Source organism: Pelobates fuscus, chromosome 10, assembly GCF_036172605.1.
Source record: "Pelobates fuscus isolate aPelFus1 chromosome 10, aPelFus1.pri, whole genome shotgun sequence".
In the NCBI taxonomy this organism is placed as follows: Eukaryota; Metazoa; Chordata; class Amphibia; order Anura; family Pelobatidae; genus Pelobates; species Pelobates fuscus.
In genome coordinates, this window is record NC_086326.1 from 143,178,372 (window position 1) to 143,250,460 (window position 72,089).

A 72,089-nucleotide genomic window follows, 5' to 3' on the forward strand; every position below is an offset into this window, starting at 1 on the left:
CGGTCTCTTGAATCTTCGAGCTGATGGAGCATTTGTGGGTTAGGAGGACTATCTTGTCCCATTCCTGGTCCGAGAGTTGTGTGCCGGTTTCCCTTTCCCATTTGCTCGTGTATCGAAGCGGGTTGGTGTCCAGGACCCTTCTCAGAGTTTCATACAGGAGTGACACCCCATGGTCAACGTGTCTCCTTTTCGCGCATAGCCTTTGAAACTCCGTGAGTGGCCTATGAAGGTGGTCTTTGCCGGCTAGTTTGGCCACATAAGTTTGCACCTGGTGGTAATGAAATGTATCTAACTGGGTGGGTTGCGAATCCCCCATCAGGTCGGGTATAGGCCGGAGCTTTCCCCTTGAGCACCACTGACCCAAATATAGCCAGTCTGTCTGTTGGAAGTTCCCCAGCGCCACTGGGTGGAGTCCCCCAGCCAGGTTCGGGTTGTGTGTAATCGGGGTCAACGGGTTCGGCGATGTTGTTAACTGATGGGTGTAACGGACTTTACACCAGATGTTGAGCGTCGCATCGATCATCGGGTTATCTGTACGTAGCTCCGCGAGCGTGGTGCCCCCCAGCCAAAGTCTCGAGGGGATCTTTCCCACCGTTTGCTGTAGTTCCATGGCCATCCAGCGTTTTGGGCTTGCGCTTACATGCCAGTCCGTGATCCTGTGTAGATGCGTGGCTCTGTAGTACGTGGACGCCGACGGCAGCCCTAGCTGGTTTGGGTCGCTCCATGATAGATCTGCGGATGCGTGATGGTCTATGGTTCCATACGAACCCGCGTACGGCCGTGTCTATCGATTTGAAGAATGATTGTGGGATTGAGATTGGCAGGGTGGCAAAGAGATATAGCAACCGCGGTAACATGTTCATCTTGACCGCATTAATATGTCTGAACCAGGTGATGTAGTATGTCGTCCAGTGTTGGAGGTCCTGTATTTTCCTGAGGAGGGGTAGGAAGTTTAGCTGGTAAGTTTGTGTCAGGTCTTTCGGCAACCAGGTGCCAAGGTACCGTAGCTTCCCGGTGCACCACGAAAAGGTGAATTGGGCACTGAGTCGTTGGACATCGTCCTCGTTCCGCATTATTGGCATAGCTTCCGACTTATCGAGGTTCAGCTTCAGATTTGATACTTGACGGAAGCCGTGGAAAGCCTGTAGCAGGTTGGGTACCGAGATCAGGGGCTGTTCCAGAAAGAACAACATATCATCGGCGTAGGCCGCTACCTTATGTTCCTCCGTGCCCATGCGAACCTCCGTTATACCCACGTCCCGTCTGACCGCCTCCAAGAAAGGTTCCAGGGTGAGGGCAAACAGGAGGGGGGACAGGGGACAGCCCTGGCGTGTCCGATTGCATATTGGGAATGGTTTTGTTAGGGCTCCGTTCACTCGTATCCGGGCAGTCGCCGTTGTGTACAGGGCTGAAATCCATGAGCGCATATATGTGCCGAAGCCCAGGTGCCGCAGCGTTTCTTTCAGGTATACCCAGTCCACCCGATCGAACGCCTTTTCGGCGTCCGTCGAGAGGAGGACGACGTCCCGTCCCATGGTTCCTGCACTATGGATTACATTCAGCGCCCGTATGGTGTCATCTCTAGCTTCCCTGCCAGGGATGAAGCCGACCTGATCTGGGTGGATCCGGGATATTCTCAGTGAGAGAGCCTTCGTGAACAATTTTAGATCAGCATTTAGCAGCAAAATCGGCCTGTAACTGGCACATTTAGATGGATCCTTCCCTTCCTTGGGGATCACTGTGACTATGGCCGCCAGGGTGTCTGTGGGGAACGCACCTCCATCCCGTAAGGTGTTTAGACTTGGCAGGAGTCTCGGCAGGAGCTCTTCTCGGTATGTCCGTAAATACGTCAGGGGGAGGCCGTCTGGGCCTGGTGCTCGGTGTGGTTTCGATTTTTTCAGTGCCGCCGCTAATTCCTCCAAGGTCAGGGGACTGTCAAGTTCCTCTGCGAGTTCAGGTGTGAGTTTACTGGTGTGAGTTTACAGATCCATGTAGTAGGTCCTAAATTCTTCCAGAATGCCCTCTGGCATCCCTGTGGTTAGTTCGTTTTGTGTGCTTATCTTGTGTATGTGTTGGGATCTTTGTTTCTCCTGGAGCATTTTTGCCAAAAGTTTGCCACTCTTGTTGGAGTGCTCGTAAAAGAACCTTGCGGATTTCCGCATGGTGTGCAGCAGGCCCTGGGATAGGGGGTCCGCGAGTGCCTCTGTGAGCCGTAGGTGTACATTGTCGTCCAGTGTGTGCTTGTGTGAATTTTCTAGGTCGGCTATCTGTTTCGTTAGGTCAGTGAGTTCACGCGCTCTGTCCTTCCTGCGTTGTGTGCTAATTGATATGAAGTGCCCTCGAACTACACATTTATGGGCTTCCCACAGCGTCAGTGGGGACATGTCTGCGGTGTCGTTTTCTTCAAAGTAGTTCGTGATAGTCTGTCGGGCAGAAGTGCAGGCCTCCAGTTCGTCCAGCAAGGACTCATTGAGTCTCCACTGGCGTTCCACGGGTTTAAACAACGGGGATTTAGCAAGACCGGTGCGTGGTCCGACTGATGTATTATTCCTATTTTGGCCTCTCGGAGAAGAGACAGGCTTTCTTGGGGCATGAATATGTAGTCTATTCTGCTGTATTGTTTGTGTACCGGTGAGTAGTAGGAGAAGTCTTTGTCCTCCGGGTGTGCCACTCTCCAACAATCCACTAACCCAGTCCTAGTCAGGGATCGTCGAATCGATCGCAGACAGTGTGCTGGGATCGTGCATGTGCCCCGCGAGGAGTTCAAAACTGGATCCAGAGGGACATTGAGGTCTCCGTCCAGCACCAAGAGGCCTTCTCTGAACCTGTCAAGTTTGGTTAGGGTCCTGGCTATGAATGTGTGCTGTCTTCGATTGGGGCTATATATGCAAGCGAAAGTGTAGGGGACTTCCAATATGGAGCCCTTGAGGAAGATATATCGTCCTCCTGGGTCAATGAGTGTTGCTTTGTGTTGGAACGGTATCGTGTGTGCGAATAGGATCGCCACCCCTGCCTTCTTCACGTCCGGGTGGTTGGCAAAGTAACCCTGTGGGAAGCGCCTATTCTCAAGTTTCGGGGCGTCACTACCTCTGAAATGCGTCTCCTGCAGGAACGCGACGGACACCCTTTCCGCCCAAAGCCTACGTAATAGTTGTGCACGTTTCTCGGGGAGATTAAGACCCCTAACGTTGTGGGACCACAGATTAAGTTGCGCCGGTTTAAAAGTCGCCATGTCAGTCCAAGGAGTGCCCCCCGCCCGGGCTCACCGGGGGAATGACAGAGGAAAGAGGAGAGGGGGAGGGGAAAGTCAGAGGGGTATTCAACTGTCCGTTTTTGGACAAGTCAGTTGGGGAAGAAAAAGCAACTTCGAACCTCGGTCAGGTGTGGTCTGTCGGGGGTACTACGGCAGCAACCTCACGGAACTCTGACCGATATATACAGTGTAGGTCAGTTGCGCGGGGTATCAGTCGCCCTACGGTATCAGTCGCCCTCTCGTGTAGGTGATGTCATTGGCGGGCTATTTCGGCTCCCAACCCGCTGAGTGCATCAGCGATTGGGCCAAATCCCAATATGTCTCCCTGTTACAGGTTGCGTGGGGTACACAGTTTGGGCCAGGTCACCCCCCTGGACCCATGTGTCGGTCGGTCCATGTTCTGAGTATGGGGGTGATGTAGAATTATTAAAAACCTTTATTAAACCTGTATTAAATTTTTGTACTAACTCCATTTAACTTCATTACATGACAGATTTTCCTAACAGCATTTAGAATATTAGATAGAGAATGTATTTTCTAGAAGGACATGACTAACACCGGAATTACCAAGTTCCTGTAATATGAAACAAAGTATACTATAGCTAGGCCATGAGAAAACTGCTCTAATGAAATGTTCTTTCATAAAAAAGACCCTGAACCTGACCTCGAGTCTGACATCACTAACTACCCAAAATGACTCCCCAAGCCCCCTTCCCATCGAGTAAAGCCTCGTGCTGAGTAAGATGGCGCCTGAGCCATCTGTCCACCCCCGTGTCCAAAAAGACGCCACCTCCCGGTGGGAGGACACCTAGCCAGCCGCTTAGTACTTGAGCCAATTAATAATATTGATGGGTGGACATTGACATAGCCACTTAACACCTAATCCAATTAATGATGTTTATTTGTTGTTATCTTGATATTCAATGATGATGTAATTTTGCTCTTATAAGGGTCTGCGAGCCCGCTTTTAACCAGATGCCATAAAATTTTCTCGAAGTGCTTTTAACCTGAACTCCGTGTGTCAGTGTGAATTTACTTCTGCGTATACGCAATTTAATCATCTCAGATTTGGACAGGAACAGATAGACATTTAAACATATTTGTTTATTTTTAAAATAATCTATATCAGGGGAATCCCCATCTTGTCTAGCCTAGTCTGTCCAGTGATGTTCGGGTCCCCTGTCGTCTCTTTCTCCCTTTCCACCGGGGCCTGATCACCTCTTGAACCACCTCGCAGCCTAGGGTGGGTGTTTAATTCACTTGGGCGGTCTCCGCGTCCTACAGATTGTCTGAGTCGTGGGTCTGGTAGATCATAACATAGTAAAACCTGGTAAAACAAGAACAGAACAGTTGGCTGTGTGGGCCTAAGACCCCTCGTCCAGCATTCCCCACAGAGCACCCCAGAGACGCAGGCGTTCCGCACCGCGCCCAACTCCGCCCCAGCCAGTGAAGGGTCAGCAGTAGGGTCAGGGTCGGACGCCAGGTGCGTCCCGGGCGCGTGGCCGGATCCCCAACCCCCCACTCCCGCCCGTAGCCCCTCCCCAGCCCCCTCTGCGGCCTGTGGCCTACTGTGAACGTTCATATAGCTGTTAATTTTCGGGTGGCCGTCTTCCTCCATTCTCTTATCTCGTGGCCAGTGAAAAGCGGTGCCCAGCAAACTCCCAGTCCCTTCATGTGTGTCGGACCCCTGGACCATCGGGGCCGCCTCTCCCCTCCACCCAATCTATCCTATCCCCAACTGCGGGTTTGCAGGACTCCGTGTTTGGCCACTCGCTTGGTTATCCCGGTATAACTTGCCTCCCCTGTCCCGTACCCCCCCAAACACTGAACCCCCATGGGCGGTGAGAACCTCAGGGTTGGCATGGGGCCCTAGGCATGTGGGGGGGAGTAGTACATACCCCTGGTGAACAGTCTCGGTGTCTCTGGGCCACTGCACATCTTCCGATGAAATGGGATGTGCCGTTCAGGTCTGCCGCTCAAGCGGGCCAGGTCCAGTGGTGTGCAGGGTTGTCTTCCGTGGGGGCCCTGCGCCCCGGGGGCTCTGCTGTAGCTTATTCCTCCGGTGCCACCGGGCCACCTCTGCACTGGGGATTCCCAGGCAAGGCTCCCTCTCTGAGCATGTCGGCCGGTGCTGTTGGGCCAGTTGGCCTGGCAGGTGGATAATCCAGAATCCAGTTAGGGACGGGCATGTCCGGTAGGCCCACTGCGTGTAGGAAGCGTGGGATTTCAGTTGGCCATCTCAGGACATGCCATTGGTTCCCCACTCTGGCTTGTAGGCTAAACGGGTAACCCCACTTATACTGGATCCTCTTCTCCTGCAGCGCATTTGTGATAGGTTTCAGGGCTCGTCGTGCGTCTAGGGTGATGGCGGACAGATCTTGGTATAGTGCTATTGACGAATCCATGTATCGGATTGAGCGTTGTGCCCGTACAGCCCTCATTATAGCCTCCTTCAATTGAAATGACTGGAGGCAGCAGATCAGGTTTCTTGGCTGGCCATCCCTACGTGGGGCTCTGAGCGCCCTGTGCGCCCTCTCTAGCCCAAAGTCCGGTGGGGCTTCACCTCCCAGGATTTGGGCGAACAGGCCCTCGAGCAGCTCGTTTCACCATCAGATTCCGGCATGCCCCTGACGCGTATGTTATTGCGTCGACCCCTGTTATCAAGGTCCTCTACTTGGCGTCTCAGATCCAGTAGGATATTACCCTGCCTTGTGGCTGCCAGCTCTGATGCCCGTTGGTGCTGTATGGCTTGTAGTTGGTGTACCTCCAGGTCATCCACTCTCTGCTCCAGCACTGCCAGGTCTCGCCTCACGGCCGTGATTTCGCGTACGGCGGTTCTGAGCTCTGCAATGAGTTCCGTTTTATCACCCCGCGTGAGCATGTTTGCCGCTATTGCCGCCAGGTCTGCGGACAGCTGGGTGAGTGTGTCTCTCTGAGGGTCTCGAGCAGGTGATCCCCGTGTGGAGCCAGTTCGGCTGCTCATACTTGGGGACGAGGGCGCCATGTCGTTTAGGCCGCGCGTGCTTGCCAGCGGCTGCGGGGTGGAGAGGTACTCGTCCATCGGCCCTGCCGGGTGTCCCGAGGAGGGCTGTGGCGGGCCAGGGGTGACCCCCCTTTTAGTTTTCCCCATCTGCTTGTTTGCTCGGGTGTCTAGCGCTGTGTTTTAAGGGCTTTGGCGGGTTGGGGCCTAGGAGCTCTGAGTGCCTGCGTCCTACTCCATTAGCAGCCAAGCCACGCCCCCCTTGATTGGTTATTTTATACCTCCGCCTGTTGGCGGTCCTGTATGTGCAAGACTGTAATAAAAACCAGGCTGGGTGTGCCAGCACAGGAGTTCCTGTTCCCTGAGCAGTGGGTGGGGGCCCTAAACAAGAATAAGGGGGGGACCTAATGTCCACCCTCCTGGCCCCCACCCCTAAGCGGTGGGTGGGGGCCCTAAATACAAATTGGGGGGGGACCTATTGTCCTCCCCCCTGGACCCCACCCCTGAGCAGTGGGTGGGGGCCCTAAACAAGAATAAGGGGGGACGACCTAATGTCCTCCCCCCTGGTCCCCACCCCTGAGCAGTGGGTGGGGGCCCTAAACAAGAATAAGGGGGGGACCTAATGTGCACCCCCGTGGCCCCCACCCCTGAGCGGTGGTGGGGGCCCTAAATGCAAATTGGGGGGGGACCTATTGTCCTCCCCCCTGGCCCCCACCCCTGAGCGGTGGGTGGGGGCCCTAAACAAGAATAGGGGGGGACCTAATGTCCTCCACCCTGGTCCCCACCCCTGAGCGGTGAGTGGGGGCCCTAAATACAAATTGAGGGGGGACATAATGTCCTGCCCCCTGGCCCCCACCCCTGAGCAGTGGGTGGGGGCCCTAAACAAGAAAAAGGTGGGGGGACCTAATGTCCTCCACCCTGGTCCCCACCCCTGAGCGGTGAGTGGGGGCCCTAAATACAAATTGAGGGGGGACATAATTTCCTCCCCCCTGGCCCCCACACCTCAGCAGTGGGTGGGGGCCCTAAACAAGAATAAGGGGGAACCTAATGTCCTCCACCCTGACCCCCACTCCTGAGCGGTGGATGGGGGCCCTAAATACAAATTGAGGGGGGACCTAATGTCCTGCCCCCTGGCCCCCACCCCTGAGCGGTGGGTGGGGGCCCTAAACTAGAATAAGGGGGGGGGACCTAATGTGCTCCCCCCTGGCCCCCATCCCTGAGCAGTGGGTGGGGGCCCTAAATAAAAATTGGGGGACACACCTAATGTCCTCCCCCCTGGCACCCACCCCTGAGCGGCGGGTGGGAACTCTAAATACAAATTTAATCCCCCTCCCCCCCAGGTAATTAGGGGTCCCCAAACCCCTAGTCACCCCCTCCCCCAAAAAATAAACTCCTACCTACCCCCCTCACCCTAAAAATAATGAGGGGGGACCTTTAACTAAATACCTGTAAAAATAAAACTTACCGTTCGATGTTTTCTTTTTTCTAAAATCTTATTTTTTCAGCCCCAAAAAAGGCCAAATAAAAATCCATAATAACCGATGCAATAAAAAAAAAAAATTAGGTCATTGGGTCCCCCCCCCCATAAGTATTTAGGGCCCCCACCCACCGCTCAGGGGTGGGGGTCAGGGGGGAGGACAATAAGTCCTATTGTCCTCCCCCCAGCCCTGAGCGGTGGGTGGGGGTTCTAAAGAAGAATAAGGGGGGGACCTATTGTCCTCACCTTGGCCCCCACCCCTTAACGGCAGGTGGGGGCCCTAAAGTAAAATAATGGGGGGACCTATTGTCCTCCCCCCAATCCCCCACCCCTGAGTGGTGGGTGGGGGCCCAAAATTAAATAATATCCAATACATCATGCCAGAGTGGTTATGATTTGCCCCAGAATTGCCCTGACTTCCTTCCCCCCATTGTAAGTAGGCAACACATTTGAATGGTGTGACTTTTTCCATAGTCTGACAGCGCTGCTCCCCACCTTCACTATTTCAGACGGATAGTTGGAGCCTTCTTAGCAGGAGTTTCTCTTAGCCGGAAACTTAGCCGGAAACTCTCTGTCTAAGGTAGTGGAGGTGGAGACCGGCACCTGGTAGACCCGAAGTAAGTAGTCAAATAGTTCTAAAAGACTAGGGTGCTCCTGACACCATAACCACTACAGTGTGCTTGGAGTCAGGGCCGGCCTTAGGGGTGTGCGAGCTGTGCGGTCGCACAGGGCGCCATGGCAACAGGGGCGCCGGGCGGCCAACACAGCTCGCAGGCCGGCCGAGTTATGTATTTCAAGTGAAGAGCAAGTCAAGTGCAAAATGCTGCTTTGCACTTGACTTGCAAATTATGAGCAGAGAGCAACGGCCGGGAATCCACTTCTGTGTGGAGTGTGGAGGAGGAGTGTGGGGGCGTGATGCCGCATACTTGCGTGACGTCGACGCGCTCTGTCATCAGAGGGAGCCGCGGAAGGATCCAATTCAGTGAGTGAAGGCGGCGCCCGGTGCTCTTCAATCGGCGGAGACAGCTCAGTCCAGGGAGCAGCAGCCTTTACTGTGAGTAACTGTTCTTTTTTTTTCTTTTGTATTAAATAGGTTTTGTTGAAGGGGTGCAGGAATTTAATTAAGGGGGGCAGGGGATTGATGAAGGGGTGGCATGGATTGGATTAATTGGCAGGGGATTTATAAAGGGCGGCAGGAAATTGAAAAGGGGCGCATGGGGCTGATTAAAGGTGGGAGGAGATTGATGAGGAGGTCACGGGACTGATGAAGGGGTGGCCAGGGGTTGGATTAATTGGCAGGGGATGTATTAAGGGGGCTTATGAAGGGGAGCAGGGGATTGAAATGGGGGGCATGGGACTGATTAAAGGGGGGCAGGTGGGAGATAAATGGGTGGGAGGGGATTGATGAGGGGGTCAGGGGGCTGATGAATGGGGGCAGAGGGCTGATAAAAGAGGGGGAGTCAGGGGACTGATGAATGGGGCAGAGGGCTGTTAAAGGGGTGGGAGGAGATTTATGAGGGGGTCAGGGGGCTGATGAATGGGGGCAGAGGGCTGATAAAAGGGGGGAGTCAGGGGACTGATGAATGGGGCAGAGGGCTGTTAAAGGGGTGGGAGGGGATTTATGAGGGGGTCAGGGGGCTGATGAATAGGGGCAGAGGGCTGAGAAAAGGGTGGGAGGGAATTGATGAGAGGGGCAGGGGACTGATGAAGGGGTGGCAGGAATTGATAGGGTGGGAGGGGATTGATGAAGGGCAAGGGGTGGCTAGGAGTTTGATGAAGGGATGGCCAGGGCATTGATGAAGGGGAAGGGGTGGCCAGGAGTTTGATGAAGTGGTGGCCAGGGGCTTGGTGAAGATCAGGCCAGGGGTTTTGGTTAAGAGGTGCAGGGGTTTTGTAGAAGGGGGTGGTGGCGACAGATTGTGAATGCTCCTAAAATAGTTTAAAGGGGTCCAAACAGAGACGGGTGAGGGTGGGGGGGGGGCGCCACAAGATTGTTTCGCACAGGGCGTCTGAACACCTAAGGCCGGCCCTGCTTGGAGTGTTCCTTTAACTTGGCACAAAATGTCCGTATCATGTCACAGGCCGGCCAGTGGAATATATGCTATTGATAGAGTGTATGAGGGAGACGTTCACCAAATGTTCCGTTAATTAAATGTTTATTAGTAAATAAGGAATAACATGCAAAACATAGATTAACAATAGTGAGAAAAATTGTAAAATGTTTCACAGTATTAATAATTAACCCCTTAAGGACACAGCTTCAGAAGCTTGTCTTACGCTTAATGACACAAGCAATTTTTGCATTTTCTTGCTGTATGCGTTCAACTGCAATTTGCATCTCTCTCGTTTATTGCACCGACACATATTATATACTGTTTTTTAAAGGACATAAAGGGCTTTAATTTGATGTAATATATATATATATATATTAATGCTTATTTATTATTAAAAAAAATACAGAAAAATGCAAAAAAATAAAAGAGAAATGTTTTTTTTGTACAGTTTTTGCAATAATAATGTGTCCACAATTAGTGCAGGTTAAGGAAAGTAATTAAAAATAAATTCATTTAATTGTTCTGATTTACAGAATATATAATGTGTCCGGGATTTTAAGTTTATTTTGGTAGTTACAGGTCACAAAGCACAAGGTGTAAAATAAACTTTAAATGTGGAGCGATTTTCGAATTTGGTATGTTTGTCTTGTAAGCTTAATAGCCATAAAAGAAAACAAAATTGCCACACAAAAGTATATATTTATATAAAGTAGACACCACAGGCTATTTACCGAAGGTTGTTTTGACACTTTCTACGTAGCCATTTTACCGCCAACCTCTGCTAAATATTGGAGTCAAATTTAGTTTTTGGGGTTTTTTGGCACACAAACATAACAAAGAACTTCTCATGTGTATTTTGTAAAGTTGGTGTGTGCTATTCCTGTACAAAGTTTTATTTTGTGTTCAGTTACTTCTGCTGAGTACAACGGTACCCCCATTGTATGTCTTTGGCACTATTTCGTGAAGCTACAGTGCCATATAGGAGACCTGTCCGTTTCAACATTTACAGTAGAATTTTGAGAGGCGGATTTAATGGGCCTGTGCTTCAATTTGGGGTATTATAGCAGTTTGACTGTTCAAAAAAACCCCACAAAGGCCTACCATTTGTAAAAGTAGACACTCGAGGGTATCTCATATGGTGCATATTGTGCCTTAATATGCCCCCATTTTCTTCACCAATATATGCCAAAGTATGTGGTAAAAAATAATTTGGGGCATTTTTTTACATACGGATTACATTTTTGCTGGGCATTTTGTACATTTCATATGTGCCACTAAGTTCAAACCCCCCAAATTATGCTCAACTAAGTCTTCTGAGTAAAACAATATGCCCAATGTATGACCTAGACCAGGGGTAGGCAACCTTCGGCTCTACAGATGTTTTGGACTACATCTCCCTTGATGCTTTTACAGCCATATTGCTGGCAAAGCATCAAGGGAGATGTAGTCCACAACATCTGTAGAGCCGAAGGTTGCCTACCCCTGACCTAGACACTATTTTGTGAAGTTACACTGCTGTAAAAGAGATGTAACAAGTTAAGGTTTTTAAGTGTGAATTTTCATGGAGGGTTTTGATGCGTCCGTGTCCCACTTTGGAGCACTTGAGCAGGCTACATATTACAACTACACCATAAAGGCATACCATTTCCTAAAGAACACATCCCAGGGTATTTCAAAAGGCATATTTTGAACCTTAGCGTGGGATAATTTTTCCGCTAGCTTGTACAAAGTGTAATGGTAATAAGCGTTTTTTTGCCTTTTTGACACACAAAGTGAATTTGCACAGTATATTTTTCAAATCGTATGTGTGCTACGACTGTATAATACTTCATACGTTGCTCAGCTATGTTGGCTGAGTACACAAATACCCCCGTATGTACCTTTGCCAGGTATATGTGGGCATTGAAGGGGCACATTTGAGACACAGTCATTCCATTTTTTTTTCAAACTTTGAATTTTTACGCTGTGTCCATGTCCCAGTTTAGAGAATTTTACAAGGCTATATAATCCAATTACACCATAAAGGCATACCATTTCTTAAAGAAGACATCCCAGGGTAATTCAAAAGGCATATTTTGAACCTTAGCGTGGGATCATTTTTCCGCTAGCTTGTACCAAGTGTAGTGGTAATAAGCATTTTTTCTGCCTTTTTGACACATAAAGTGAGTTTGCGCAGTATATTTTGCAAACCTTATGTGTACTACGACTGTATACTACTTCATATGTTGCTCAGCTATGTCGGCTGAGTACAACAATACCCCCGTATGTACCTTTGCCAGGTATATGTGGGCATTGAAGGGGCACATTTGAGACACAGTCATTCCATTTTTTTTTCAAACTTTGAATTTTTACGCTGTGTCCATGTCCCAGTTTAGAGAATTTTACAAGGCTATATAATCCAATTACACCATAAAGGCATACCATTTCTTAAAGAAGACATCCCAGGGTAATTCAAAAGGCATATTTTGAACCTTAGCGTGGGATAATTTTTCCGCTAGCTTGTACCAAGTGTAGTGGTAATGAGCATTTTTAAATGTATTTTTTTAACTTTGTAAAACTTTTTTTACTTTGTAAAACCCGTTTTTAAACTTTTTTTTTCTTATTAAATATTTTACACTATCAAATTTTTTTCTAAACTTTTCTTTTACCGTTAACCCCTAACTAGCAGTAAGCAGCACTAACCATAAATTCCCCATTTTCCCATAACTTCCACCCACCCCAGCTAGCAAAATATATAATTATAAAATATTTAAATTAATTAATTAAATAAATTGAACCCCTGAGGGTTAAAAAAATAAATAAAAATTAATCCTCAGGGGTTAAAAAAAATTATTTCACAGTATAATACTGTGATCTGTATTTTGATCACTGTAGGCAGTGATCAGCTGGCAGGGAAGGGGTTAATTTTTATTTAGACTGGGTAAAGGGGGGTGGTATTTTTATTTTTTTTTTTTTACTTAAACGTTACTAAAACCTTTTTAAAGCTTATTTTAAATGTTTTTTTTAACGTTAACCCCTAGTTAGACTAACACCAAATTCCCCAATTCCCCACTAACTTCCACCCTCCCCAGATAGCTAAATATATAATTTTTAAATATTTAAATTAGTTAATAAAATAAATTTAACCCCTGGGGGTTAAAAAAAATAATAATTAACCCTCAGGGGTTAAAAAAAATAATCAGATGACATTAAAATGTATACCCTGCCAATTGATCACTGTAGTCAGTGATCAATTGGCAGGGAAGGGGTTAATTTTATTAAAACAGGGGAAAAGGGGGGGTGGGATTTAACTTAAATTCTTTTTTTTTTTTACACAGGATGAAGAGGATCATAACTGATCCGTCTCCCTGCACTTCACACAGAACCCGGAAGTGCAGGGAGGCGGAAGGGGAGTACATTGAGCACATGTGCCCACTCTGACATGCTGTCAGAGCGAGCACTGGTGCTGGGGCAGAGAGATCGGGTGCTCCCGGTCTGCCTCTAATACAGACCGGAGCACCGTTAACCCCGCGATCGCCCTGGGGTTAACTTTAGTAAATGAAGGACAAGGTTGACGGAAAATTTCCGTCCCCGGTCGGGAAGGGGTTAACAATAGTGAGAAAAATGGTCAAATGTGTCCCAGTATTAATAATTAACAATATCCACTTTGTAAAAAGCTATTTCTATTGGGAAGAGATTGAAGTTCTAAATATAAAACACAGGAGGAGAAGTGATCAATAATAAACCCAGTGGAATGCTGGGTAATATAATAAAGTTTATTGATAAAATAAAATGTCTGCCCCCAGGCTCCTGGTTTGGAGACACATTATGTTTCAGGCTATAAATGGGATTTTCCTGCTACTGACAGAGAGCATTGCCCTCCATACATGATATGAGCTGTAACCAGCTTTATTGACAGTTACACTCCATCTCCCAGCAACACGCTGCTTCCGTTTCCGGTCTAGAACACAACGAACAAACGGAAACTACAACTCCCGACAGGCTTTGCACCGCCGTGTGACGTAAACAGGAAGCTGTCGGCTGGTGGTGATTCTTTTGGAACGCAAACTCGGTCCGCGCTAGTTTTCACTTCCGGTCTGGTTCCAGGTCAGTTTGTGTTTTATAAATATCTCCTTATTGTAAATATCTCCCTATTGTAAATATCTCCTTATTGTAATTATCTCCCTATTGTAAATAGCTCCTTATTGTAAATAAAACTCCCCAGTACAACAATGTGAACAGAACACCAGCACTACAGGAATATTTTATACACGACTACAGATTGAAAAGGGCCCAATGTAATCCAAACCATCACTTTGCTGGCGTGACTATAAAATCCGAGAAATGACTAACCTGTAGTTCCTAGTTTTATTTTCACATATCTATTTAAATGGGACATCCTGTGAGTGGTTACAGACAGGTCCTAGATCTGCCACCATGCTCCCAGCAGCTCCATACACGGTCACATATCTATTTAAATGGGAGTCCTGTGAGTGATTACTGACAGGTCCTTGATCTGCCACCATGCTCCCAGCAGCTCCATACACAGTCACATATCTATTTAAATGGGACATCCTGTGAGTGGTTACAGACAGGTCCTAGATCTGCCACCATGCTCCCAGCAGCTCCATACTGATACCGGAGAAACTGACGGAAGCCAAGCACAGAGAGATGGACACAGGTTTCTTCAGGAAGGAAGAGATTCTTTATTGGATCACCGATCGGGACTCAGAGGGACTAGCGTCACCAAAATACCACAAGTTCTGAGCCCCGGACAATAGTGCAGGCTCCTTATATAGGCATATAACTCCTCCCATATTAAGCTCCACCCGCACATTCTCTTAACCAATCAACACAAATAAGAATTAACTTCCTGTTTGACCGCATGGCTTGTCCAGCACAATGGAGGAGGGGAATACTATATCCTGTATTCTTGCACATGCTCCGTACACTACTGATCGTATCTTGCCTCGTGCAACCAACTGATCGATACGTCAGCATATGCACGTACACATGCCACGTGGTAATCTCGGCCTACTAAATTTATTTTTACCGAGATTCCACCACAATACACAGTCACATATCTATTTAAATGGGAGTCCTGTGAGTGGTTACAGACAGGTCCTAGATCTGCCACCATGCTCCGCTCCATACACGGTCACATATCTATTTAAATGGGACATCCTGTGAGTGGTTACAGACAGGTCCTAGATCTGCCACCATGCTCCCAGCAGCTCCATACACGGTCACCTATTTAAATGGGACATCCTGTGAGTGGTTACAGACAGGTCCTAGATCTGCCACCATGCTCCCAGCAGCTCCATACACAGTCACATATCTATTTAAATGGGACATCCTGTGAGTGGTTACAGACAGGTCCTAGATCTGCCACCATGCTCCCAGCAGCTCCATACACGGTCACCTATTTAAATGGGACATCCTGTGAGTGATTACTGACAGGTCCTAGATCTGTCACCATGCTCCCAGCAGCTCCATACACGGTCACATATCTATTTAAATGGGATGTCCTGTGAGTGGTTACAGACAGGTCCTAGATCTGCCACCATGCTCCCAGCAGCTCCATACACGGTCACATATCTATTTATTTAAATGGGACATCCTGTGAGTGGTTACAGACAGGTCCTAGATCTGCCACCATGCTCCCAGCAGCTCCATACACGGTCACATATCTATTTATTTAAATGGGACATCCTGTGAGTGGTTACAGACAGGTCCTAGATCTGCCACCATGCTCCCAGCAGCTCCATACACGGTCACATATCTATTTAAATGGGACGTCCTGTGAGTGGTTACAGACAGGTCCTAGATCTGCCACCATGCTCCCAGCAGCTCCATACACGGTCACATATCTATTTATTTAAATGGGACATCCTGTGAGTGGTTACAGACAGGTCCTAGATCTGCCACCATGCTCCCAGCAGCTCCATACACGGTCACATATCTATTTAAATGGGACGTCCTGTGAGTGGTTACAGACAGGTCCTAGATCTGCCACCATGCTCCCAGCAGCTCCATACACGGTCACATATCTATTTAAATGGGAGTCCTGTGAGTGGTTACAGACAGGTGCTAGATCTGCCACCATGCTCCCAGCAGCTCCATACACGGTCACATATCTATTTATTTAAATGGGACATCCTGTGAGTGGTTACAGACAGGTCCTAGATCTGCCACCATGCTCCCAGCAGCTCCATACACGGTCACATATCTATTTAAATGGGACGTCCTGTGAGTGGTTACAGACAGGTCCTAGATCTGCCACCATGCTCCCAGCAGCTCCATACACGGTCACATATCTATTTAAATGGGACATCCTGTGAGTGGTTACAGACAGGTCCTAGATCTGCCACCATGCTCCCAGCAGCTCCATGCACGGTCACATATCTATTTAAATGGGAGTCCTGTGAGTGGTTACAGACCAGGTCCTAGATCTGCCACCATGCTCCCAGCAGCTCCATACACGGTCACATATCTATTTAAATGGGAGTCCTGTGAGTGGTTACAGACAGGTCCTAGATCTGTCACCATGCTCCCAGCAGCTCCATACACGGTCACATATCTATTTAAATGGGAGTCCTGTGAGTGGTTACAGACAGGTCCTAGATCTGCCACCATGCTCCCAGCAGCTCCATACACGGTCACATATCTATTTAAATGGGAGTCCTGTGAGTGGTTACAGACAGGTCCTAGATCTGTCACCATGCTCCCAGCAGCTCCATACACGGTCACATATCTATTTATTTAAATGGGACATCCTGTGAGTGGTTACAGACAGGTCCTAGATCTGCCACCATGCTCCCAGCAGCTCCATACACGGTCACATATCTATTTAAATGGGACGTCCTGTGAGTGGTTACAGACAGGTCCTAGATCTGCCACCATGCTCCCAGCAGCTCCATACACGGTCACATATCTATTTAAATGGGACATCCTGTGAGTGGTTACAGACAGGTCCTAGATCTGCCACCATGCTCCCAGCAGCTCCATGCACGGTCACATATCTATTTAAATGGGAGTCCTGTGAGTGGTTACAGACCAGGTCCTAGATCTGCCACCATGCTCCCAGCAGCTCCATACACGGTCACATATCTATTTAAATGGGAGTCCTGTGAGTGGTTACAGACAGGTCCTAGATCTGTCACCATGCTCCCAGCAGCTCCATACACGGTCACATATCTATTTAAATGGGAGTCCTGTGAGTGGTTACAGACAGGTCCTAGATCTGCCACCATGCTCCCAGCAGCTCCATACACGGTCACATATCTATTTAAATGGGAGTCCTGTGAGTGGTTACAGACAGGTCCTAGATCTGTCACCATGCTCCCAGCAGCTCCATACACGGTCACATATCTATTTATTTAAATGGGACATCCTGTGAGTGGTTACAGACAGGTCCTAGATCTGCCACCATGCTCCCAGCAGCTCCATACACGGTCACATATCTATTTAAATGGGACGTCCTGTGAGTGGTTACAGACAGGTCCTAGATCTGCCACCATGCTCCCAGCAGCTCCATACACGGTCACATATCTATTTAAATGGGAGTCCTGTGAGTGGTTACAGACCAGGTCCTAGATCTGCCACCATGCTCCCAGCAGCTCCATACACGGTCACATATCTATTTAAATGGGAGTCCTGTGAGTGGTTACAGACAGGTCCTAGATCTGTCACCATGCTCCCAGCAGCTCCATACACGGTCACATATCTATTTAAATGGGAGTCCTGTGAGTGGTTACAGACAGGTCCTAGATCTGCCACCATGCTCCCAGCAGCTCCATACACGGTCACATATCTATTTAAATGGGAGTCCTGTGAGTGGTTACAGACAGGTCCTAGATCTGTCACCATGCTCCCAGCAGCTCCATACACGGTCACATATCTATTTATTTAAATGGGACATCCTGTGAGTGGTTACAGACAGGTCCTAGATCTGCCACCATGCTCCCAGCAGCTCCATACACGGTCACATATCTATTTAAATGGGAGTCCTGTGAGTGGTTACAGACAGGTCCTAGATCTGTCACCATGCTCCCAGCAGCTCCATACACGGTCACATATCTATTTATTTAAATGGGACATCCTGTGAGTGGTTACAGACAGGTCCTAGATCTGCCACCATGCTCCCAGCAGCTCCATACACGGTCACATATCTATTTAAATGGGACGTCCTGTGAGTGGTTACAGACAGGTCCTAGATCTGCCACCATGCTCCCAGCAGCTCCATACACGGTCACATATCTATTTAAATGGGACATCCTGTGAGTGGTTACAGACAGGTCCTAGATCTGCCACCATGCTCCCAGCAGCTCCATGCACGGTCACATATCTATTTAAATGGGAGTCCTGTGAGTGGTTACAGACCAGGTCCTAGATCTGCCACCATGCTCCCAGCAGCTCCATACACGGTCACATATCTATTTAAATGGGAGTCCTGTGAGTGGTTACAGACAGGTCCTAGATCTGTCACCATGCTCCCAGCAGCTCCATACACGGTCACATATCTATTTAAATGGGAGTCCTGTGAGTGGTTACAGACAGGTCCTAGATCTGCCACCATGCTCCCAGCAGCTCCATACACGGTCACATATCTATTTAAATGGGAGTCCTGTGAGTGGTTACAGACAGGTCCTAGATCTGCCACCATGCTCCCAGCAGCTCCATACACGGTCACATATCTATTTAAATGGGAGTCCTGTGAGTGGTTACAGACAGGTCCTAGATCTGCCACCATGCTCCCAGCAGCTCCATACACGGTCACATATCTATTTAAATGGGAGTCCTGTGAGTGGTTACAGACAGGTCCTAGATCTGTCACCATGCTCCCAGCAGCTCCATACACGGTCACATATCTATTTATTTAAATGGGACATCCTGTGAGTGGTTACAGACAGGTCCTAGATCTGCCACCATGCTCCCAGCAGCTCCATACACGGTCACATATCTATTTAAATGGGACGTCCTGTGAGTGGTTACAGACAGGTCCTAGATCTGCCACCATGCTCCCAGCAGCTCCATACACGGTCACATATCTATTTAAATGGGACATCCTGTGAGTGGTTACAGACAGGTCCTAGATCTGCCACCATGCTCCCAGCAGCTCCATGCACGGTCACATATCTATTTAAATGGGAGTCCTGTGAGTGGTTACAGACCAGGTCCTAGATCTGCCACCATGCTCCCAGCAGCTCCATACACGGTCACATATCTATTTAAATGGGAGTCCTGTGAGTGGTTACAGACAGGTCCTAGATCTGTCACCATGCTCCCAGCAGCTCCATACACGGTCACATATCTATTTAAATGGGAGTCCTGTGAGTGGTTACAGACAGGTCCTAGATCTGCCACCATGCTCCCAGCAGCTCCATACACGGTCACATATCTATTTAAATGGGAGTCCTGTGAGTGGTTACAGACAGGTCCTAGATCTGCCACCATGCTCCCAGCAGCTCCATACACGGTCACATATCTATTTAAATGGGACGTCCTGTGAGTGGTTACAGACAGGTCCTAGATCTGTCACCATGCTCCCAGCAGCTCCATACACGGTCACATATCTATTTATTTAAATGGGACATCCTGTGAGTGGTTACAGACAGGTCCTAGATCTGCCACCATGCTCCCAGCAGCTCCATACACGGTCACATATCTATTTAAATGGGACGTCCTGTGAGTGGTTACAGACAGGTCCTAGATCTGCCACCATGCTCCCAGCAGCTCCATACACGGTCACATATCTATTTAAATGGGAGTCCTGTGAGTGGTTACAGACAGGTCCTAGATCTGCCACCATGCTCCCAGCAGCTCCATACACGGTCACATATCTATTTAAATGGGACGTCCTGTGAGTGGTTACAGACAGGTCCTAGATCTGTCACCATGCTCCCAGCAGCTCCATACACGGTCACATATCTATTTATTTAAATGGGACATCCTGTGAGTGGTTACAGACAGGTCCTAGATCTGCCACCATGCTCCCAGCAGCTCCATACACGGTCACATATCTATTTAAATGGGACGTCCTGTGAGTGGTTACAGACAGGTCCTAGATCTGCCACCATGCTCCCAGCAGCTCCATACACGGTCACATATCTATTTATTTAAATGGGACATCCTGTGAGTGGTTACAGACAGGTCCTAGATCTGCCACCATGCTCCCAGCAGCTCCATACACGGTCACCTATTTAAATGGGACATCCTGTGAGTGGTTACAGACAGGTCCTAGATCTGCCACCATGCTCCCAGCAGCTCCATACACGGTCACCTATTTAAATGGGACATCCTGTGAGTGGTTACAGACAGGTCCTAGATCTGCCACCATGCTCCCAGCAGCTCCATGCACGGTCACATATCTATTTAAATGGGAGTCCTGTGAGTGGTTACAGACCAGGTCCTAGATCTGCCACCATGCTCCCAGCAGCTCCATACACGGTCACATATCTATTTAAATGGGAGTCCTGTGAGTGGTTACAGACAGGTCCTAGATCTGTCACCATGCTCCCAGCAGCTCCATACACGGTCACATATCTATTTAAATGGGAGTCCTGTGAGTGGTTACAGACAGGTCCTAGATCTGCCACCATGCTCCCAGCAGCTCCATACACGGTCACATATCTATTTAAATGGGAGTCCTGTGAGTGGTTACAGACAGGTCCTAGATCTGCCACCATGCTCCCAGCAGCTCCATACACGGTCACATATCTATTTAAATGGGAGTCCTGTGAGTGGTTACAGACAGGTCCTAGATCTGCCACCATGCTCCCAGCAGCTCCATACACGGTCACATATCTATTTAAATGGGAGTCCTGTGAGTGGTTACAGACAGGTCCTAGATCTGTCACCATGCTCCCAGCAGCTCCATACACGGTCACATATCTATTTATTTAAATGGGACATCCTGTGAGTGGTTACAGACAGGTCCTAGATCTGCCACCATGCTCCCAGCAGCTCCATACACGGTCACATATCTATTTAAATGGGACGTCCTGTGAGTGGTTACAGACAGGTCCTAGATCTGCCACCATGCTCCCAGCAGCTCCATACACGGTCACATATCTATTTAAATGGGACATCCTGTGAGTGGTTACAGACAGGTCCTAGATCTGCCACCATGCTCCCAGCAGCTCCATGCACGGTCACATATCTATTTAAATGGGAGTCCTGTGAGTGGTTACAGACCAGGTCCTAGATCTGCCACCATGCTCCCAGCAGCTCCATACACGGTCACATATCTATTTAAATGGGAGTCCTGTGAGTGGTTACAGACAGGTCCTAGATCTGTCACCATGCTCCCAGCAGCTCCATACACGGTCACATATCTATTTAAATGGGAGTCCTGTGAGTGGTTACAGACAGGTCCTAGATCTGCCACCATGCTCCCAGCAGCTCCATACACGGTCACATATCTATTTAAATGGGAGTCCTGTGAGTGGTTACAGACAGGTCCTAGATCTGCCACCATGCTCCCAGCAGCTCCATACACGGTCACATATCTATTTAAATGGGAGTCCTGTGAGTGGTTACAGACAGGTCCTAGATCTGCCACCATGCTCCCAGCAGCTCCATACACGGTCACATATCTATTTAAATGGGAGTCCTGTGAGTGGTTACAGACAGGTCCTAGATCTGCCACCATGCTCCCAGCAGCTCCATACACGGTCACATATCTATTTATTTAAATGGGACATCCTGTGAGTGGTTACAGACAGGTCCTAGATCTGCCACCATGCTCCCAGCAGCTCCATACACGGTCACCTATCTATTTAAATGGGACATCCTGTGAGTGGTTACAGACAGGTCCTAGATCTGCCACCATGCTCCCAGCAGCTCCATACACGGTCACATATCTATTTAAATGGGACGTCCTGTGAGTGGTTACAGACCAGGTCCTAGATCTGCCACCATGCTCCCAGCAGCTCCATACACGGTCACATATCTATTTAAATGGGAGTCCTGTGAGTGGTTACAGACCAGGTCCTAGATCTGCCACCATGCTCCCAGCAGCTCCATACACGGTCACCTATCTATTTAAATGGGAGTCCTGTGAGTGGTTACAGACAGGTCCTAGATCTGTCACCATGCTCCCAGCAGCTCCATACACGGTCACATATCTATTTAAATGGGAGTCCTGTGAGTGGTTACAGACAGGTCCTAGATCTGCCACCATGCTCCCAGCAGCTCCATACACTGTCACATATCTATTTAAATGGGAGTCCTGTGAGTGGTTACAGACAGGTCCTAGATCTGCCACCATGCTCCCAGCAGCTCCATACACGGTCACATATCTATTTAAATGGGACGTCCTGTGAGTGGTTACAGACAGGTCCTAGATCTGTCACCATGCTCCCAGCAGCTCCATACACGGTCACATATCTATTTATTTAAATGGGACATCCTGTGAGTGGTTACAGACAGGTCCTAGATCTGCCACCATGCTCCCAGCAGCTCCATACACGGTCACATATCTATTTAAATGGGACGTCCTGTGAGTGGTTACAGACAGGTCCTAGATCTGCCACCATGCTCCCAGCAGCTCCATACACGGTCACATATCTATTTAAATGGGAGTCCTGTGAGTGGTTACAGACAGGTCCTAGATCTGCCACCATGCTCCCAGCAGCTCCATACACGGTCACATATCTATTTAAATGGGACGTCCTGTGAGTGGTTACAGACAGGTCCTAGATCTGTCACCATGCTCCCAGCAGCTCCATACACGGTCACATATCTATTTATTTAAATGGGACATCCTGTGAGTGGTTACAGACAGGTCCTAGATCTGCCACCATGCTCCCAGCAGCTCCATACACGGTCACATATCTATTTAAATGGGACGTCCTGTGAGTGGTTACAGACAGGTCCTAGATCTGCCACCATGCTCCCAGCAGCTCCATACACGGTCACATATCTATTTATTTAAATGGGACATCCTGTGAGTGGTTACAGACAGGTCCTAGATCTGCCACCATGCTCCCAGCAGCTCCATACACGGTCACCTATTTAAATGGGACATCCTGTGAGTGGTTACAGACAGGTCCTAGATCTGCCACCATGCTCCCAGCAGCTCCATACACGGTCACATATCTATTTAAATGGGACATCCTGTGAGTGGTTACAGACAGGTCCTAGATCTGCCACCATGCTCCCAGCAGCTCCATACACGGTCACATATCTATTTATTTAAATGGGACATCCTGTGAGTGGTTACAGACAGGTCCTAGATCTGCCACCATGCTCCCAGCAGCTCCATACACGGTCACATATCTATTTATTTAAATGGGACATCCTGTGAGTGGTTACAGACAGGTCCTAGATCTGCCACCATGCTCCCAGCAGCTCCATACACGGTCACATATCTATTTAAATGGGACGTCCTGTGAGTGGTTACAGACAGGTCCTAGATCTGCCACCATGCTCCCAGCAGCTCCATACACGGTGACATATCTATTTATTTAAATGGGACATCCTGTGAGTGGTTACAGACAGGTCCTAGATCTGCCACCATGCTCCCAGCAGCTCCATACACGGTCACCTATCTATTTAAATGGGACATCCTGTGAGTGGTTACAGACAGGTCCTAGATCTGCCACCATGCTCCCAGCAGCTCCATACACGGTCACATATCTATTTATTTAAATGGGACATCCTGTGAGTGGTTACAGACAGGTCCTAGATCTGCCACCATGCTCCCAGCAGCTCCATACACGGTCACATATCTATTTAAATGGGACGTCCTGTGAGTGGTTACAGACAGGTCCTAGATCTGCCACCATGCTCCCAGCAGCTCCATACACGGTCACATATCTATTTATTTAAATGGGACATCCTGTGAGTGGTTACAGACAGGTCCTAGATCTGCCACCATGCTCCCAGCAGCTCCATACACGGTCACCTATTTAAATGGGACATCCTGTGAGTGGTTACAGACAGGTCCTAGATCTGTCACCATGCTCCCAGCAGCTCCATGCACGGTCACATATCTATTTAAATGGGAGTCCTGTGAGTGGTTACAGACCAGGTCCTAGATCTGCCACCATGCTCCCAGCAGCTCCATACACGGTCACATATCTATTTAAATGGGAGTCCTGTGAGTGGTTACAGACAGGTCCTAGATCTGTCACCATGCTCCCAGCAGCTCCATACACGGTCACATATCTATTTAAATGGGAGTCCTGTGAGTGGTTACAGACAGGTCCTAGATCTGCCACCATGCTCCCAGCAGCTCCATACACGGTCACATATCTATTTAAATGGGAGTCCTGTGAGTGGTTACAGACAGGTCCTAGATCTGCCACCATGCTCCCAGCAGCTCCATACACGGTCACATATCTATTTAAATGGGAGTCCTGTGAGTGGTTACAGACAGGTCCTAGATCTGCCACCATGCTCCCAGCAGCTCCATACACGGTCACATATCTATTTAAATGGGAGTCCTGTGAGTGGTTACAGACAGGTCCTAGATCTGTCACCATGCTCCCAGCAGCTCCATACACGGTCACATATCTATTTATTTAAATGGGACATCCTGTGAGTGGTTACAGACAGGTCCTAGATCTGCCACCATGCTCCCAGCAGCTCCATACACGGTCACATATCTATTTAAATGGGACGTCCTGTGAGTGGTTACAGACAGGTCCTAGATCTGCCACCATGCTCCCAGCAGCTCCATACACGGTCACATATCTATTTAAATGGGACATCCTGTGAGTGGTTACAGACAGGTCCTAGATCTGCCACCATGCTCCCAGCAGCTCCATGCACGGTCACATATCTATTTAAATGGGAGTCCTGTGAGTGGTTACAGACCAGGTCCTAGATCTGCCACCATGCTCCCAGCAGCTCCATACACGGTCACATATCTATTTAAATGGGAGTCCTGTGAGTGGTTACAGACAGGTCCTAGATCTGTCACCATGCTCCCAGCAGCTCCATACACGGTCACATATCTATTTAAATGGGAGTCCTGTGAGTGGTTACAGACAGGTCCTAGATCTGCCACCATGCTCCCAGCAGCTCCATACACGGTCACATATCTATTTAAATGGGAGTCCTGTGAGTGGTTACAGACAGGTCCTAGATCTGCCACCATGCTCCCAGCAGCTCCATACACGGTCACATATCTATTTAAATGGGAGTCCTGTGAGTGGTTACAGACAGGTCCTAGATCTGCCACCATGCTCCCAGCAGCTCCATACACGGTCACATATCTATTTAAATGGGAGTCCTGTGAGTGGTTACAGACAGGTCCTAGATCTGCCACCATGCTCCCAGCAGCTCCATACACGGTCACATATCTATTTATTTAAATGGGACATCCTGTGAGTGGTTACAGACAGGTCCTAGATCTGCCACCATGCTCCCAGCAGCTCCATACACGGTCACCTATCTATTTAAATGGGACATCCTGTGAGTGGTTACAGACAGGTCCTAGATCTGCCACCATGCTCCCAGCAGCTCCATACACGGTCACATATCTATTTAAATGGGACGTCCTGTGAGTGGTTACAGACCAGGTCCTAGATCTGCCACCATGCTCCCAGCAGCTCCATACACGGTCACATATCTATTTAAATGGGAGTCCTGTGAGTGGTTACAGACCAGGTCCTAGATCTGCCACCATGCTCCCAGCAGCTCCATACACGGTCACCTATCTATTTAAATGGGAGTCCTGTGAGTGGTTACAGACAGGTCCTAGATCTGTCACCATGCTCCCAGCAGCTCCATACACGGTCACATATCTATTTAAATGGGAGTCCTGTGAGTGGTTACAGACAGGTCCTAGATCTGCCACCATGCTCCCAGCAGCTCCATACACTGTCACATATCTATTTAAATGGGAGTCCTGTGAGTGGTTACAGACAGGTCCTAGATCTGCCACCATGCTCCCAGCAGCTCCATACACGGTCACATATCTATTTAAATGGGACGTCCTGTGAGTGGTTACAGACAGGTCCTAGATCTGTCACCATGCTCCCAGCAGCTCCATACACGGTCACATATCTATTTATTTAAATGGGACATCCTGTGAGTGGTTACAGACAGGTCCTAGATCTGCCACCATGCTCCCAGCAGCTCCATACACGGTCACATATCTATTTAAATGGGACGTCCTGTGAGTGGTTACAGACAGGTCCTAGATCTGCCACCATGCTCCCAGCAGCTCCATACACGGTCACATATCTATTTAAATGGGAGTCCTGTGAGTGGTTACAGACAGGTCCTAGATCTGCCACCATGCTCCCAGCAGCTCCATACACGGTCACATATCTATTTAAATGGGACGTCCTGTGAGTGGTTACAGACAGGTCCTAGATCTGTCACCATGCTCCCAGCAGCTCCATACACGGTCACATATCTATTTATTTAAATGGGACATCCTGTGAGTGGTTACAGACAGGTCCTAGATCTGCCACCATGCTCCCAGCAGCTCCATACACGGTCACATATCTATTTAAATGGGACGTCCTGTGAGTGGTTACAGACAGGTCCTAGATCTGCCACCATGCTCCCAGCAGCTCCATACACGGTCACATATCTATTTATTTAAATGGGACATCCTGTGAGTGGTTACAGACAGGTCCTAGATCTGCCACCATGCTCCCAGCAGCTCCATACACGGTCACCTATTTAAATGGGACATCCTGTGAGTGGTTACAGACAGGTCCTAGATCTGCCACCATGCTCCCAGCAGCTCCATACACGGTCACCTATTTAAATGGGACATCCTGTGAGTGGTTACAGACAGGTCCTAGATCTGCCACCATGCTCCCAGCAGCTCCATGCACGGTCACATATCTATTTAAATGGGAGTCCTGTGAGTGGTTACAGACCAGGTCCTAGATCTGCCACCATGCTCCCAGCAGCTCCATACACGGTCACATATCTATTTAAATGGGAGTCCTGTGAGTGGTTACAGACAGGTCCTAGATCTGTCACCATGCTCCCAGCAGCTCCATACACGGTCACATATCTATTTAAATGGGAGTCCTGTGAGTGGTTACAGACAGGTCCTAGATCTGCCACCATGCTCCCAGCAGCTCCATACACGGTCACATATCTATTTAAATGGGAGTCCTGTGAGTGGTTACAGACAGGTCCTAGATCTGCCACCATGCTCCCAGCAGCTCCATACACGGTCACATATCTATTTAAATGGGAGTCCTGTGAGTGGTTACAGACAGGTCCTAGATCTGTCACCATGCTCCCAGCAGCTCCATACACGGTCACATATCTATTTATTTAAATGGGACATCCTGTGAGTGGTTACAGACAGGTCCTAGATCTGCCACCATGCTCCCAGCAGCTCCATACACGGTCACATATCTATTTAAATGGGACGTCCTGTGAGTGGTTACAGACAGGTCCTAGATCTGCCACCATGCTCCCAGCAGCTCCATACACGGTCACATATCTATTTAAATGGGACATCCTGTGAGTGGTTACAGACAGGTCCTAGATCTGCCACCATGCTCCCAGCAGCTCCATGCACGGTCACATATCTATTTAAATGGGAGTCCTGTGAGTGGTTACAGACCAGGTCCTAGATCTGCCACCATGCTCCCAGCAGCTCCATACACGGTCACATATCTATTTAAATGGGAGTCCTGTGAGTGGTTACAGACAGGTCCTAGATCTGTCACCATGCTCCCAGCAGCTCCATACACGGTCACATATCTATTTAAATGGGAGTCCTGTGAGTGGTTACAGACAGGTCCTAGATCTGCCACCATGCTCCCAGCAGCTCCATACACGGTCACATATCTATTTAAATGGGAGTCCTGTGAGTGGTTACAGACAGGTCCTAGATCTGCCACCATGCTCCCAGCAGCTCCATACACGGTCACATATCTATTTAAATGGGAGTCCTGTGAGTGGTTACAGACAGGTCCTAGATCTGCCACCATGCTCCCAGCAGCTCCATACACGGTCACATATCTATTTAAATGGGAGTCCTGTGAGTGGTTACAGACAGGTCCTAGATCTGCCACCATGCTCCCAGCAGCTCCATACACGGTCACATATCTATTTATTTAAATGGGACATCCTGTGAGTGGTTACAGACAGGTCCTAGATCTGCCACCATGCTCCCAGCAGCTCCATACACGGTCACCTATCTATTTAAATGGGACATCCTGTGAGTGGTTACAGACAGGTCCTAGATCTGCCACCATGCTCCCAGCAGCTCCATACACGGTCACATATCTATTTAAATGGGACGTCCTGTGAGTGGTTACAGACCAGGTCCTAGATCTGCCACCATGCTCCCAGCAGCTCCATACACGGTCACATATCTATTTAAATGGGAGTCCTGTGAGTGGTTACAGACCAGGTCCTAGATCTGCCACCATGCTCCCAGCAGCTCCATACACGGTCACCTATCTATTTAAATGGGAGTCCTGTGAGTGGTTACAGACAGGTCCTAGATCTGTCACCATGCTCCCAGCAGCTCCATACACGGTCACATATCTATTTAAATGGGAGTCCTGTGAGTGGTTACAGACAGGTCCTAGATCTGCCACCATGCTCCCAGCAGCTCCATACACTGTCACATATCTATTTAAATGGGAGTCCTGTGAGTGGTTACAGACAGGTCCTAGATCTGCCACCATGCTCCCAGCAGCTCCATACACGGTCACATATCTATTTAAATGGGACGTCCTGTGAGTGGTTACAGACAGGTCCTAGATCTGTCACCATGCTCCCAGCAGCTCCATACACAGTCACATATCTATTTATTTAAATGGGACATCCTGTGAGTGGTTACAGACAGGTCCTAGATCTGCCACCATGCTCCCAGCAGCTCCATACACGGTCACATATCTATTTAAATGGGACGTCCTGTGAGTGGTTACAGACAGGTCCTAGATCTGCCACCATGCTCCCAGCAGCTCCATACACGGTCACATATCTATTTAAATGGGAGTCCTGTGAGTGGTTACAGACAGGTCCTAGATCTGCCACCATGCTCCCAGCAGCTCCATACACGGTCACATATCTATTTAAATGGGACGTCCTGTGAGTGGTTACAGACAGGTCCTAGATCTGTCACCATGCTCCCAGCAGCTCCATACACGGTCACATATCTATTTATTTAAATGGGACATCCTGTGAGTGGTTACAGACAGGTCCTAGATCTGCCACCATGCTCCCAGCAGCTCCATACACGGTCACATATCTATTTAAATGGGACGTCCTGTGAGTGGTTACAGACAGGTCCTAGATCTGCCACCATGCTCCCAGCAGCTCCATACACGGTCACATATCTATTTATTTAAATGGGACATCCTGTGAGTGGTTACAGACAGGTCCTAGATCTGCCACCATGCTCCCAGCAGCTCCATACACGGTCACCTATTTAAATGGGACATCCTGTGAGTGGTTACAGACAGGTCCTAGATCTGCCACCATGCTCCCAGCAGCTCCATACACGGTCACATATCTATTTAAATGGGACATCCTGTGAGTGGTTACAGACAGGTCCTAGATCTGCCACCATGCTCCCAGCAGCTCCATACACGGTCACATATCTATTTATTTAAATGGGACATCCTGTGAGTGGTTACAGACAGGTCCTAGATCTGCCACCATGCTCCCAGCAGCTCCATACACGGTCACATATCTATTTATTTAAATGGGACATCCTGTGAGTGGTTACAGACAGGTCCTAGATCTGCCACCATGCTCCCAGCAGCTCCATACACGGTCACATATCTATTTAAATGGGACGTCCTGTGAGTGGTTACAGACAGGTCCTAGATCTGCCACCATGCTCCCAGCAGCTCCATACACGGTGACATATCTATTTATTTAAATGGGACATCCTGTGAGTGGTTACAGACAGGTCCTAGATCTGCCACCATGCTCCCAGCAGCTCCATACACGGTCACCTATCTATTTAAATGGGACATCCTGTGAGTGGTTACAGACAGGTCCTAGATCTGCCACCATGCTCCCAGCAGCTCCATACACGGTCACATATCTATTTATTTAAATGGGACATCCTGTGAGTGGTTACAGACAGGTCCTAGATCTGCCACCATGCTCCCAGCAGCTCCATACACGGTCACATATCTATTTAAATGGGACGTCCTGTGAGTGGTTACAGACAGGTCCTAGATCTGCCACCATGCTCCCAGCAGCTCCATACACGGTCACATATCTATTTATTTAAATGGGACATCCTGTGAGTGGTTACAGACAGGTCCTAGATCTGCCACCATGCTCCCAGCAGCTCCATACACGGTCACCTATTTAAATGGGACATCCTGTGAGTGGTTACAGACAGGTCCTAGATCTGTCACCATGCTCCCAGCAGCTCCACACACGGTCACATATCTATTTAAATGGGACATCCTGTGAGTGGTTACAGACAGGTCCTAGATCTGCCACCATGCTCCCAGCAGCTCCATACACGGTCACCTATTTAAATGGGACATCCTGTGAGTGGTTACAGACAGGTCCTAGATCTGCCACCATGCTCCCAGCAGCTCCATACACGGTCACATATCTATTTAAATGGGACATCCTGTGAGTGGTTACAGACAGGTCCTAGATCTGCCACCATGCTCCCAGCAGCTCCATACACGGTCACATATCTATTTATTTAAATGGGACATCCTGTGAGTGGTTACAGACAGGTCCTAAATCTGCCACCATGCTCCCAGCAGCTCCATACACGGTCACATATCTATTTATTTAAATGGGACATCCTGTGAGTGGTTACAGACAGGTCCTAGATCTGCCACCATGCTCCCAGCAGCTCCATACACGGTCACATATCTATTTAAATGGGACGTCCTGTGAGTGGTTACAGACAGGTCCTAGATCTGCCACCATGCTCCCAGCAGCTCCATACACGGTCACATATCTATTTATTTAAATGGGACATCCTGTGAGTGGTTACAGACAGGTCCTAGATCTGCCACCATGCTCCCAGCAGCTCCATACACGGTCACATATCTATTTATTTAAATGGGACATCCTGTGAGTGGTTACAGACAGGTCCTAGATCTGCCACCATGCTCCCAGCAGCTCCATACACGGTCACATATCTATTTAAATGGGACGTCCTGTGAGTGGTTACAGACAGGTCCTAGATCTGCCACCATGCTCCCAGCAGCTCCATACATGGTCACATATCTATTTATTTAAATGGGACATCCTGTGAGTGGTTACAGACAGGTCCTAGATCTGCCACCATGCTCCCAGCAGCTCCATACACGGTCACCTATTTAAATGGGACATCCTGTGAGTGGTTACAGACAGGTCCTAGATCTGTCACCATGCTCCCAGCAGCTCCACACACGGTCACATATCTATTTAAATGGGACATCCTGTGAGTGGTTACAGACAGGTCCTAGATCTGCCACCATGCTCCCAGCAGCTCCATACACAGTCACATATCTATTTAAATGGGACATCCTGTGAGTGGTTACAGACAGGTCCTAGATCTGCCACCATGCTCCCAGCAGCTCCATACACGGTCACATATCTATTTATTTAAATGGGACATCCTGTGAGTGGTTACAGACAGGTCCTAGATCTGCCACCATGCTCCCAGCAGCTCCATACACGGTCACCTATTTAAATGGGACATCCTGTGAGTGGTTACAGACAGGTCCTAGATCTGCCACCATGCTCCCAGCAGCTCCATACACGGTCACATATCTATTTAAATGGGACATCCTGTGAGTGGTTACAGACAGGTCCTAGATCTGCCACCATGCTCCCAGCAGCTCCATACACGGTCACATATCTATTTATTTAAATGGGACATCCTGTGAGTGGTTACAGACAGGTCCTAGATCTGCCACCATGCTCCCAGCAGCTCCATACACGGTCACATATCTATTTATTTAAATGGGACATCCTGTGAGTGGTTACAGACAGGTCCTAGATCTGCCACCATGCTCCCAGCAGCTCCATACACGGTCACATATCTATTTAAATGGGACGTCCTGTGAGTGGTTACAGACAGGTCCTAGATCTGCCACCATGCTCCCAGCAGCTCCATACACGGTCACCTATCTATTTAAATGGGACATCCTGTGAGTGGTTACAGACAGGTCCTAGATCTGCCACCATGCTCCCAGCAGCTCCATACACGGTCTCATATCTATTTATTTAAATGGGACATCCTGTGAGTGGTTACAGACAGGTCCTAGATCTGCCACCATGCTCCCAGCAGCTCCATACACGGTCACATATCTATTTATTTAAATGGGACATCCTGTGAGTGGTTACAGACAGGTCCTAGATCTGCCACCATGCTCCCAGCAGCTCCATACACGGTCACATATCTATTTAAATGGGACGTCCTGTGAGTGGTTACAGACAGGTCCTAGATCTGCCACCATGCTCCCAGCAGCTCCATACACGGTCACATATCTATTTATTTAAATGGGACATCCTGTGAGTGGTTACAGACAGGTCCTAGATCTGCCACCATGCTCCCAGCAGCTCCATACACGGTCACCTATTTAAATGGGACATCCTGTGAGTGGTTACAGACAGGTCCTAGATCTGTCACCATGCTCCCAGCAGCTCCACACACGGTCACATATCTATTTAAATGGGACATCCTGTGAGTGGTTACAGACAGGTCCTAGATCTGCCACCATGCTCCCAGCAGCTCCATACACAGTCACATATCTATTTAAATGGGACATCCTGTGAGTGGTTACAGACAGGTCCTAGATCTGCCACCATGCTCCCAGCAGCTCCATGCACGGTCACATATCTATTTAAATGGGAGTTCTGTGAGTGGTTACCGACCAGGTCCTAGATCTGCCACCATGCTCCCAGCAGCTCCATACACGGTCACATATCTATTTAAATGGGAGTCCTTTGAGTGGTTACAGACAGGTCCTAGATCTGTCACCATGCTCCCAGCAGCTCCATACACGGTCACATATCTATTTAAATGGGAGTCCTGTGAGTGGTTACAGACAGGTCCTAGATCTGCCACCATGCTCCCAGCAGCTCCATACACGGTCACATATCTATTTAAATGGGAGTCCTGTGAGTGGTTACAGACAGGTCCTAGATCTGCCACCATGCTCCCAGCAGCTCCATACACGGTCACATATCTATTTAAATGGGAGTCCTGTGAGTGGTTACAGACAGGTCCTAGATCTGCCACCATGCTCCCAGCAGCTCCATACACGGTCACATATCTATTTAAATGGGAGTCCTGTGAGTGGTTACAGACAGGTCCTAGATCTGCCACCATGCTCCCAGCAGCTCCATACACGGTCACATATCTATTTATTTAAATGGGACATCCTGTGAGTGGTTACAGACAGGTCCTAGATCTGCCACCATGCTCCCAGCAGCTCCATACACGGTCACCTATCTATTTAAATGGGACATCCTGTGAGTGGTTACAGACAGGTCCTAGATCTGCCACCATGCTCCCAGCAGCTCCATACACGGTCACATATCTATTTAAATGGGATGTCCTGTGAGTGGTTACAGACCAGGTCCTAGATCTGCCACCATGCTCCCAGCAGCTCCATACACGGTCACATATCTATTTAAATGGGAGTCCTGTGAGTGGTTACAGACCAGGTCCTAGATCTGCCACCATGCTCCCAGCAGCTCCATACACGGTCACCTATCTATTTAAATGGGACATCCTGTGAGTGGTTACAGACAGGTCCTAGATCTGCCACCATGCTCCCAGCAGCTCCATACACGGTCACATATCTATTTAAATGGGACGTCCTGTGAGTGGTTACAGACCAGGTCCTAGATCTGCCACCATGCTCCCAGCAGCTCCATACACGGTCACATATCTATTTAAATGGGAGTCCTGTGAGTGGTTACAGAAAGGTCCTAGATCTGTCACCATGCTCCCAGCAGCTCCATACACGGTCACATATCTATTTAAATGGGAGTCCTGTGAGTGGTTACAGACAGGTCCTAGATCTGTCACCATGCTCCCAGCAGCTCCATACACTGTCACATATCTATTTAAATGGGAGTCCTGTGAGTGGTTACAGACAGGTCCTAGATCTGCCACCATGCTCCCAGCAGCTCCATACACGGTCACATATCTATTTAAATGGGACGTCCTGTGAGTGGTTACAGACAGGTCCTAGATCTGTCACCATGCTCCCAGCAGCTCCATACACGGTCACATATCTATTTATTTAAATGGGACATCCTGTGAGTGGTTACAGACAGGTCCTAGATCTGCCACCATGCTCCCAGCAGCTCCATACACGGTCACATATCTATTTAAATGAGACGTCCTGTGAGTGGTTACAGACAGGTCCTAGATCTGCCACCATGCTCCCAGCAGCTCCATACACGGTCACATATCTATTTAAATGGGACATCCTGTGAGTGGTTACAGACAGGTCCTTGATCTGCCACCATGCTCCCAGCAGCTCCATACACGGTCACATATCTATTTAAATGGGAGTCCTGTGAGTGGTTACAGACAGGTCCTAGATCTGCCACCATGCTCCCAGCAGCTCCATACACGGTCACATATCTATTTAAATGGGAGTCCTGTGAGTGGTTACAGACAGGTCCTAGATCTGCCACCATGCTCCCAGCAGCTCCATACACGGTCACATATCTATTTAAATGGGACGTCCTGTGAGTGGTTACAGACAGGTCCTAGATCTGTCACCATGCTCCCAGCAGCTCCATACACGGTCACATATCTATTTATTTAAATGGGACATCCTGTGAGTGGTTACAGACAGGTCCTAGATCTGCCACCATGCTTCCAGCAGCTCCATACACGGTCACATATCTATTTATTTAAATGGGACATCCTGTGAGTGGTTACAGACAGGTCCTAGATCTGCCACCATGCTCCCAGCAGCTCCATACACGGTCACCTATTTAAATGGGACATCCTGTGAGTGGTTACAGACAGGTCCTAGATCTGCCACCATGCTCCCAGCAGCTCCATACACGGTCACATATCTATTTAAATGGGACATCCTGTGAGTGGTTACAGACAGGTCCTAGATCTGCCACCATGCTCCCAGCAGCTCCATACACGGTCACATATCTATTTATTTAAATGGGACATCCTGTGAGTGGTTACAGACAGGTCCTAGATCTGCCACCATGCTCCCAGCAGCTCCATACACGGTCACATATCTATTTAAATGGGACGTCCTGTGAGTGGTTACAGACAGGTCCTAGATCTGCCACCATGCTCCCAGCAGCTCCATACACGGTCACATATCTATTTATTTAAATGGGACATCCTGTGAGTGGTTACAGACAGGTCCTAGATCTGCCACCATGCTCCCAGCAGCTCCATACACGGTCACCTATCTATTTAAATGGGACATCCTGTGAGTGGTTACAGACAGGTCCTAGATCTGCCACCATGCTCCCAGCAGCTCCATACACGGTCACATATCTATTTATTTAAATGGGACATCCTGTGAGTGGTTACAGACAGGTCCTAGATCTGCCACCATGCTCCCAGCAGCTCCATACACGGTCACATATCTATTTATTTAAATGGGACATCCTGTGAGTGGTTACAGACAGGTCCTAGATCTGCCACCATGCTCCCAGCAGCTCCATACACGGTCACATATCTATTTAAATGGGACGTCCTGTGAGTGGTTACAGACAGGTCCTAGATCTGCCACCATGCTCCCAGCAGCTCCATACACGGTCACATATCTATTTATTTAAATGGGACATCCTGTGAGTGGTTACAGACAGGTCCTAGATCTGCCACCATGCTCCCAGCAGCTCCATACACGGTCACCTATTTAAATGGGACATCCTGTGAGTGGTTACAGACAGGTCCTAGATCTGCCACCATGCTCCCAGCAGCTCCAAACACGGTCACATATCTATTTATTTAAATGGGACATCCTGTGAGTGGTTACAGACAGGTCCTAGATCTGCCACCATGCTCCCAGCAGCTCCATACACGGTCACCTATTTAAATGGGACATCCTGTGAGTGGTTACAGACAGGTCCTAGATCTGTCACCATGCTCCCAGCAGCTCCATACACTGTCACATATCTATTTAAATGGGACGTCCTGTGAGTGGTTACAGACAGGTCCTAGATCTGCCACCATGCTCCCAGCAGCTCCATACACGGTCACATATCTATTTAAATGGGGGTCCTGTGAGTGGTTACAGACAGGTCCTTGATCTGCCACCATGCTCCCAGGAGCTCCATACACGGTTATGGTGACAGAGTTAAGATCAGCAGATTACAGATCCACAGGGAGGGCTGGGGGCTGTATCATTGTGTGGATGGAGTTGTGGTTACTACTAACAAAACCTGGTCTCTTCCCAGAACCCTGAGACACCCCATAGACTGCATTCATAATGTAGAATTTACAATTGAGCCTCACATCCAACATGTTGCCAAATCCTGTAGATTCCATCTTAAAAACATAGCCCGCATCCGCCCCTTTCTTGCACCAGATACTACCAAGGAGCTTGTCCATGCTCTAGTAATTTCCCGCATGGATTATTGTAACCCTCTCCTGATCCGTAATGAACGCTGCTGCTAGACTAATTTTCCTCTCTAGTCGTTTCTCTCACACCTCACCCCTCTGCCAGTCCTTACATTGGCTTCCTATATGCTATAGGAGTCAATTCAAGGTACTAACTCACACCTATAAAGCACTGAACAACTCTAGCCCCTCTTATATCTCTTTACAGATCCATAGGTATGTCCCTTCTCGGTCTCTCCGCTCTGCCCGTGACCACCTCCTGTCCGTTGTCCGCACGGCGTTCTGTAGGAGAAGGAGGATTGGGCAGCTTTCTTTTTGTATTGAGGTAGACTAAATAAAGTGTTGGTACTGGATCAGAGGTTATAGGAGGTGGGAAAAGCTGGGGAGAGCATTTTGCTCAGGTAGGGTGGGAGTTTCTGGAAGACTGGAAAGCTGAAGGATGCGTCTGGAATTCAGCGACAGCCAGTTTAGTTATTTTAGCATGTCACAATGGTGGGTCCTGTTATTACGTTGTAGCACAAATCGGCAGAACGAGTTGTACAATGTATCGAGTTTATTAATGTGGGATTGCGGTGCAGATGCATATACTACATCCCCATAATCAATGATTGTCATCAGCATTTGCTGTACAATCTTTTACTTTAGTGCTTAGGCAGGATTTGTTTCTGTACAGGGCACCTAGTTTTGAAAAAAGTTTAATCGGGTCATATAGTTTGATTGTTGGTAATACTCACATTTTCTAAGATTTTTGACAATACCGGATGCAATGATATTGGGTGATAGTTAGAAACCAAAGTAGTGTCACCACTTTTATGGATAGGCCTTACTCTCTCAGTCTTCCAAAGTTTGGGTATGTATCCAGATACCAAGGATTCGTTAATTAGAGTTGCGATGGGTTTAGCAATTGCCGGCGCACTGAGTTTCAACAGCATTGCTGGGATTTGATCAGGTCCAGACAGTTTTTTTCATACTCCGCTATAAGTCATATTTAAGCATATTTCCTTTAACATTTCTTCTTACTTAGGTCTCCAGAAGTAAAGTATACACGTTCACAGAGTGTGTAAGCCGTTGGAACATCATGTATTGTATGTTCTACATTGTAGCGTCAAACCTGTCTGATATAACAGTATATATCGTAATAAAACCTTAAAGATTACATATGCTAAATTAATGATTTAGGTTAAAGCCTGACTATATTCAAATTGCTCAGCAGTGCTGTCATAGTTTATTAAAATTATATATTTAAATATAGATTTTTTTTTTAATCTAGAACCTTTTTTTTAGTTTATCTTGACCATATTATGGATAAAAAGGGCAGTCTAATTACAATAATCACTACAGCGCATTGTGGTGGTTTTAGTGCCAGACATCCACTGGCACCAATTCATAATAAGACTAGGACCATGGAACCCAGGTAATTATCAAACTGTTCAAAATCAGACTATTTACAGCAGGATAGCCCTAGGATACTCATTGTGCCATCTGTAGTGTTATGGTGCCTAGACTAAACCTTTAATTTAACTGTGTGGTGTTAGCAAATTATTTATATACCGTATATACTCGAGTATAAGCCGAGTTTTTCAGCCCATTTTTTGGGCTGAAAAACCCCAACTCGGCTTATACTCGAGTCAAGGTCTGTATTATGGCAATTTGCATTGCCATAATACAGACCGGGGGAGAGGGGGGCTGGCAGAGCTGTACTTACCTGTTCTGCAGCTCCTGTCAGCTCTCTCCTCCTCCGCGCCGTCCGTTCAGCACCTCGGTCAGCTCCCAGTGTAAGTCTCGCGAGAGCCGCGGCTCTCGCGAGACTTACAGTGTGAGCTGATAGAAGGAGCTGCACGGACGGCGCAGAGGAGGAGAGAGCTGACAGGAGCTGCAGAACAGGTAAGTTACAGCTCTGCCAGCCTCCCCTTCCCCCCACTGAACTGCCACTGGACCACCAGGGAAGGAGAGCCCCCCTCCCTGCCATGTATCAAGCAGGGAGGGGGGACGAAAAAAAAATAAAATAAGAAATAATAATAAAAAAAAAATAATAATAATAATAATAATAAAAAAAAAAGGGGGTATAAGGACCACTGTGGGAGGGGGGGGGGGGTATAAGGACCACTGTGGGAGGGGGGGGGGTATAAGGACCACTATGGGAAGGAGGGGGTGGGATAAGGACCACTATGGGAGGGAGGGGGGGTATAAGGACCGCTATTGGAGGGAGGGGGTGGGATAAGGACCACTATGGGAGGGAGGGGGGTATAAGGACCGCTATGGGAGGGAGGGGGGGGATAAGGACCACTATGGGAGGGAGGGGGGGATAAGGACCACTATGGGAGGGAGGGGGGGGATAAGGACCACTATGGGAGGGAGGGGGGGGATAAGGACCACTATGGGAGGGAGGGGGGGGATAAGGACCACTATGGGAGGGAAGGGGGGGATAAGGACCACTATGGGAGGGAAGGGGGGGATAAGGACCACTATGGGAGGGAGGGGGGGGATAAGGACCACTATGGGAGGGAGGGGGGGGATAAGGACCACTATACCACTATGGAAGGGAGGGGGGATAAGGACCACTATCGGAGGCAGGGGGGTGGGATAAGGACCACTATGGGAGGGAGGGGGGGAGAAAAGGAACACTATGGGAGGGAGGGGGGGATAAGGACCACTATGGGAGGAAGGGAGGGGGGGGGATAAGGACCACTATGGGAGGGAGGGGGGGGATAAGGACCACTATGGGAGGGAGGGGGGGGATAAGGACCACTAGGGGAGGGAGGGGGGGATAAGGACCACTAGGGGAGGGGAGGGGGAAGTAAGGACCACTAGGGGAGGGGAGGGGGAAGTAAGGACCACTAGGGGAGGGGAGGGGGAAGTAAGGACCACTAGGGGAGGGGTGAGTCAGGACCACTGGGGGAGGGGGGTGAAGGAACACGGGGGTGGGGAGGTAAGGACCAATGAGGGAGGAGGAGGGGAGGTCAGGACATATGGGGGGGGGCAAATATCCTTGCACCGGCCCTGCACACACTGCATTCATACACTGCATTCATACACACACTGCATTCATACACACACACACTGCACTCACACACTGCATTCATACACACACACGCTGCACTCATACAGACGCTGCACTCATACACACACGCTGCACTCATACGCACACACTGCATTCATTATACACACACTGTAAATAAATATTCAATTAATATATTTTTTTTAGGATCTAATTTTATTTAGAAATTTACCAGTAGCTGCTGCATTTCCCACCCTAGTCTTATACTCGAGTCAATAAGTTTTCCCAGTTTTTGGGGGGAAAATTAGGGGCCTCGGCTTATATTCGGGTCGGCTTATACTCGAGTATATACGGTATGTATATTAATCTTCAGACACAGTTCTACCTGACCAGAATATATGTCTCAGTCATTAACGTCTATCTCTTCCACAAGGACCAGAACCCATTGTCAGATCATTGTAGTTACCCTGTGCTGATGAACATGGACTGGACTCGGATTGATGAGAAGATCTTGGGTCTCACTTTGGAGATCATCTCTCTGCTCACTGGAGAGGTGAGTGATTGTAGAATTTCACACTATCAATATATATTAGAAAACAAATATTATCCTAGAAATAACCAATAAATGGAACCAGGCATCTTTTGTCTCCCTAGAATAGAGAAATGTGTTTTGAGTTCTAGGATTGCTGGATGAAAATAACTTCCATTACCAGAACAGAGCTGGCTGCCTATGTGTGCCTTAGCTCTGGAGACATCTGTAACCTCTCTTCTAGTACTCCCGTGTATTTATACATCTTAGAATTCCACTCTGCTATCCTACTAGCCAGGCCTTACATGTTATTGCCACTGCAAGCCATGATATACCCTCCGTGCATTTTTCGCAGTAAAAGTTAACTAAGTTGACACGTTGCCTGGATTTGTCCACCAAATGAAATGAAAATAAAGAACAATCAGTGCTGTCTATCTCTGACTTATAGTTGGCTATTTGGTTTTCCTAATATTAAGGAAGTGACAGTTGCTCAATAAATATTGTAAGTTTTGTTATATTACACTTCAAAATAAGATCCAGAAAAATGTCTTTCATTTTGTTTCAAGCCCTGGTGTCCCGGGAACCTGATGACATTTCATATGGGAGCAAATATGTGAAATTCCGATCACTTGACACCTGCGACATGTAACTCCAGGCCCTGGGCATTCTTTATTTTCAGGCTAGTGGCAGAGCTTCTACAAGGGAGCCTGGGGGAGGAGTCAGGACCAGGGCTGGAAGTGTATGGTCTACACCTCTGCTTAATACCACAAAAATCCCTCCATCACAGTCTCTATACTCGCTAATAATTCAGAGCGCAGCCTGTTCTTCCCAGTCTATACTCTGAGCACAGTGATCAGAAGGTGCGGTTACTATGGTCTACACCTGCTCCCTCACTGGACCACCAGGTAGTTTAACTCCTGAGGAACCTCAAAGGACAGGGCACCAATGTTAGGCCACCAGGGAGTTTAGCTCCCATCCGACCACCAGGAATCTTAATCCTACTTCCTACAAGAAGCTAAAAAGGAGGGGGCAAAATACATAGTAGGAACAGAGACACCATACACAGTCATCACTTACCACACACATTATACACAGCCACACAAACTCTATAGGGGGAGGGGGGCCAGCAGGGTATGAGGCACTCAGATTATTCACTTAACTCAATTTTTGCAAATTGATTCCAAATTTAATTCCATTGGCAAAACTGGGGGGAAAAGCCCCGACTATAGCTGAGTTAGGAGATCTTTTCAGACCATCTACTTTAGCATCAGTTTTTCCTTTGGATACAATTTGTGAAAATTCAGAGTTTAGTAAATAATCCTGTCAATTTCCAGCACATGGCAGGGGCCCCAATGCTTCTAATTGAAATTATATTGTGTTGGGTCAAGCAGATTGGGATACTGCTTTAGATTCCCTTGGATAAGCAAATATTTTTGTAAAATTTTACACCTCTGTGGAGGCATTTGGTAATGGGAGGTCAGAAGTAGATTTATTTTAATGAACAGAGAAAAAAATGTGTAAATTTGATTCTAGGATCCCACAGAAGAGACGAGATCAGCATTGTAGGAACTGAGTAGAATAGTCTGAAACCCTCAAGGTTTTTTAAATACTTTTGTCCCAGAAATAAAACCTCTGTATTTAACTTATTCTTATTATTTAGGATCAGGTGGTTGCAAAAACGTTTTGTGAGTGTGTTGATCACAACCGTCCTCACCATGTAACAGAAGGATCCTATAAAACAGAGCGCCTCAGTGCAGTGATTCCACGTTCCTCGCTGATACATGAGAGAGGGAATGACAAGAAGATCCTGGAACTGACCAAGAAGATCATCCACATGCTAACTGGAGAGGTGAGGCTGCTGGGAATGGGACATTATACAGTTAAACCCAGGGATGTGTCTGGATGATGACTGTATCATTGTGTGTGTCAGGTTCCTATAAGGTGTGAGGATGTCACTGTCTATTTCTCCATGGAGGAGTGGGAGTATCTAGAAGGACACAAGGATCTCTACAAGGACGTAATGAAGGAGGATCACCAGACCCTCAGCTCACTGGGTGAGAGGATGCTAACCTTCTATAATATTTGTGCATATCAGAGATGATTTCCAAAAATGTTCATAAACCATAATGTTTTATTTACCTTTTCTTGCAATAATTTGTCTACTAATAATAAATAAAACATTTTCTCCTTTAGATAAACCTTTATCAGGTGAATATCATACTCCAGATTGTGTTCCTGAGTTTGGAAACAATGAGAAAAGTGTAGCTAAACCTAAAGATGGACCGCCCTATCTGCGAACTAGCAAAGTAAGACAAAGACTGAAAAATAATACACCGTACATGTGGGAAGAGTCTCCACCGTGTATAGAGGCAAATCACAGAGACATGGACATTTACAAAGAGACAGAATATCCATCTACTGATATTAAGAAGGAATCGGCATTACATGAAGAAGGGAATCTCACAGGGTTTGACATCCATGCATGCACAGATAATACACAGACAGAATATTCATCTATTCTTATTAAGGAGGAATCAGCCTCGTATGAAGAAGGGAATCGCCCCCCAGGAGTCGATATTTATAAATCCAGTCACAATTCTACTCTTGCAGATAATGAAGATAATAGAGCTTGTTCAAACATACATTCTATCAATCCTTGTATTGAATTAAATACACCATATCATATTGATGGTAATGCTACTCAGAGCAAAGACAACATAGAGGAAATATTCCCGATTTCTGATTGTCCACAAGGCTTCAGTAGTGACACGCAGGATGTTAAGCATCAGCCAACTCCTACAGGTAAATACTTATTATCCACGTCAGACCCTGTTATACATGAGATGAATTACAAAGGAGAAAATCAGATTTCATCTTCTGAATCTGGGTCAGATTTTATTCAGGTGTCAAATCTTGTCAAGCAGGAAATGGATTGGACTGAACATAAACCATATATATGCTCTGAATGTGGGAAAGATTTTACCCAGGCTGCAGAGCTTGCGTCACATAAAATGGTTCATAATAAGGCAGGACCATACAAATGTACTGAATGTTCAAAGAGTTTTAAAAAAAAGCATCAACTTGTTAATCATCAGAAGATTCACAAAGGGGAAAAGCCATTTAAATGCTCTGAATGTGGGAAATGTTTTATTTGGAAATACAAGATGAATTCACATAAATTGATTCATTTAGGCAAGAAACCATTTAAGTGTAATGAATGTGGCAAGTGTTTTACCCAAAAGCGTAATCTTATTGGTCATCAAATGATTCACAGTGAAGAAAATCCTTTTAAATGCTCTGAATGTGGGAAATGTTTTACCCGGGCCTCAAATCTTGCATCACATAAACTTATTCACACAGGAGAAAAACCATTTTCATGCTCTGAATGTGGGAAATGTTTTTCCCAGTCTACACTGCTCGCGTCACATAAAATCGTTCATAATAAGGAAAAACCTTACAAATGTACTGAATGTTCGAAGAGTTTTAGAAAAAAGAAAGATCTTGTTCAACATCAGAAACTTCACACAGCAGGAAAGCCAATTAAATGCACTGAATGTGGGAAAGGTTTTGTTTCAAATTCACAGATGAGTTCACATAAACGGATCCATACAGGCGAGAAACCATTTAAGTGTAATGAATGTGGCAAGTGTTTTACCCTAAAGAGTACTCTTAATCTTCATCAAATGGTTCACAGTGAAGAAAAGCCATTTAAATGCTCTGAATGTGGGAAGTGTTTTACAAAAAAGTGTTATCTTATTAGTCATCAAATGGTTCACACAGGAGAAAAGCCTTTTAAATGCGGTGAATGTGGGAAAGGTTTTAACTGGGCCTCAGGTTTTAGCAAACATAAAAGAACTCATTACATGAACTGATTTCACACAGGAGAAAAAAAATTTTCATGCTCCTAATGTCTGAAACAGTTTAATTTAACCCTTTAAGGACGCATGACAGAAATTTTCCGTCATGCTGAACCTACCCTTTAATCCATTAAAACTAAATTAAGGATTATTCGGTTTAGAATAAGTATTAGATTTATTATTAGGTTTATTACATATATGTTTAATGATTGGGTTTATAATTCATTTTAGTATTGGGATTATATTTCAGTTTATGGTTCGGATTAAGGTCAGTAACGTGCATCCGAAAGATATACATATGGGGGGAATATTTGTACTCCGAAGATGTTACTGAGTACAGCTAAGATCATTTTATGAAAGTGGGACACAGGATTTAAAAAATAAGCATAATAAATACTATAGGGGGCTTGACTGCCATGAAGGGAAAAAAATATTTTGCTAAATACAGAAGGTAAAAGAAATAACATGATGTGTATTGGGACATTGTAAATAAAGCATTATTGACATGAATCAACTGTTTCACAAGTTTTGTCTTGTTTTGGTCTTTTTATGGAAGGAGAATATATCATATTTTAAGACACAAAATATAATAGTAAAATATTAAAAGCACTACAATATAAAGTACTTGCTTGATAAACCCGATCTTTTTCATACATGAATCTTCTAATGTTAAAAATTAAAACGTGTTATATTAATTGTGACATATTGTAACTTCATATGGATAAATTACATCTAAATACAATCACATAAAATCTGTTCCAATAATCTGCTCGTATAGTGTGTTAGCATTTTGAAATTATATAAATTCATACTTGAGGCTTATATCATGAACGAATTTTAGTGTAAAGGATTTCCCTGTATTTACCTGTATCCGTTCGGTGATTTCCTCTCCCTGCTATTTAAGTGACTGAAGTATTCGTTTTTATTTCTGTGTTTGGAACATTTATTCGTTCTACCGAACCGAGACCACCCTGGGTAGCAATCATAACTTAGAACATCAAGTAACCACACAAAAACCACAAAGTAATTGAGTGCTCTGTAACGGATCGCCTGGCACCCCGACTGGGTACCTCCATTGAAGGATGCTCCTAGCGCTTCCTGAGGACTCCAAGCACTGCAGCAGACACCACAATCACTGAACCGTAGAAACATTTAAATTCTCCCAAGCATATGAATGCTGTAGACAGTTGAATAGGAACCGTACGAATAGGTTTACTCTCCTAGCAGTCAAACTGGAACAGCATTCAATAAATCCTTCCCCCAATAATGAGACGACACTTCACTTTGAGGGTTAAAACAGGAACTCTCTGTACTGTCACATACAGTCTCTTTTATTCCCAATCCACAAACAGTACAGCCCACAGGGCGTTACAAAACAACCAATCAATCCGTACAATACACACAGACACTCCCACACAAAATCCTCCCCTCTGCCTGTGATATGATTACTGAACACAATGGGGAATCTCATTATCACCGGCAGAGGAATACAGTTTTTATACAATATTTATAACTTCTAAAATATACATGTCACAAACATAAAACATACATTTTCATAATCAATCCATTCAGGGGAACAACATATTAAAAAATGGCACGAATCAGACCAGGGGTTCAAAAGTTAAGGGAAAGTCCTTTGTGACTAAATGAAGCATGGCTTTCCGGTCCAAACCAGTTTCAGAGTCTTCTATCCTGGAGATAATTGAGAAGTAATTCAATTATCTCCCAGGACAGACACAAGACTCCATTATGCACATGGTGAGCACAAAGCATTAAAATACTATAAAATACACAAAGTCCCATTTTATACATAAAACACAGACATGTCACATATCCCCAGATAGCTGGGATCTGAGCGCACAAAACTACCGAATAGCGCTCAGATCCTATTCACACAGTTCAATTGCCATGGAGCCGAAGTCTTTAACTACACGAATGGGCTCCATGGCATAGCTATCTGGGTTAACACATTCACATAAAGTCTGGTCCATAGTCCGCAGGCAAGCAGCCCCCTCCAAGGACACGTGGCGAGGTCGGTTTCGCCACATGCTCCTAGGTAGCCGCCATTCAGCATACGAACATGTGGCGAGAACAAAGGATGGCGGCCATCTTAAATCTCCCGAAACGCAGGCCAGCTGGATTTACTCGTGGATTGCCTGGAACCGTTTTCGGCATGGCAATCACACGAACACACGGAAGTCCCGTCTGACCTATTTCCACTCACAGTATCAAACCTGTGTTCGGGAGTTCCAATCAACCGAACGAGGGGAGCATTCACTCGTAACCAGATACAGTATAACTATGGTGGTTTTCGTGTAATTCTGCACGAATGGAGACCGGCTCTTGCTACCAATTTCATGGAACTCTAAATCGGATACAACTACCAAATGGATTTTCGTGCAATTTGGATATTGTCACGATTCGGGAACCTAACACGCTAACAGGTCACAGAAAGTACAGGGTGCAATACCGGTCCTTAGAATGGCTGGGTTAAGCACACTAAGAATATTCAGGAGACAAGCCAAGTAAAGAGAGCTAGAAAACAGGAGAACGAGAAACAAGCCGAGGTCAAAGGAATGGAGAATACGGGAAAATCGGAATAACAAGCCAAATAATCGGTAACCATAGAGAGATGCACAAACAGACTGCAATACAGGTATCACAAGACCACAACAGGGCACTGAGAGACAGGAAAGGTAAGTATTTAAATCCTGTGCTTAATTCTGATTGGATAACTTCCAATCAGAATTAACAATCACACGTGGGGGATATCTATACCTCCCACTGTGATTATTGTGCTGTTGCTTTAATGCGGCGTTCGGATAAATGTGCCGGCTCCCAGCGTGCAGCGTTATACTTGCTGCTGCTGGGAGGAGAGGAGGAGGACGCGAGCGGCGCGTTAAGCAGAGAGGATGCCGCTCGCCGACAGGTAGGCAACGGACCGAGGGTGAGTGCTGCGAGAGGATTGCAGCCTCCCCTTACAGCCGCCCGCGGAGCCCTGACATAACCCCCCCCGAGGCCCGCCCAGAGGGCGGGAAGCCAAAGGCTTCAATGGAAACCGCGCATGAAAGGAGCGGATCAAAGAGGGCGCGTCCAAATCAGAGACAGAAACCCAAGACCGCTCCTCAGGGCCGTAACCCTTCCAATCAACCAGATACTGCAACCGACCTCGAGAGAAATGAGAATCAAGGAGAGCAGCCACCTCATACACGTCACCGCGCGGAGGGCATCGGAACGCCTGAGAGACCCAGAGAACCGATTACAGAGCAAGGGCTTCAAAAGGGAGGTGTGAAAAGCGTTAGGTATACGCATGGAAGGAGGCAATGCCAGGGAGTAGGACACGGGATTAATCCTACGCAATACCTTATAGGGACCAAGGAACCTCGGCGCGAATTTCATCGAGGGAACCCTGAGGCGGAGATTCCTAGAGGGCAACCAAACCCCATCACCCGGAGCATAAGAAGGAGCCGCACACCTTCGACGATCAGCGAATCTCTTCTGAGTAACTGCAGCACGAGAGAGAGCACTTGATCCCACATCTTCCGTAAGGAGGTGAGCTGCTCGTCCAAAGCGGGCATTCCCTTGTCGGAGAACACACCGGGAAGGACAGAGGGTTGGAACCCATAAGCCACCATAAAAGGACTTACGCCAGTAGAAGAATGAGTCACAGTGTTCCTGGCAAATTCAGGAGGAAAGGAAGTTTAGTTTTCCTTAATATTCCCTATGAATTGAGCCCACGGTTCCCATATTTTGGTGAAGCATTGATACTTTTTTGATATAGCATAGGTAATTTCTTCTAATTGTTTAGTGCTTTCAACTCTTGTGATCCACTCCCTAATTGTCGGGACCCGTGACTGTTTCCATAGCGTGGGGATCATTTGGGCAGCCGCCATAGTCAATTGCTTAAACAGTAACCGTTGGGGTTTGCTTAAACTCGGAGGAGGTTCTAGGAAGAGAAGGTGAAGTGGTGATTTTTGCTGAGGTGTAATGCCAACGGGAGATACGCTTATAGTTACTCTCTTGAGCTATTAGAGAGGTGGAGGTCTTGTGCGAGGACACGAATATAGCTTGCCATCGTTTTTGTGAGATCTCGGTTTGAAGTTCTTGAGACCATTTTTGTGTGCATTTAGGGAGTTCTGGGGAACGTGATATGTTAATCAACTGGTACATTGTGGACAGAACCTTTTTCGAGAGTTGGTGATTCACACAAAAGGTTTCAAACTCCGTCAAAGGGCGGATTCCGTTTGGGACCAGTTTTTGGGTGTTAATGAATTGTATTAGCTGGGTGTAATGGAGTAATTGGTTCCCTGTTGGATGAACGTTGGGGAGAATCTGTTGTAACGTTTTTAATGTATTATTTGTGACCACATCGCGCAGTAGTAGTGTGGTTCCTCTATGATAGTCGTCATAGGCCGACCCAGATTGACCTCTCTGAAACTTCGGGTTGTTGGTAAGTGGGTATAAAGGGGATGGGTAGGGAGATATCTTAGTAGTGTGTACAAGTTTTTAATTAGAGTCTCATGAGCTATTCTCGGTTGAGAGTTGGACCATATAAAGTTTGTGAAGAGAGTTCTAACTTTGGAGAAGAACCTTGAGTTTATTTGAATTGGGAGGGTCTGAAGGATGTACAGCAGACGCGGCAGGATATTCATTTTAATGATGTTAATTCTACAAAACCATCCGGAACATGGTTAGTGCCATTTTTGTAAATCTTTGGTTATATCTTGTCACGTTCACAGTAAATGATGTGGAACACAACTGCAGATTTCTTAGGACTTTGATATTTTATTAAGACACTTAGATGGAACTGAGACTTCAGTTCCAGAATTACAGGTACTGTTTCTTTAAATAATAAACGGTTTGTTGCATTTAGCAATGACAAGGTTCAGAATTCATTAGAGTCCGTAATTCTTGTTAACAGTTCAAATTATAAGAGATTGTATACATTGGAATTATCAGTAGCAAGACTGGTGCAGCAAAACTTAAATAATACTTGATTTGAGGAAGGCTGTAGCAGGCTTGCTGGACAACTTGATAGCAGACTTTAGTATGAAGAAATAAGATTATCTGTAGCAAGACAGGTACAGCTGAACTTGAATAATACTTGATTTGAGGAAAGCTGTAGCAGGCTTGCTGGACAACTTGATAGCAGACTTTAGTAAGTTGAAATAAAGCTTTAGCATTGTTAGCTCTAATCTCAGAGACTGTAAGTTACTTAACTTTCAGAAGTAGAGGGATTGTGTCCCCAGCTCTCCTCTGAGGCGGTTGCTTCAGTGAATGGTTGCAGAGAGTGCTGGCACTTGTCGGTGATGAGGAGAGATGTTGGGGACTTGATTATTCCTCCAGTCCGGTCTAGTAGCATGTGGTCGTCTCAGCGAGGTATGTGAGCCGGTGAGTTAGGTGCGGTACGCGTTTCAATAATCCAGCGTCTATCAGCTGGTGCGGTCGCATTAAATAGCAGACCGCGTCAATGGGGGTGTGGCTAAGCTCCGTCAAACCCGGAAGCATGAGGAGACATCGGGAGGCTTAAGGCCTGACATATCTATAGTCAATTTGTGGAAGTTCAGTTCATAGAGGAGTTTTAGTTTGTGTGGGATGTGTACCCCCAGGTATTTGATAGAAGTAGGTTGCCAAGTGAAGTGAAACCTCCCTTTTAGTTGGGAGTTTATGTAGTTTGTGGAGTGGATGGGCATCAGGTCACATTTCGTAAGGTTGGCCTGAAAGTTGGAAACTTTGCCGTAACTCTCCATCTCAGCTATAATAGCTGGTATTGTTGTTAGTGGATTGGATATAGTAAATAGGAGGTCATCGGCAAATGCCATGACTTTGTAGTCATGGTTGTTGACTCGGAGGCCTTTAATGTCTGGATTGTCTCGTATCCCTTGAAGAAATGGTTCAAGGACGAGAATAAACAAAAGGGGTGAGAGAGGGCAACCTTGTCTCGTACCGTTTGTGATTGTGACCTGGTGGGATAGCTGTCCGTTTATACGTAACCGTGCTGAAGGAGTGGAATAAATTGCAGAGAGCCATTCCATCCACTTTGGTCCGAATCCCAGAGCTTTCATCGTGTGTGTGAGTATCAACCAGTTAACCCTATCGAACGCCTTTTCGGCATCTATTGCCAAAAGTGTGCTGTGAGTTTTATGTGTTTGGGCCCAATGTATCAAGTTTATTATTTTCGGCGTGTTGTTCTTTGCTTCCCTGCCAGGGACAAATCCTGCTTGATCCTGGTGGATCAAGGCAGGGAGACATATTTTGAGTCTGGTTGCCATGATTTTTGTTAGGATTTTTAGGTCGATATTTATGAGAGAGATTGGTCGGTAGTTACCACACATTGCGGGGTCTTTACCCGGCTTCGGTATAAGAGTGATTGTTGCTTCTAGAGATGATCTGGGAATTTGGTGAGACAGCTTTTGGGTGTTAAACGCCTCAATGAAAGGGCGAGCAAGGATCGGGGCGAATGTTTTATAATATTTCCCGGTATAACCATCCGGTCCTGGGCTTTTACCTGTGGGTAATGTCGTGACTACATTATTAAATTCATCTTGTGTAATGGGTTCATCTAAAAAGGCTACTTCGTTAAGTGGGATCGTTTTTTTAATCCTTGGGTGTAGGTATGTGAGAATTTCCTCTGTGGACGGCGGAACTTTGGATATATTGTAGAGGTTGGTATAAAATTTGTGGAATTCACTAATTATATCTGGCATGTTTTTGGTCAGTTTCCCGGAGTCTAGTTTTATTTCTGAGATAAAGGTGGATTGTTTGTCCTGTTTCAGGACACCTGAAACCTGCTTTTCCCCCTTTTGTGTAGTATAGGTGTTTTGTAAGAGAGACCTTGCGTTTAGCATGGAGTTGTAATGTGGTCGTGAGCTCGGATCTTTTTGACAGAATTGTTTTATAAGTGTCAAGTGGTGTGTTGTGGTCATGATGTTTAGATTCTAGAGTCTTTAGCTCTTGTGTCAATTGAGCAATTCTTTGTTCTCTTTTATGTTTAAAGGAGGAGGCAATTCGGATTAATTCCCCCCTCATTACTGCTTTGTGGGCTTCCCATATGAGAGGTGGATTTGTGTCTGGTTGTGTGTTCTCTGCAAAGTAGTCAATAGCTGTTTTTTCTATTCGTGCTAAGTGGTCCACATCGTTTAGTAGTAGGTCGTTTAGTTTCCATTGGTTGGAGGGATGAGGTAGGTTTGGGATGTTTAGTTTCAATGTCATCGGGGCATGGTCCGACCAAGTGATTGGTCCATAGTCTGCTGCTATCACTAGGGACAGATATCTGTGTTGAAGAAATATAGAATCTATACGGGAATATGTGCCTGTGGGAGGTGAATAAAAGGATTAGTCCCTACGCGAAGGATGTAGCAATCTCCAACAGTCGTATAGTTGTGCCTCAAATAACGTGGAGATTATTTGCTTTCTAATTTGGGTCATGTATGGTTGAGGTTTGGCTGTGGTGTCTAATGTTCCGTCTAGGGAGATGTTTACGTCTCCACCTATTAATAAGATACCCTCCTGAAAGTCCGATAGCCTGTGTAACGGAACCGCTGGCACCCCGACCGGGTACCCTCCGCTGACGGATGCTCCTAGTGCTTTCCGAGGTCTCCAAGCATTCTGCCTGACACCATAACCACTGCAGACCCCACGAACTGCCGCAGCTTGGTTGGGGTCTCGCCGACTCCACCCACTCTGGACCCAAGACCAGGGTCCAGCTTCCAGTAGGTGGACCTCTCCGAATTCCAGAGAGCAGGAACAGGAACAAGATCTTAGCAGAGCTCAGCGATTATACCCTGGGGAGTATAGTGATTATAGCAATCCCCAGAGTGTAGTTCTCCAATCCCCCAAACATGAGCCGAAACTTCATGAAGGTACAAGATGATCTGAGGTGCTAGCACACCCAGTCTGGCTTTTATTACAGTTGTTGCAAATACAGGACCGCCCACAGGGAGGGATAAAAAAACCAATCATATCACAGTTACCGTATATACTCGAGTATAAGCCGACCCGAATATAAGCCGAGGCCCCTAATTTTACCCCAAAAAACTGGGAAAACTTATTGACTCGAGTATAAGACTAGGGTGGAAAATGCAGCAGCTACTGGTAAATTTCTAAATAAAATTAGATCCTAAAAAAGTTATATTAACTGAATATTTATTTACAGTGTGTGTATATAATGAATGCAGTGTGTGTGTGTGTATGAATGCAGTGTGTATATGAATGCTGTGTGTGTATGCAGTGTGTGTATGAATGCAGTGTGTATATAATGAATGGAGTGCAGTGTGTGTATATGAGTGCAGTGTGTGTGTGTATGAATGCAGTGTGTGTGAGTGCAGTGTGTGTGAGTGCAGTGTGTATATAATGAATGCAGTGCAGTGTGTATGCAGTGTGTATATAATGAATGCAGTGTGTATATAATGAATGCAGTGCAGTGTGAATGCAGTGTGTATGTATGAGTGCAGTGTGTATGTATGAATGCAGTGTGTGTATGCAGTGTGTGTATGAATGCAGTGTGTATATAATGAATGGAGTGCAGTGTGTGTGTATGAGTGCAGTGTGTATATAATGAATGCAGTGCAGTGTGTGAGTGCAGTGTGTATATAATGAATGCAGTGCAGTGTGTGTATGAGTGCAGTGTGTATGTATGTATGCAGTGTGTGTATATAATGAATGCAGTGCAGTGTGTATGAGTGTGTGTATGAATGCAGTGTGTGTGAGTGTGAGTGCAGAGCATTGGTGGGGGTGGGCATTTTATTAATTATTATTATTATTTAATTATTATTGTAATATATATATTTTTTTATGTTATTATTTTTTTTATTATTATTTTTTTATTTTATTATTATTTTTTTAATTTATTTTTTCGTCCCCCCTCCCTGCTTGTTAGCTGGCCAGGGAGGGGGGCTCTCACTCCCTGGTGGTCCAGTGGATGGGCTGTAGGAGGGGGGCTGTCAGGAAGCTGTAACTTACCTTCACCGCAGCTCCTGTCAGCTCCCTTCTCTCTCCTCCGTCCGTGCAGCTCCTAGGTCAGCTCCCTCTTCAACTCTCGTGGCCGCGCGGAGCGTTGCCACGGTAACCCGTGGCAACGCTCTGACCCCGCGGCTCTCGCGAGCGTTGCAGAGGAAGCTGACCTGGGAGCTGCACGGACGGAGGAGAGAGAAGGGAGCTGACAGGAGCTGCGGTGAAGGTAAGTTACAGCTTCCTGACAGCCCCCGGTCCTTGTCTGTATTATGGCAATGAAAATTGCCATAATACAGACAACTGACTCGAGTATAAGACGAGTGAGTGTTTTTCAGCACAAAAAATGTGCTGAAAAACTCGTCTTATACTCGAGTATATACGGTACATCCCACAGATTCCCTCCCCTTATCCTGAGAGGAAACTCAATTATACATACAGTTAAACATACTTTTTACCCAACTTTCATAACTCTAAAACCATACATCCAATCTCCATAAAAATTACATATTCACAATCAATCCATTCAGGGGAACAACATATTAAAAAATGACACGAATCAGACCAGTGGTTTAAAAGTTAAGGGAAAGTCCTTTGTTACCAAATGAAGCATGGCTTTTTTTTCCCAAAACAAGTTCCACAGAGTCTCTATCCTGGAGATAATTGGGAAGTAATCCAATTATCTCCAAGGGGGGCGGGGCCGGGCCGCCCGGCCGACTGGACGCAATCCACATGGGCTCCAGCGGCAAACAGCCCGAAACAGCTCCAAACAGGACATAAACTCACTCAAAAAAGCAAGTCCTGCCGCATCTGGAAGGGGGAAAGCCCCGACACCACCCGATACCCGCATGAAGCTGACTGCATGGCGGGCGGGCAGAGAGGACTGGGCCCGGCCTACACGTGGCATCCGAGCATCGGCCGCCATTGCCTGCAACATGGTGCCGTGTAATGGCACAACAAAGAGTCAACAAACCGCACGACAAGCATCCCTGGCGTGGGGAGACCCTTGGCCCGGGGCACGGCCCCATCTCCCCCCCCCCCCGGCCGGTGGGGGATATCCCGGCCACATGGTGGCGACAGGTGCCACAGCGGGGCCCCCGCGTGGACACTATGCCGACTGCCTAAACTGGCAATGGCAGGGAGACAGCCAGCCAGCCAGCCAGATGCAAACGGTAATCAACAATAAGGAGACATGTACTAAACTGGGAAAACATCCAGGCAGAGACAGAGGCAATTCAGGTCGACACAGAAGCTCAGGAGACCGGAGATCTGACGCAGCTGCACCAAAGTACAGACATGGCAACAGACAGCTACGTACAGATCCCACACAGCACATTGCCTGGAAAAAGGCACAGTTCTTTGTACAGACACCCTGATTGGGATTTAAGAACTAAGAGCCCCCACAGAGGCTACAGAGGCTCAAGACCGGAGGAGGCTGAGCCCTATTTCACCTCATAAAGGCACCATGCAACACCAGAGGATTAGTAGCAGAGAGGAACGTTAACCATGGGGGGCGGATCTGGCCGGCCCGAGCGGACTTGGGTGCAGCGGAGCGCTAGATGGTTTCCCCGCGGTGGCTGCCAGCCCGCTGGAAAAGTGAGTGACCAGGCCCCTGGGTCTGTGGGGTGCCCAGAGAGCCAAGTCCCCGATGCCGTGAGCCCGGTGGGGCGGGACTGTGTGGCCCCTCCGGTGGACCGGTGGCCGGGGGGGCGTGCCCCGCACCAAATATGCGGCCGGTACCGGGAGAGACGTTAGGTCACACACTCCCCTGAGTTTTGGGTGGTGATGGGGAGGTGCAGGGAGAGGGAGGCCCGTGGACTCAAGGTGTGGGAGTCGTATGGACTGCCTCTGCTCCCGAGTGCCCACAAAGCCACTGGGGACTCTGGAGTTGGGCGGGGGTCGTTGCGGGGGGGACAGATGGGGACTCGGCGGCCCGAGAAATGCTTATAGTCGTGCCATGAGAGGCCCTCACCGAACTGATACTAAGGCCAGTCTGGCTCCTGCATTGCACAAAGTTTTAAAGTTCACTTTATTAATTTTCTAAGTTTTCAGTTATATTGCATGCCTCTTCCGCAGCTTACTAGACGCAGTTATAGCACTAATAGACGTGATATACTATAGTCACACAAGGTCTGGGAAAAAAAAATAAAAATAAAAAATTCACTACACTTCCTTAAGGGTTCGCTAACGATACATGCCTTACCTAGGTTAGACTAATCAGTGCAACAGCACACACACATCGACTAAGACTTAGTTTACTAAAAATGCCTTTCTCGCACGCAGCCCATCATGCACTTTCCGCTAGTAGAGTCTTACACACAAATATATCTAAAGTTGATGATTAATGTCATGCCCGCAAATAATTCGTGTTATGGGTACCGCTAAACATACGCAACTTATTTTCACATATTTTAACCCTTCCGCCCTACCAGGCATTACCTGTTTTAATTAATCAATAATACGCTTTGAGGCACATGCCTCGGACGCAAGTTTACTAAGCGAATGGGCTGTTTCACTTAGCCTACTCAGACCATGTTATCCACGATACAAATATATGCTATCCAATATCATAATTCTCTCACCATGCGCCAAACTGTTAGGCCAGAGGGTAACTGTAATTCAAGTTCAACATACTGCTGTAAGCTTTATTTGAATATATAGACTAAGCTTAATGTTTGCAGATAATCCATAGGATCAGTACTGTTAATTACACGCGACATATGTTCACATACTTAAACTTTTTTGCCTTACCAAGCATTGACTGTTTTAATCTGATGTATACTCTGCTTTGTGGTAAATGCCTCACATATGTTTACTGTGATTCGCATACCTCCCCTGCGTGGGATGACCGCTCATGTACTAAACCAATAAAACAGATTTAAAACAATTATCTCCAAGGACAGAGGCAAAACTCCATTAGCCACATGGCAGACAAAGGACAATAAAAGACGTAAAAGTACATACTGTTACATTTATCACATAGAACCTACACATTTACAATTTACCGAACACATAATAGCATACATAATATTGAAGACAGCCTGAATGCAATCTGCTACACAGTCTTAAAGGGACATTGTTCCTAAAAGTCATAATATGTCCACGGATGTTTTTTAAAGGGCCAGCAGCAGCACCATACAAATCCAATATGCCCAAATGTTGCACCTGAAAGGCCAAATCTCCCAGGGACCATAGTCAACAGGTAAGAGGCTGGCAATCAGGCTCCTCCAACAGCCAGGGGTAAAGGGCAGCTTGTCACCAATAAACCCAGTGACAAAAGGCATTTCGTCACACATCTCCCCTTTGGAGGGGAGACTAACCAGGTACCTGACCTCTCGGTCAGTGCCTGAGTTAGTCGATAAACCCACCCACAGTGAACAAGTACATGAGTAGCCCACCCACAACACACATTTACTGCACCTGGTGGTTCCTCTGGTGCTGCTGGGCAACACGCTGTGGAGACTGGGGGGGCAGAGGCCAACTGCGCTCTGCCCCGATGCCAGCGCTTCTGCTGGGGTAGCCTGGACGCAATTTGGTTGGGGAGGAGAGACATCGCTTACCTCTTCCGCCCAGTGTTCTTGTGAGGGTAGTTGGGGATCTGGATACACCATCCAGCATCCCTGTATGTCGGGTGTATAGACTACGGTCTCATCTGCAGCTTCTGGGGGATTAGGGTCTCCCCTTTGTGGGGTAAGTTGCCACTGGGAAGGGAGACCGGTTGCCTCCTCCCCCTGGAACTCACTCTGTCGCTGGGGAGTAAGGACAATACTTTTGGCTCCCTGGAACTCACACTGCCGCTGGGGAGGAAGGACGGTACCTTCGGCTCCCTGGAACTCATACTGCCGCTGGAGAGGAAGGACGACACCCTCTGCTCTCTGGGACTCACACTGCAGCTGGGGAGGAAGGACGACACCTTCTGCTCTCTGGGACTCACACTGCCGCTGGGGAGGAAGGACGACACCTTCAGCTCCCTTGAACTCACACTGCCGCTGGAGAGGAAGGACGACACCTTCTGCTCTCTGGGACTCACACTGCCGCTGGGGAGGAAGGACGGCACCTTCGGCTCCTTGGAACTCACACTGCCGCTGGAGAGGAAGGATGACACCTTCTGCTCTCTGGGGTACACACTGCCGCTGGGGAGGAAGGACGGCACCTTCGGCTCCCTGTGATGCTGGTTGCTGCAGGGACGAAGGGCCGACAATCTCCTCTCCCTGGGACGCTGGTTGCTGCAGGGACGAGGGACCGATAATCTCCTCTCCCTGGGACGCTGGTTGCTGCAGGGACGAGGGACCGATAATCTCCTCTCCCTGGGACGCTGGTTGCTGCAGGGACGAGGGACCGATAATCTCCTCTCCCTGGGATGCTGGTTGCTGCAGGGAGGAGAGACCGATTGGCCACAGCCCCAATCTCCGAAATCGGAGCTCCAATTCCCATGCCGCTCGATTCTCCTCATCCAACTTACGCACGGTGGCCAGGAGCGTCTCTACCGAAATATTCGGGCCATACCTGGTTAACCGCCTCTCTACCTCCTTCCTGTAAGCCTCGCCCTCAAAGCGATAAGTCATGTTTGCTGTGAATAGGGGCGCTGTACGAATACTAGCGTTGCCCTCAAATTGCAATTCCAAACGAACTGTGTCTCCGAGCTGCTTCTCCTCGCACTAGGACGCCATCCCACCGCTGCCACCACTGTAATGGAACCGCTGGCACCCCGACCGGGTACCCTCCGCTGACGGATGCTCCTAGTGCTTTCCGAGGTCTCCAAGCACTCTGCCTGACACCATAACCACTGCAGACCCCACGAACCGCCGCAGCTTGGTTGGGGTCTCGCCGACTCCACCCACTCTGGACCCAAGACCAGGGTCCAGCTTCCAGTAGATGGACGTCTCCGAATTCCAGAGAGCAGGAACAGGAACAAGCTCTTAGCAGAGCTCAGCGATTATACCCTGGGGAGTATAGTGATTATAGCAATCCCCAGAGTGTAGTTCTCCAATCCCCCAAACATGAGCCGAAACTTCATGAAGGTACAAGATGATCTGAGGTACTAGCACACCCAGTCTGGCTTTTATTACAGTTGTTGCAAATACAGGACCGTCCACAGGGAGGGATAAAACAACCAATCATATCACAGTTACATCCCACAGATTCCCTCCCCTTATTCTGAGAGGAAACTCAATTATACATACAGTTAAACATACTTTTTACCCAACTTTCATGACTCTAAAACCATACATCCAATCTCCATAAAAATTACATATTCACAATCAATCCATTCAGGGGAACAACATATTAAAAAATGACACGAATCAGACCAGTGGTTTAAAAGTTAAGGGAAAGCCCTTTGTTACCAAATGAAGCATGGCTTTTTTTCCCAAAACAAGTTCCACAGAGTCTCTATCCTGGAGATAATTGGGAAGTAATCCAATTATCTCCAAGGACAGAGGCAAAACTCCATTAGCCACATGGCAGACAAAGGACAATAAAAGACGTAAAAGTACATACTGTTACATTTATCACATAGAACCTACACATTTACAATTTACCTAACACATAATAGCATACATAATATTGAAGACAGCCTGAATGCAATCAGCTACACAGTCTTAAAGGGACATTGTTCCTAAAAGTCATAATATGTCCACGGATGGTTTTTAAAGGGCCAGCAGCAGCACCATACAAATCCAATATGCCCAAATGTTGCACCTGAAAGGCCAAATCTCCCAGGGACCATAGTCAACAGGTAAGAGGCTGGCAATCAGGCTCCTCCAACAGCCAGGGGTAAAGGGCAGCTTGTCACCAATAAACCCAGTGACAAAAGGCATTTCGTCACAGCCTGTGAAGGTTTTTTTTCAAGAATTGGTTCTGTTTTTTGTTGGGTACGTAGATATTGACTAGTGTTAATTTGACATTGCCTATCGTACCCTTCACAAATAAAAATCTTCCTGAATCGTCTGTTAGTTGTTCCTGGAGAGTAAATGGGGAATGTCTACTTATCAGTATCGCTACCCCACGTGATTTACATTCGGAATAGTGTCCATAGAAGCCCTGGGGATAGTCTTTGTTGCGTATTTTTGTGGCAGTTCCTTTGCGTAGGTGGGTTTCCTGGATAATAACAATGTCTGCCTTCAATCTACGAAAGTCAGACAGTGCTAGAGATCTTTTTTCGGGGGTATTAAGACCTTTGGCATTTTGTGTTAATATCGTTAATGAGGTCATTGTCTGGTGTCAAGTCTACTGTAGCTGGATGAAAGGGGATATAGGTATATTATATGATTATGGAGCTATATTGGGGGTATGATTGACCTCGCTTGTGTAAGTTGTGGTAGAAGATAAGGGTCTAGAGTTATTCTCTAATTATGCTTTTAGTAAAACGTTCCCTCAATTATCTGTATCAGCGGTATAGCAGTTAAAGTCTGTTAAATTGTCACAGTTTAACGAGGTGTCAGTGAGCAGTTAAACAATTAAACAATTGAACAAAATAACTATATAAACATATACAAATACCCTAAGGTACAACAGTTAAATAGGTGGTGAGCTTGTTGCGTGTCTGGGAGTCTCCCAGTGAATTCTAGAGATTCACGCACCTTGGGAGAGGATTGGGTTTTACCAGAGCTTGAGGCTGCAATATTGTCCCTAAGGGGACGCTCAGTTGAGAACGAGATATCAACCTGTTAAATCTCACGTGTTTAAAGTATAGTGAGAGAGAGGGAGAGGAGGGGGAGGGGAGGGGGAGGAGGGAAGAGGAGTGGCGAGATGGGAAGTGGGTAAAGCAGGGAATTGCTGTATCAACAGCTTCTGGAGGTCCTCTCAACTAGTGAGAGTAAAGGTATCTTATCTCGACGCAAAAGATAGATACCCTATTGCAATCATGGGGTTCACAGTGGCATGTCGAAAGATCCCGGGCACAGGAGACCCTCAATTTAGTGTAACATGAGAATAGGTTGTCTGACCAGTGACTCTAGTGAAATGGATGGAGAGGTAGGAGAGTAGAGGTGAGTATGGATGGGGGGGGAGGAGGGGGGGGTGGAGGAAGGGGGGGATTAGAGTGGTGAGTTTGGAAAGTAGGAAAGGGGGTTATTGATATTAAATGATAGAAGTCGGACATTTTCCTTATTTTTTAGCTAGTATAGATCTTCAGTTATTCATTGTCAGGATCGGGACAGGGATCCAACACGCAGAGTACAAAGTGTAGTAGGTACGTATACCGGACCTTAGAATGGCCGGACTTAACGTAAGGAGTAAGTAGAGAATGGTCAGAGGCAAGCCGAGGTCGAGGGAACGAGAAGACAGGTAAGCGAGAGACAAGCCGGGTCAAAGGATAACAGAGATAAGCAGAGTGATACAAACAAGCCGGGTCAGAACCAAAGAGACAATAGACATACAAGAGCACTGAGTGACTAGACTGGCTATAACCACGACAGGGCAATGAGCAAATGCGGCAAGCTCTATTAAATACCCCGGTTCTAGGAGGTAATCACACCCCCGACGAGTCCTGGTTCGTGTTCAGGGTTTGAGTGACAGGTCGAGCCGGCCTGGCGTCATGACGTCGGCTACTGAGCGTCACGTCATAAAAGGGCGTGGATCCCTCGCGGCCGGCGTGTAATCGACCGGAGGGACCGCGAGGGACGGAGGAAACAGCCCTTCTGAACGGGAAAACGTCTAAGTCTCTCCTCTTATCAGAGGTAGAGACTACAGGTACCCTGACAGTACCCCCCCTCAGAAACGCCCACCGGGCGGAAGCATCCGGGACGAGATGGAAAGCGGGAGTGAAAAGCCCTGCGGAGGCGAGGAGCATGAACATCCTCCTGAGGTACCCAAGTCCTCTCCTCAGGACCATATCCCTTCCAGTCGACAAGATACTGTAACCTCCCTCGAGAAATTCGAGAATCGATGATGGAGTTGATCTCGTACTCCTCCTGGCCCTCAACCTGAACAGGACGGGGAGAGGAAACAGTGGAGGAAAATCTGTTGCAAATTAACGGTTTCAGCAAGGAAACATGAAAAGAGTTAGGGATGCGTAAGGCAGATGGAAGTACTAGACGATACGCAACCGGGTTAATACGAGCCAGAACCCTGTAAGGGCCAATGTAACGAGGCGCGAACTTCATAGAAGGAACCTTTAAACGAATGTTTTTTGTACTCAACCATACCCTATCACCAGGAACAAAAACAGGAGCCGCCCTTCTGCGTTTATCAGCGTGTTTCTTGAACAACATGGAATTATGTAGGAGAATTTGTCGAGTCTGATCCCACAACTTCCTCAGATTGGCAACATGAACATCAACCGACGGTACCCCTTGGGAAGGAGAGACCGAGGGAAGAATGGAAGGATGAAAGCCATAATTCATGAAAAAGGGGCTAGAACGAGTGGAATCACAAACAAGATTATTGTGTGCGAACTCTGCCCAAGGAATCAAACCGACCCAATCGTCCTGATGTTCGGAGACAAAACAACGCAAATATTGTTCAATTTTTTGATTGGTACGTTCAGCAGCTCCGTTAGACTGAGGGTGATAAGCAGAAGAAAAATTCAATTTGATGCCCAATTGAGAACAGAAAGATCTCCAGAAACGTGAAACAAATTGGGAACCTCTATCAGAAATAATTTCGGAAGGTATCCCATGTAAACGAAAAATTTCTTTAGCGAATATTTCCGCCAATTCAGGAGAAGTCGAAGTTTAGGTAAAGGCACAAAATGAGCCATCTTAGTAAACCTATCGACTACAGTGAGAATAACAGTCTGTTTTTTAGAAATAGGCAAATCAACAATAAAGTCCATTGCCAAACAGGACCATGGTCTTTCTGGAATGCCCAAGGGCTGTAATAGACCACATGGAAGAGTATGAGGTTGCTTAGTCTTAGTACAGATCTCACACACTGCAATGAAATCCTTAATATCCTTTCGTAAAGAAGGCCACCAGAAATCTTTAGAGATTAAGGAATATGTCTTGCGAATACCAGGATGCCCCGCCCCCTTACTCTCGTGGAAACACTGTAAGAGCTCCCTTTGGAGTTCAGGGGGAACGAAGTGTCTTACCACAGGAGTCTGCCTAGGTGCCAGATGTTGCAACTTCATGATACAGTCAAGCAGTGGAGAATGAATTTTAAGACTTGTGTTGGCGATAATATTGCACTTGGGAACTATAGAGGACAACACTGGCTCAGACACAGTAGAAGGTTCATATTGGCGAGACAAAGCATCGGCTTTAGAATTCTTAGAACCAGGTCTGTAAGTGAGTACGTAATTGAAATGGGTGAGAAATAAAGACCAACGAGCTTGCCTGGAGGACAATCGCTTGGCCTCCCCAATATAGGACAAGTTCTTGTGGTCCGTCAAAATAGTAACAGGATGTAAGGTCCCTTCCAATAAATGTCTCCATTCTTTTAAAGCCATGATAACTGCTAGTAGTTCCCTGTCACCAATGTCATATCTGCTCTCCGGGCCAGATAGCTTTTTGGAAAAAAAACCACATGGATGTTATGGTTTATCCACACCTAACCTTTGGGACAGGATAGCGCCTACACCTGTCTCTGAGGCGTCTACTTCGAGTAGGAAAGGCAGAGTAGTATCAGGGTGAACTAAAATTGGTGCGGAAGCAAAAAGTTCTTTGAGGGTTTTGAAAGCAAGAAGTGCTTCAGTAGACCAATTCTTAGTGTCAGCCCCCTGTCTGGTCATATTGGTGATAGGAGCAATAATTGACGAGTAACCCTTAATGAAACGCCTATAATAATTGGAGAATCCAATAAACCTCTGAATGGCCTTGAGACCCTTAGGTAAGGGCCAGTCTAAAATGGACTGGAGTTTATCCGGATCCATCTTAAACCCTTCCCCAGAAATCACATAACCAAGAAAGTTTGTCTGGGACTGATCAAAACTACATTTCTCCAGTTTGCAGTACAAGCCATGTTGAAGAAGTTTGCGCAAAACCCTTCTGACTTGTCTGTGGTGAGTCTCAATGTCCCTAGAATGTATAAGAATATCATCCAGGTATACAATAACGCAGTCCTGTTGAAACTCCCTAAGAACTTCATTGATCAAGTCCTGAAATACTGCCGGCGCATTGCAGAGACCAAAAGGCATTACGGTATACTCGTAGTGCCCATATCGAGTGTTGAACGCCGTCATCCACTCGTGACCCTGCTGAATCCTCACCAAGTTATATGCCCCTCTGAGATCTAACTTGGTGAAAATCTTGGAACCCTTTAAACGATCAAAGAGCTCGGTAATCAAAGGAATCGGGTAGGCATTTCTAACGGTTATTTTGTTCAAACCTCGGTAGTCAATGCAAGGTCTCAGTGTACCATCCTTCTTTTTAACAAAAAAAAAACCAGCCCCGGCAGGGGAGGAAGATCTCCTAATAAATCCTTTGTCTAGATTTTCACGAATATACTCCTCTAGGACTAAGTTCTCTTTAGTAGACAAAGGGTATGCATTGCCCCTGGGAGGCATGGTACCAGTGAGTAGATTAATCTTACAATCAAAGGACCTGTGTGGGGGTAAAGTATCTGCCTTCTTTTTGTCAAATACCGCCTTTAAGTCCAGATACAGTGGAGGTATTTGTACTTCTGTAGGGTCGGTAGACTGAGTGGATGCATTAACTATGCAAAGCGGTGAGACTTTCTGTAAACACTTCTCCTGACAATTCTGACCCCATGAGATTATCTCCCCTAATTCCCAATCAATAATAGGGTTATGTCTCTTTAACCAAGAATACCCCAGGACTATGGGAACAGAAGGAGATGAAATGAGTAACAGAGATATGTCTTCCTCGTGTAAAATACCAACAGTTAAGTTAACGGGTATGGTTTCACGAAAAATCACAGGCTCAACTAAAGGTCTACCATCTATGGCCTCAACGGCCAAGGGCGTGTCCCTTAACTGAGATGGAATAGTGTGTTTAGTGACAAAAACTTGGCCGATAAAGCTCTCAGCAGCTCCGGAATCTATCAATGCCACAGTCTCTACTACTCCCCTCTCCCAAGTTAAGGAAACGGGTAGCACAAGCCTATGATCTTTATAATTATGAGTAGAGGACAAAATAGAAACACCCAAGGCCTGTCCTCTAGAGAAACTTAGGTGCAAGCGTTTCCCGATCGATTAGGACAATTTAGGCGTAAGTGACCTCTGGCTCCACAGTACATACACAGCCCCTCCCTTCTCCTGTACTGTCTCTCCTCTTCTGAGAGATGAGTATTGCCTATCTGCATAGGTTCTGGAAAAGGTAAGGTTTTGATCTCAGGACTTAGAAATGAGGGAGCTAGTTTGAAGGAAGGTCTACAGGTTCTATCTCGAGTGTTCTGTCTCTCTCTTAAGCGTTCATCAATGCGAGAGATAAAAGAAATTAAATCCTCCAAATTCTCAGGAAGCTCTCTAGTAGCAACCTCATCACGTATTACATCTGATAATCCGTTTAAAAATACGTCTATATAAGCCTGTTCATTCCACTTAACTTCTGCCGCCAAGGACCTGAACTCTAGTGCATACTCCACAAGAGTTTGGTTATCTTGTCTAAGGCGCAACAGTAATCTGGCTGCATTGACCTTTCTACCAGGAGGGTCAAAAGTTCTTCTAAAAGCAGCTACAAAGGCATTATAATTATATACTAACGGATTATCGTTTTCCCACAACGGATTGGCCCATCTCAGAGCTTTCTCAACGAGTAAGGTGATAATAAATCCGACCTTCGCCCTATCTGTAGGATAGGAACGGGGTTGTAATTCGAAGTGGATACTGATTTGGTTTAAAAAACCTCGACACTTCTCAGGAGAACCACCATAACGTACAGGTGGGGTAATACGAGAGGAGGCACCTACAGTGGCTACCTCTAAACCTGAACTTACAGGGGAGATAGAATTATTACGCATCTCTTCTGGTGGGTTATTAGGACGAGATAATAACGCCTGTAGTGCTAAGGCCATCTGATCCATTCTATGTTCCATGGCGTCAAACCTAGGATCGGAAGGACCAAGCGGACTACTTGTACCTGCAGGATCCATTGGCCCTGTCGTAATGTCAGGATCGGGACAGGGATCCAACACGCAGAGTACAAAGTGTAGTAGGTACGTATACCGGACCTTAGAATGGCCGGACTTAACGTAAGGAGTAAGTAGAGAATGGTCAGAGGCAAGCCGAGGTCGAGGGAACGAGAAGACAGGTAAGCGAGAGACAAGCCGGGTCAAAGGATAACAGAGATAAGCAGAGTGATACAAACAAGCCGGGTCAGAACCAAAGAGACAATAGACATACAAGAGCACTGAGTGACTAGACTGGCTATAACCACGACAGGGCAATGAGCAAATGCGGCAAGCTCTATTAAATACCCCGGTTCTAGGAGGTAATCACACCCCCGACGAGTCCTGGTTTGTGTTCAGGGTTTGAGTGACAGGTCGAGCCGGCCTGGCGTCATGACATCGGCTACTGAGCGTCACGTCATAAAAGGGCGTGGATCCCTCGCGGCCGGCGTGTAATCGACCGGAGGGACCGCGAGGGACGGAGGAAACAGCCCTTCTGAACGGGAAATCGTCTAAGTCTCTCCTCTTATCAGAGGTAGAGACTACAGGTACCCTGACATTCATAGAGTTCTAATGTCAATACATAAGATAATATCTTGACCATCTCAAATCTTATAGTTGATATTAGTTAATATTCAATATAACACATATTACTGTATATACGACCTGACCAATGGAGGTGTGCCTAGAGAAAGTGTCCAAAGCGTTCGTGAGCATCTTCTTTAAAAAGACCCTATCTGAGTCCTTTCTTTTTTTTTTTTTTATTATTATTTATTTAGTTTTTTTTTTTGAGTCCTGTTTGCATGTATGTATCCTAAGTGATAGAGCAACAAATTAGGCTGATGAGGTTGATTCAAATAAGTTGAGAGTTCGTGTTTGAGTTCACGGCTTGTTACACACAGTCCCTGGTTGTAGGTGTTCTTGCGGTGATGTTTCGGAATGCAAACATGTGTTGTGTGCAGGAGATGGTGATTAGGTTTATCCGTTCTTCTGTTTGATCAGCAAAAGGTATGGAATATAGAATAGAGAATTAAGTGTGGCGTCAGGCGAAGGGGAACTTCTATTAATCGTCTGGTCAGACATTGTATATTTTTTGGGCAGTGAGTGTAGACTGCATGCAGAGGGAATATTCCCCCTATTACTCAGTAGAGTGTGGATTCCGTTGAACTACTTTATCCGTCGATAATTTAGATCTTTGCTGTGGTGAGAGAAAACGTTGATCGTTTCTTCTTTTTTTTGCAGGTGTTGTCCAGCGTTGCCTCTGGGGAAGACTATTTGCTTCATGCTGAGGTTGTAATCCATTCCAGTCCATGACAGTAGTGACAGGTAAGTCCAGTGCCTGGAGGAACTGCGGGACGTCTAGTATAGATGAGATTGATAGTATATTGATATAGCGATACCTGATGTTTCGGTTTCTTAAATGCTCAGTAATTGGCTTTAAGGCTTTAAGGCTCTGCGAGCTTGTAATGTGTATCGGGATAAATCAGGATATATCTGTATTGGGTGTCCGTGGAAAAGAAGAGGTTGGGAGGTTTCTCTGAGTGATTTGAGGATATTCTCTTTAATCGAGAAATAATGAATTCTGCAAATGGTGTCTCTTGGGGTTTCAGGTGTTAGACCCCTGGGTCGTAAGGAACGGTGGGCTCTGTCTAATAAGATTTGATTGTCACTTTGTTCCCCAAGAATAAGGTTAAAGAGTTCTGACAGAATTAGCTCTAGGCTCTCACCTTGGGTCTCCGGTATGCCTCGTATATGCAGGTTGTTTCTGCGGCCGCGATTATCTAGGTCGTCTATATGCCTCTGTGTAGTCGCCATGTGTATAGCGGGGGAATCCAATGTTGATGATATGTTTGTTAGTTGGGCTTGAATTATGTCTCTCTCTTCCTCCAGGTCCACGACTCTGAGATCTAACTGGCGGACCTCCGTGCTCATGGCTTCCATTTTGGAATGGAACGTGGCTTCCAATTTACCCATCATTGCTTGTAGGTCACTCTTGGACGGTAAGTTTTTCAACAAAGTTTTGATGTCTACCTCGGTTATTGTGTCCGATGAGTTGTGGGATAGATCCGAGTGGGTTGGCGTCCTAGTGCGAGGTAAAGCAGCTCAGAGACACCGGTAATGTTTGGAATTGAGGGCAACGTTTGTATTCGTACAGCGGCACTGTTCACAGCAGAATGGAGAGACTTAGCACCCGGGCAGCGCTCACCTACGAGGAGGCGTTCCTTCGGGAAATGCGATGGCGACTGGCGTGTTTTAGCATGGATGTCCCGGACAGCGTTATCCGGATACTTGAGGCTCACGTGGCCGAGGATCTGCAATACCAAGCAGAACGAGCCGGGTGGGGGACCACCCAAGCCACAGTGGCAGTGTGGGTCCCAGGGAGCTGAAGGTACCATCCTTCCTCCCCAGCGGCAGTGTGTACCCCAGGGAGCAGAAGGTGCCGTCCTTCCTCCCCAGCAGCAGGGTGAGTTCCAGGGAGCCGAAGGTGTCGTCCTTAATCCCCAGTGGCAGGCTGAGTTACAGGGGGCAGAGGTAGTTGTTCCTGCCCTCCAGCAGCAGAGTGGTATGCCGGGAAGGCAGTGTGAAGTATGTATGGGAGAGGAGCTTGCTACCCCCTCTCCCCAGCGGCAGATTATTAATGTGCAGGGAATTGGGAGCCCAGTCTCCATTCCCCAGCGGCAGATACAGCAGGGAATTGGGAGCCCAGTCTCCATTCCCCAGCAGCAGAGTGTTCTATCGGGAGAGGAGCCTGTTGCCCCCTGTCCCCAGCGACAGCTTAGTGTACCAGGGGGAGACTGTAAGCCCCACAACTGTGCAGATGGGACCGTGGTCTCTGCACCTACAGCATAGGGTGTAAGGACAGTCAGTCCTGTCCCCCAGCAACAAGGCTGCTTAGCCAAAGGGGAGACAGCCGGTCTCCCCCTCCAACCACGGAGCTATGTATCCAAAGGGGAGACAGTCGGTCTCCCCCTCCGGCAGCAGAGCTGTGCATCTAAAGGGGAGACAGTCGGTCTCCTGCAGCAGAGCTGTGCATCTAAAGGGGAGACAGTAGGTCTCCAGCAACCAGGCTCCAACCAGACTACTCCCGTGGTAGTGCTGGCACCAGGGCAGAGTACCGCTGGTCTCTGCCCACTCAGCAACCCACCAAAGCAGTCTACCAGTCCCCCACACAGCCGTGGTGAGGCACCTGGACCTGGACAAGTTTTTCCCTTACTCAGGTGTAGTAACCATGTATTGTGGGTGGGCTGTACTGCTGTTTCTGTTTTGTGGGTGGGCTGCTGGGCTAACAAGGGCACTGACCGGCAGGAGGTCAGATACCCTGTTAGTCTGTTTGGAAAAGGGGAGAAATGTGACGAAACCAACCTCACCACTGGGCATTGGAGAAGCCTGTTTGCCCGCCTCCTACCTGCTGCCTATGGCCCCTGGGTTATTTGGCCCTTCAAGTACAATATTTGGGCATATTGGATTTGTATGATGCTGCTGCTGGCCCTTTAAAAACCATCCGTGGACATATTATGACTTTTAGGAACAATGTCCCTTTAAGACTGTGTAGCAGATTGCATTCATTGTTGTCCTTTGTCTGCTATGTGGCTAATGGAGTTTTGCCTCTGTCCTTGGAGATAATTGCATTACTTCTCAATTATCTCCAGGATAGAAGACTCTGAAACTGGTTTGGGCCGGAAAGCCATGCTGGCCCGGGGTTTTATTAATACTTTTGCTAACTTTTGAACCCCTGGTCTGATTCGTGCCATTTTTTAAAATGTTGTTCCCCTGAATGGATTGATTTTGAAAATGTATGTTTTATGTTTGTGACATGTATATTTTAGAAGTTATAAATATTGTGTAAAAACTGTATTTCTCTGCTTGTGATAATTAGATTTCCCATTGTGTAAGATAATTGTATCACAGGCAGAGGTAAGGACTTTACTGTGGGTTGTAACTGTTATTTGATTGGTTATTTTGTGTCAATCATATTTTATTGAGATTTTTCACAGTTATCAACAGTGTCACATAGCTTATATGTCAAACAGAACTTTGTGCATAACATTTGCTAACATGGTTACGTCTAGTGTGTTATTGAAACATTGTTAGGATACATTTCTCAGTACACCAAAGCTAGCTAGGTCTACTTTTACTTAGTCACGTATCGGTCTCCGTCTGAGTCTACCTGGCCCCAATTGTATGCCCCTTCAATTAGTGGTACGTATTCTTCTCCCCTCTAAGATTGTCAGCTTAGTTCCTGTTCCGTTTCAGCAGGGGTATCTCTTTAGTACTCTGAAGCCTTTGTCGCATTTAGTCAGTAAAGCTCTGTTCATGCGGGGTTACCGTGTGAAGTACTAGCCTCTATAGCTCGCAGAGCGTGTTTGGTCAAGGCTCCTTAACAGGGAGGGGGGGATATTCGTCGCCCCTTGTGATTCCCATCTTAGTGGGGTACCATGGCAGGGCTGCTAGCTGTGTTAATGGGTCTGGGTTTGTTCGTGTAACCCATGTCTGGGTGACTTTTGGCTCCTGTGTCTACGTGTGTGCTTACATCTTCAATAGTCGTGTGAGTCTGCCTGTTTGGCCGGGTTTTGGCTCTAGTCGATATCTGCACCTAGCGTCGCTTGTCTGTCTGGGTAGCGTCTTATCAGGGCCAGGCTAGCCTCGCCCTGTGCCCTGTGGTGTGGGGAGGGGCGGGTTGTCAGGTAAGGGGTTGGTAACGAGGGAGGTGGGGGGGGGGGGTAGGGCAGGAACAGGTAGGGTCGGGGATCTGGAGCACGGGTGAGGTCCCTCCAAGTTTTGCAGTTCCCATATCCCGTCAATGCGGGGCATGTGTCGGCGTGTCTATGCATCTCAAAACGGCCTCTCTGGACCCCGTGCCTGTCTCATATATTTTTAAGCAATCCCCGTAGAGATGTAAAGCCTCCAGGGGTACCACTGTAGTGCACATTTGTCCGAACGTCCCTGCAGGGAGGCTGTCAGTATCTCCATATCATAGATGCTCTCCACTTTGTCTACCCATTGTCTGAAGGTGGGTGTCTATGTGTGTTTCCAGTGCAGGGGTATCAACGCCTTTGCGGCGTTCAACAGATGGATGGTGAGGGAGTGTTTATATTTCTGCGTGGGTGTGGGCGTGTGGTGTAAAAGCATCATCATAGGTTGTAGGGGGAGGTCGTCCCCAGTAATTTCTTTGATTTTTGTGTTTATCAGCTGCCAGTATGTCATTATGCGTGGACAAGACCACCAGATGTGTAGGCTCGTTCCCAGGGCCGTGCCGCACCTCCAGCAGTCACCCGCGTTGGCTCCGCCAAAGTGTCTAAGGGTATCCGGCGTTCGATACCAAAGGGAGAGCAATTTATAACCGGTCTCTTGAATCTTCGAGCTGATGGAGCATTTGTGGGTTAGGAGGACTATCTTGTCCCATTCCTGGTCCGAGAGTTGTGTGCCGGTTTCCCTTTCCCATTTGCTCGTGTATCCCAGCGGGTTGGTGTCCAGGACCCTTCTCAGAGTTTCATACAGGAGTGACACCCCATGGTCAATGTGTCTCCTTTTCGCGCATAGCCTTTCAAACTCCGTGAGTGGCCTATGAAGGTGGTCTTTGCCGGCTAGTTTGGCGACATAAGTTTGCACCTGGTGGTAATGAAATTTATCTAACTGGGTGGGTTGCGTATCCCCCATCAGGTCGGGTATAGGCCGGAGCTTTCCCCTTGAGCACCACTGACCCAAATATAGCCAGTCTGTCTGTTGGAAGTTCCCCAGCACCGCTGGGTGGAGTCCCCCAGCCAGGTTCGGGTTGTGTGTAATCGGGGTCAACGGGTTCGGCGATGTTGTTAACTGATGGGTGTAACGGACTTTGCACCAGATGTTGAGCGTTGCATCGATCATGGAGTTATCTGTACGTAGCTCCGCGAGCGTGGTGCCCCCCAGCCAAAGTCTCGAGGGGATCTTTCCCACCATTTGCTGTAGTTCCATGGCCACCCAGTGTTTTGGGCTTGCGCTTACATGCCAGTCCGTGATCCTGTGTAGATGCGTGGCTCTGTAGTACGTGGACGCCGACGGCAGCCCTAGCCCCCCAGCTGGTTTGGGTCGCTCCATGATAGATCTGCGGATGCGTGATGGTCTATGGTTCCATACGAACCCGCGTACGGCCGTGTCTATCGATTTGAAGAATGATTGTGGGATTGAGATTGGCAGGGTGGCAAAGAGATATAGCAACCGCGGTAACACGTTCATCTTGACCGCATTAATATGTCCGAACCAGGTGATGTAGTATGTCGTCCAGTGCTGGAGGTCCTGTTGTATTTTCCTGAGGAGGGGTAGGAAGTTTAGCTTGTGTCAGGTCTTTCGGCAACCAGGTGTCAAGGTACCGTAGCTTCCCGGTGCACCACGAAAAGGTGAATTGGGCACTGAGTCGTTGGACATCGTCCTCGTTCCGCATTATCGGCATAGCTTCCGACTTATCTAGGTTCAGCTTCAGATTTGATACTTGACGGAAGCCGTGGAAAGCCTGTAGCAGGTTGGGTACCGAGATCAGGGGCTGTTCCAGGAAGAACAACATATCATCGGCGTAGGCAGCTACCTTATGTAGCCGTGCCCATGCGAGCCCCCGTTATACCCCCGTCCCCTCCAAGAAAGGTTCCAGGGTGAGGGCAAACAGGAGGGGGGACAGGGGACAGCCCTGGCATGTCCCATTGCATATTGGGAATGGTTTTGTTAGGGCTCCGTTCACTCGTATCCGGGCAGTCGGCGTTGTGTACAGGGCTGAAATCCATGAGCGCATATATGTGCCGAAGCCCAGGTGCCGCAGCGTTTCTTTCAGGTATACCCAGTCCACCCGATCGAACGTCCGTCGAGAGGAGGACGACGTCCCGTCCCCTGGTTCCTGCACTATGGATTACATTCAGCGCCCGTATGGTGTCATCTCTAGCTTCCCTGACAGGGATGAAGCCGACCTGATCTGGGTGGATCAGGCCCGGCAGTATCCGGGATATTCTCAGTGAGAGAGCCTTCGTGAACAATTTTAGATCAGCATTTAGCAGCGAAATCGGCCTGTAACTGGCACATTTAGATGGATCCTTCCCTTCCTTGGGGATCACCGTGACTATGGCCGCCAGGGTGTCTGTGGGGAACGCACCTCCATCCCGTAAGGCGTTTAGACTTGCCAGGAGTCTCGGCAGGAGCTCTTCTCGGTATGTCCGTAAATACGTCAGGGGGAGGCCGTCTGGGCCTGGTGCTCGGTGTGGTTTCGATTTTTTCAGTGCCGCCGCTAATTCCTCCAAGGTCAGGAGACTGTCAAGTTCCTCAGCAAATTCAGGTGTGAGTTTACGGGTGACATGCTGAGTCAGATAGCCGTGACGCGTCGATGATGGGTTTGTGCTGCAGCTCCCTGTTGGGTCCGAGACTGATTGTACAGATCCATGTAGTAGGTCCTAAATGCTTCCAGAATGCCCTCTGGCATCCCTGTGGTTAGTCCGTTTTGTGTGCTTATCTTGTGTATGTGTTGGGATCTTCGTTTCTCCTGGAGCATTTTTGCCAAAAGTTTGCCACT

At 47.4% G+C, this 72,089-nt stretch overlaps 1 protein-coding gene across 1 annotated transcript; it reads left to right on the forward strand.

Moving 5' to 3' along the window:
• The first annotated feature begins 13,770 nt into the window (after positions 1-13,770).
• On the forward strand, positions 13,771-43,618 carry LOC134574835 (zinc finger protein ZFP2-like). Its single transcript, XM_063433895.1, has 6 exons — positions 13,771-13,850; positions 39,651-39,770; positions 41,407-41,595; positions 41,677-41,800; positions 41,940-43,069; positions 43,154-43,618. The coding sequence occupies exons 2-6, from the start codon at positions 39,693-39,695 to the stop codon at positions 43,616-43,618; spliced, it is 1,986 nt and encodes a 661-aa protein (XP_063289965.1). The 5' UTR covers positions 13,771-13,850; positions 39,651-39,692.
• Positions 43,619-72,089: the final 28,471 nt, after the last annotated feature.

Bases quoted from the DNA above. Each gene is read 5' to 3' on its own strand.
- LOC134574835 (XM_063433895.1), top strand. From the start codon at position 39,693: ATGAACATGGACTGGACTCGGATTGATGAGAAGATCTTGGGTCTCACT. The intron at 41,596-41,676 runs GTGAGGCTGCTG...TGTGTGTGTCAG, and splicing joins TCCACATGCTAACTGGAGAG to GTTCCTATAAGGTGTGAGGA. The intron at 43,070-43,153 runs GCCTCAAATCTT...TGTTTTTCCCAG, and splicing joins GTGGGAAATGTTTTACCCGG to TCTACACTGCTCGCGTCACA.